At 32.0% G+C, this 72,089-nt stretch overlaps 2 protein-coding genes across 7 annotated transcripts; one reads left to right on the top strand and one right to left on the bottom strand.

Moving 5' to 3' along the window:
- Window positions 1-406: 406 nt before the first annotated feature.
- On the bottom strand, window positions 407-34,518 carry LOC143083040 (recombining binding protein suppressor of hairless-like). 5 transcript variants are annotated; one of them, XM_076259170.1, is made up of 14 exons: window positions 34,313-34,518; window positions 29,899-30,220; window positions 18,976-19,168; window positions 17,797-17,823; window positions 16,928-17,023; window positions 14,770-14,935; window positions 13,924-14,098; window positions 13,009-13,146; window positions 12,372-12,484; window positions 8,684-8,824; window positions 7,691-7,846; window positions 6,995-7,098; window positions 5,610-5,691; window positions 407-4,733 (listed from the first exon to the last, which is right to left on the bottom strand). In XM_076259170.1, exons 2-14 carry the CDS (start codon window positions 30,113-30,115, stop codon window positions 4,560-4,562), a joined length of 1,782 nt encoding a protein of 593 aa, XP_076115285.1. In that variant the 5' UTR covers window positions 30,116-30,220; window positions 34,313-34,518; the 3' UTR covers window positions 407-4,559. The 5 variants fall into 5 exon arrangements, with proteins under 5 accessions (XP_076115285.1, XP_076115284.1, XP_076115288.1 ...); XM_076259169.1 differs by lacking the exon at window positions 34,313-34,518 and adding an exon at window positions 33,282-33,564; XM_076259173.1 differs by lacking the exons at window positions 29,899-30,220; window positions 34,313-34,518 and adding an exon at window positions 19,783-19,908.
- On the top strand, window positions 33,848-57,679 carry LOC143083041 (ubiquitin carboxyl-terminal hydrolase MINDY-1-like). Of its 2 annotated transcripts, none has more exons than XM_076259175.1 (9): window positions 33,848-34,194; window positions 38,597-39,345; window positions 40,389-40,495; window positions 43,666-43,856; window positions 48,934-49,076; window positions 49,507-49,700; window positions 51,243-51,353; window positions 53,113-53,302; window positions 54,053-57,679. In XM_076259175.1, exons 2-9 carry the CDS (start codon window positions 38,617-38,619, stop codon window positions 54,065-54,067), a joined length of 1,680 nt encoding a protein of 559 aa, XP_076115290.1. In that variant the 5' UTR covers window positions 33,848-34,194; window positions 38,597-38,616; the 3' UTR covers window positions 54,068-57,679. The 2 variants fall into 2 exon arrangements, with proteins under 2 accessions (XP_076115290.1, XP_076115289.1); XM_076259174.1 differs by lacking the exon at window positions 33,848-34,194 and adding an exon at window positions 34,686-35,011.
- Window positions 57,680-72,089: the final 14,410 nt, after the last annotated feature.

The following is a 72,089-nucleotide window of genomic DNA, read 5'->3' on the forward strand; positions in this document are numbered from 1 at the left end:
GACTTCAACTTCATCAAAAACTACCTTGACCAAAAACTTTAACCTGAAGCGGGACAGACGGACAGACCGAATAAAGAACTGACGGACGAATGACCGGACCCACAGACCAGAAAACATAATGCTCCTCTACTATTGTAAGTGGAACATAAAAATGATGCTGTATTCTTCTAGTATGTTGTACTATGGTCTATAGTTCTTTGTCAGCACCAGCTTCTGAGGTTACAAGTTCCAACCCTGCTCATGATGCAGTGTGTTTTTTTTAGGACCAGCAGTGACCCCGGCAAAATTATATAAAAGTATGATACCAGTTTTAGTGACTATGGAATGTGTTTCTAGAATAACCTTCCAAGTATATTAGAAGTCAAATGGTTATGCTGACAATGCCAAAATACAACACAAACTAAAATAAGTTTAATCAATGTTTTATCTAAACATGTGGTAATTACATAAGCAAGAAACATTTCATGACTATTTTCATTTAAATGATATTTTATTTCAAGAAATACAATACGAATTAGAAGATTTCATTTTTATAATTTAATTTGGACATCATGGTTATAAAATATTGAATTTTTAACACATTAAGATAAACGTATTTCATCCGAGATACTGTTTCAAATTCACAATTCAAGAATCTGAAGGATTTGGTATAATTTCATTCTTGGTAACCAAAAATAATTATAACATCATGTCGTTGGTTGAGTTTCAATTGTTTGGAACATTTTTAACCAATAAAGTTAGCTGATTGTGCACTTTTGAAATTTTTGTTTTTAACCGGGAAAATTCTGAAACAACTAATTGTCTTATACCAAAATTGCATAGTAATGTATAAGTTGCAAAAAAATCCACTGAAATGAATATAATCATGTTAATAACAAAACAAATCTTTAAAAAGATAAGCTTCAACAAATAAAAGATGGGAAATATACATGTTTAAACATGTGACTATTGAAAACAAAATGTTCAATGATAATACACAATGGTTACATTTAAATGAGCACATGTACATTATTTACTGGCACTTAATGGAGAAAAAAATACTGGATAAAATTCATATATACAAAATATACACATAAAAATATACATTTGTAAATAAAACTTGTGTCATGTTTCAAAATTAAAAGTTTATTCAAATGTAAAGATAAATTTTTTAATCTATATAAATAACGTTTTATTTCTACCAAATTAAATGAAAATTAATGATACTTACATTTCATTTTATAGATGAAAATCGATGAGCCTTTAAAAAGTTAAATATGATTTCTTTCTATATTTACAATACCGCCTTCTTCTTTTTTACAAAAATACATTGCCAGCTTTGAAACAACAAAAATCTAGCCTTTATCAACTTAACTCACTTTATACTGTGATGGATATTAAGAGTTATGTCCCCTTTAAGGATAAACCTAGCTGTTAAGTATTTTTCATTTCGGAAAATAATGATAATACACCTGTACTTTCATTCAAATTGGGCCTGCTTTAATTAAATCATATGTGCAATTGTAATTGTTGAATTTCAACAAGGAATACTTAAGTGAGGACTGCATTAGAAACAAAGAAAAGGTTTTGAAGTATGAAGATTATTTATGTAGATTTCTATGAAATATGTTGAACTTTTAAAAATATCACTGTAAGCCAAAATGATAATACAATGTAATACTTTAAAATATCTAATGATATGTCTTTAAGAAGATTGCAAGTGCCTTTCATGAATATTACTATTCTACTTAAATGCAAACAGGCTAGTGTTTTGCCTGAAAAACAAAACTGGTTATTTTGGAATAAACGTTAAAAACTCTAAAACAGCAGTAAACATTGAATATCAATCAATAAAAGTAGTTATATAAAACTGAAGAACCTTAATCGAAAATTCTTAGCATTGTTTCTTTTAATTTCCAACCTGTAAACTTATTATAACAGAATAAAATTGATATGTTACAAATAAATCTAAAAAAAATATAAGGTTTATTTATAAATTCATAGAATTTATTTAATGGCACATAAGAAAAGACAACGTACAGAACTGTTGCACAGAAAACAAATAAAACAAACTGTACAAGAAATTAATAACAGTATGGAATTAATATTATATTCCTAATAAATATTTAATTTTCAAAGAACAATACAGGTCTTTTTTTATTAAGCATCTGGTTTCAAATGTAGTTAAATATCAAATCATTTTTTAACATGCTTAAATATTAGGTAAAATATTTGTTCAGTTAAACTAAAGCTGATGAACAAGTTTGAATTCTTTTAAAGTATTCAAAACAGACACTTTCACATTTGTGGTCTTGCATATGAAGAGCAAATAGTTATCAAAGGTACCAGGATTATAATTTAATATGCCAGAAGCGCATTTTGTCTACATAAAACTCATCAGTGACAACTGTTCCCATTGAAAAAAAAACCATAGATATCACTAGTTATAGATCTTTGATGTAGTTAAATTGGGATATTAAACCACTTACTGACCTATATTTATGAGCATGTTACAACCGTTAGGACAAGTATATCTATAATGGGTGCCTGACATTTTTTATTTATATATTCAATATCAACACATTAAATTAGACTAAAATTATATCAGAGTGGCATCAACCTTTTCAAATAAATATGACATTTCTATAAACTAAATTTGTGAAGAGCTGATGTTTCATATTGAGAGCCAGGTTTCCTTTTTGATGATTTCCACCTTTGAAACAATTATTCCATTACATGTTGAATTTCAATAAAATAAAATAAAGTACAACAAAGATTTAAGTTGAAAAGATATTAACTCAATACCTAATTTAATGTGTTAAATTTTTGGTACACTAGTTTTCAATTGTTTGAAAGCATCTCAATATACAATACTTGGCAAAATATAGCACCTCTAGAAAAAGATTTATTTCCTGAGTTATCTCCTATTAGAGACTTATTTCCCCTTCTCCTGTAGGAATTTGTAATTCTGTTGAAACAACTTTAATTAAACACAAACATTACACAAATACTTGTGAGATCAACAATAATTGCAGAATTGTAAAACTGGTTTTCAAAATTAATTAAAAAATACTCCAAACATTTAGTCAAATGTAACCAGTCTTTGAACACAGAAAGTACACATCTAGTTGTATGATCATAGATATTTCAGTCTATGTTTTTTTAAATGTATATGACTGACACTTTGTGAAGGCACTTATAAAAGCAAACAAAAAATAAACAATCATATGAGGTTTACAGTTTCTCATGCATTTTGTGTGCATCACTTTCATTATGAAACCTACTTAATTTAATGACATTTGTTTTTATGATTTAGCCCTATTGATTCTTTACTTTAAAAAGTGGCCATTTTGCCTTTTGGAATGTGAAATCTTATAGTTACTATCCATTTTTACAGACATTTATCTATTCAACATAACTGCTTTGAAAATTAAATTTACTATTGTTTTGTTCACACAATTGTTCTCAGTTTGGGTTTTTCTATAAATTATATATTTAATACTGTGGATTCATTATTTTTCATTGGACACCAATTTTCGTGGATTTCGTGGTTACAGGTGAACCCAGAAATTAAATGTTCAACGAATAACAAATGTTCTATAGACTTTTATGCAGAATTTGGAAAAACCACGAAATTAGATATCCACGAACATGCAAGTGTTCCGTAATACACGAAAATTGGTACCCACGAAAAATAAATGAATCCACAGTATATAGTAAAACATATCATCCCTTACAAAAAATCCTGAGGATTCATAACTACTCTATGTAAACCAATTTTTATGGACTTCCACGGTAAAGCTAACACAAATAAAAATGTTCAATAAAGAATAAAATTTCTATTGGTACATGTGCAGATGGAAAACAAATTATTCACAAAAATACATTTTCCCTCAACCCTCAAAAATTGGTATCCAGGAAACAAAAATGAATCCTCAGTAAGGAAAAGTAACTCTGATGTAAAACAAAAGTGTGACTTAAGAAGTATTGACATGTACATGTAGTAAATAACATGTACAAATTAAGTATCTGTAAACAACCATAAAAAGTCTACAAAGAATTTGTCTGAATGACTTATTTTTACAAAGTAAGTAAATGCTGCCAATGAAATATTCAGAGATATTAATTTTTAAATATACATTCATTCTATCATGAAACCTAATGATTTCTAATATTCATAATTAATTATCACATTTATATGTCAAAAATATTCATAAACATTGTCTGTCAAATATTACATTGTAGTCATGTCTCAATTCATCAGTAACAAATTACATTCTGTACAGTGACAGCTACGAAAGTGTTATTTACGATTATCATACAAATGTACTCAATAACTTCCAATTCGTTTAAATGGTAGTCTTGGAAAATGCTTCTGAACTTATAAAAGTATGATCTCTGCTCCTTTTATTTGAATATCCAGCAGTAATACAAGGTTTCAAAACTTCATGGAATTTTTCTTGGATCACATGATCATCACGTGATCATCACATGATTGTATTTTGTCTGCATGGTTGTCTTCCAGGGGAAGCAGACCTTTTATTTAAGCACTACAAAATATTGGAAGAAATTGCCATTTATTACACTTGGTTGCTAAAATTAGCGGAAGATGTTGAGTCTGGACTGGATGAATTTCCGTGTAATACTCGATCAATGTCTCGACAATGTTGTCGTGGACCCGGTTCTGGAGTATATGTAAATGTCAGTCCAGTAGAGTATATAATTCCATCACTTCTCACTAATGACACCGGAACCTGTAGAAATAAATAATGAAAGATCAAATGTATTCTTAGATTCAAATATTGTTACTTGGCAAATGCTTGGCAGAACACAAGATTATGAAGGTAAAGACCACTTATAATGAAAAAATCTCACTCATGCAAAGTTAACCTTAGATGAATTTTGCTATTTATTAGGTTCTTTTGGTCATATAGCTCTTTAACTGTTTCGGTACTTATACATCTTCAGCTTTCAAATATTCGACTTTTTTACCTGATGAAGGTAAATCCAGAAAAGCACTTTGGACGCATCAAACTAATAACATGTTTTCATTTTATCATACAGATGCCGAGTTATATGTATCGGAAGTTACAGACTGTTGTAGGTAAATGTTTAACAGTATACCATGTAAGTGGGTAAATAAATACATTCATATAAAGACTTTATGTGATTGTTGATCATGTGTTATGCAATAATTCAGTCAGGCAAGAGATGGTGTTGTATATGTAAGACAATTTGACCAGTTATTTTATCTATATTTGTAAATTAATTTTTTTATAATGGTTTTAAAAGGATTTTTCAAATGCTGAAGTAAAGGCTAAATCTTGCTTTTGTAATTTAACAAGTAAGTATTTTTGCTCATTGTTGGATCGTGAAAGTAAATTTCTTATCATTTCTGAACCTATTAGAAAAGGTTAATTGTGGTTGATAGACATAATGCCCCTTATGCAGTTACAAAAAATTCTCAAGTTTAAATTATTTTTTTGTCAATTTCACCAATTAAGTACTTTCAAAGGCTCCAACTTATTATTTTATATGTCACTATCCTCGTAACCACATCAAAACATTCTTTTCCAATTAAATGTACAAAACTGATAATTAAAATTTTACAGAGTCAACATAATTCTCACCCCTAAAGGTTGTCTAACCCATCTCCAACCAGCCCTAAATGCTGATATATCTGGGACCACACAACACATATTCTCATCACACCTAGAAAATACAATCAATATTAAAGTAGTCACTAAATGCTGATATATCTGGGACAACACAACACATATTCTCATCACACCTATAAAATACAATCAATATTAAAGTAGTCACTAAATGCTGATATATCTGGGACAACACAACACATATTCTCATCACACCTATAAAATACAATCAATATTAAAGTAGTCACTAAATGTTGATATATCTGGGACCACACAACACATATTCTCATCACACCTATAAAATACAATCAATATTAAAGTAGTCACTAAATGCTGATATATCTGGGACCACACAACACATATTCTCATCACACCTATAATTAAAGTAGTCACTAAATGCTGATATATCTGGGACCACACAACACATATTCTCATCACACCTATAAAATACAATCAATATTAAAGTAGTCACTAAATGCTGATGTATCTGAGACCACACAACACATATTCTCATCACACCTATAAAATACAATCAATATTAAAGCTGATATATCTGGGACCACACAACACATATTCTCATCACACCTATAAAATACAATCAATATTAAAGTAGTCACTAAATGCTGATATATCTGGGACCACACAACACATATTCTCATCACACCTATAAAAGACAATCCATATTATAGAAGTCAGATGAAATAAGCACTCAACTAAGAAAGTTCTTGATTAGTTTTTTTTTATATAATTTTTTCCCTAATATTTTGTAACATGTCTCGTCTTTTCCCTAGGTATCTATATGCACTGAAAACAAATTTTGGCTAAAAAATCCCTCAAACATACTTGTAAAACATACTGTCATTTATAATAATAAATAGAGAAGATGAGTAGATGAAGAATCTGCTTCCATTTGACGTTATAAAAAGACATACCTCAACACTGATAATAGAGATGAATCACAAATTCGAACTTGATCCAAGTTGTGTGGTATTAAGCATTGTATATAAGTTTCATAACATTTGCTTGAGAAAAACTAAAATCAGAGAACAGAAACTTATTTGGATATTTGTATGGACTGACATACAAGGGTATCACTTAAAGCCACTCCACTGTGGCGTGGTGCATAAAATAAATCTTATTCCAGTGACAAATTTTAATGCATTTTTAGATGTTTTGTTTGTCAGTTTCTCAGAGGAGACTTGACTTACTTAATAAAAATCTCTATCAAACCTACATTCTAAAGATCTACAACCACTTGTGCGAATGTATTGATACAAACACAAAATAAACTAGTTTTCAATCCAAAATAGCTGCCAAAAACTGAAACCGCTATTACCATTTGAAATAAAAATTATAAGTACCTGAACATAGTTTCAGCCTCTACATCACCAAACCATACTTTCATATTTGGTATAAAATTTTCTCCATGGAGTTCCAACATGGCAACATCCCCACCACCATTTAACTGTAATACAAATCATCAATACATAAATATTATTTCTACTTTTTTTAATACAAATCAAATTCAAAATTCATACAAGCTTATCTGCCCAAAATATCAGAATAAAATGCTTTTCACATCTAAACTTTAAACTTGTCTAAGACAGCAGTTCTTCCAAATATTATGAAGGTCAACTCATACAGATATATGTATCAGATATTTGAAACCAAGTTCTTATAATTGCCATACTCGACCAATCACAAAATTCCCTTTAATAAAAACTCCCAACAATTTCTGAATTAACAGTACAAGATTGATAGATATTTATTTGTTTTTTATCCAGTGGCTTTAAACATAAAGCAATTTTACATAAACTTTAAAGTAGCTTCATTTTTTGAATAGTTTTTTGAAATCAGTTGGGCACACAGAAGAACATGCTGATGATACTCAACGTATCTCAATTGTTAGATTTTTACATATCCAGATTATAAGCAGATGTACCCAATACTAGCATCAAAGAGGCATGTATTTTTTCTATGGCATCTAATATAACAAGTCTTATATCTTTCTTGTTCTGTTGTGAAAGCTACTGAACTTGACAATTTGACTATCTTACCCTTAAACTGCTTACAACAGGAACAGGAGTTACAGGGGACTTGATTGGTCCCATGCCTTCATTAAATGTATATTCTGCTTTTGACGTGCTAATAATTGTCCAGGAAGCACCATCATTTATCATTTCTTTGTTCAGTTCTTTAGGACATGGTGTTGCCTACAATGTAGTAAAAGATGTATTTATTTGTAAATAAATGGAAATAAAATGGGTTTTAATCTATAGTTTTAGAGTTTAAAATAGGATTATCACCAATAGATAAGTGTCATACCATAGGTTAAGTTCTGAATCACCCTCAGTCTATGAATTAGAGATGAATGAATTGAACAGACAACTGAAGATCTGAAATGAACATTAAAATGTTTTATACAGTTTTTATGATCTCTACATTCAGCTTTTAAAAAACATTTGGCTTAGTACTAAGTTCTCACTCAGAAACCTAAATTTTATTTGATTGTCCACAAAAACAAAAGTATCAGATATAAGTTTTGATCTTATATTGTCTTCTCCAATATATTTAAATTAAACATAACAGAAACAAGTCACTGATATGTGTGAATAACACCTAACACAATAATTTAGATGCACAAGAATTAAATTTACAAGGATAATCTTTTTTTTTCTGTTGGCCACTAAATTATTTCTCAAATATTTCTTAATTTTTTTTAATTTAAAATTTATTCTTAATCAGAGTGTTTATTGAGAAAACTTATTTTGAAAGAATTCCACTCTCAAATGGTATATAAAAGATTCTTGATAAAGGGATAACATGTTGTGCATTTAACATAATACTTCTTCGATTGAAATTGAACTTAAATGTGTGGAAACTTTATGTAGCGTCCCAGAGACCTTGGTTAAAAACTGCAAGTTGATTACACAAATCAACATATTTTAAGCAGGTTTGGGACTTTTTACAACTTGACCAAAAATTAATAAGTAATCCTCAACAAAGAATCTATGATTGTACCTCCATGGTGATATATTTTTAATAATTACCTGGAACTGTATTATTCTCTCCTGTGACAAACATAGATACATTCTTTCTGAGTCCTTCATATAAAATGCACATTTATGAAGCTGTGAGACAGGGTCATCTGCATCTAAAATGGCAGTCTGTTTATCTACTTTTCTTATAATCTAAAAACACCAAAAGTATATTATAAGTCAAGGCAAACAAATTTTTCAACACACATATTTTTATTTGTAATAAATTAATATTTTTCAATTTTATATTTTTGTTAAGTTATTTGATATTCTTGAACCAAATTGAATGTACATATTTACTGAGTTGAGAAATCAAACAAATAGTTTATTCCAGTCACTTCTTAACCTTTGTCCACAGTCTGAACCTTAGCTGTCTTTGTCTATATCTGAGAGTGCTTTGTGATGGTGTTGAGGAATTTGGAGTTATTTACAAATCTTTTCATATTCTTTGTTATACTTTAAAATCAAAACTTCTTTAACCTCTGTTAATTTAGAACATTACGTTAGTCTACTGTGTTTGTTCACCTTTATAAATATATATATATATCTTTATATATATATATATATATATATATATATATATATATACTTACTAGTCGAGGTAGAGCCATATCTGTTACAGAACAGACAGGTTTTACAGTAGAACCATAAATATACTTACTAGTCAAGGTAGAGGCCATGCCGGTTACAGAACGAACAAGTTTTACAGTAGAACCATAAATATACTTACTAGTCGAGGTAGAGCCATGCCTGTTACAGAACACACAAGTTTTACAGTAGAACCATAAATATACTTACTAGTCGAGGTAGAGCCATGCCTGTTACAGAACACACAAGTTTTACAGTAGAACCATAAATATACTTACTAGTCGAGGTAGAGCCATGCCTGTTACAGAACACACAAGTTTTACAGTAGAACCATAGATATACTTAATAGTCGAGGTAGAGCCATGCCTGTTACAGAACACACAAGTTTTACAGTAGAACCAACAAGAATGTGTCCAAAGTACACGGATGCCCCACTCGCACTATCATTTTCCATGTTCAATGGACCATGAAATTGGATAAACAAGAATGTGTCCAAAGTACACGGATGCCCCACTCCCACTATCATTTTCCATGTTCAATGGACCGTGAAATTGGATAAAAAATATAATTAGGCATTAAAATTAGAAAGATAATATCATAGGGAACATTTGTACTAAGTTTCAAGTTGATTGGACTTCAACTTCAGCAAAAACTACCTTGACCAAAAACTTTAACCTGAAACATGCACTTTCATTTTCTATGTTCAGTGGACCGTGAAATTGGGGTCAAAAGTTTAATTTGGCTTTAAAATTAGAAAGATCATATCATAAGGAACATGTGTACTAAGTTTCAAGTTGATTGGACTTCAACTTCATCAAAAACTACCTTGACCAAAAACTTTAACCTGAAACATGCACTTTCATTTTCTATGTTCAGTGGACCGTGAAATTGGGGTCAAAAGTTTAATTTGGCTTTAAAATTAGAAAGATCATATCATAAGGAACATGTGTACTAAGTTTCAAGTTGATTGGACTTCAGCTTCATCAAAAACTACCTTGACCAAAAACTTTAACCTGAAGCGGGACAGACGGACGAACGAACAGACGAACGAACAGACGGACGGACGAACGAACGAACGCACAGACCAGAAAACATAATGCCCCTCTACTATCGTAGGTGGGGCATAAAAAATATAATTAGGCATTAAAATTAGAAAGATAATATCATAGGGAACATGTGTACTAAGTTTCAAGTTGATTGGACTTCAACTTCATCAAAAACTACCTTGACCAAAAACTTTAACCTGAAACATGCACTTTCATTTTCTATGTTCAGTGGACCGTGAAATTGGGGTCAAAAGTTTAATTTGGCTTTAAACTTAGAAAGATCATATCATAAGGAACATGTGTACTAAGTTTCAAGTTGATTGGACTTCAACTTCATCAAAAACTACCTTGACCAAAAACTTTAACCTGAAACATGCACTTTCATTTTCTATGTTCAGTGGACCGTGAAATTGGGGTCAAAAGTTTAATTTGGCTTTAAAATTAGAAAGATCATATCATAAGGAACATGTGTACTAAGTTTCAAGTTGATTGGACTTCAACTTCATCAAAAACTACCTTGACCAAAAACTTTAACCTGAAACATGCACTTTCATTTTCTATGTTCAGTGGACCGTGAAATTGGAGTCAAAAGTTTAATTTGGCTTTAAAATTAGAAAGATCATATCATAAGGAACATGTGTACTAAGTTTCAAGTTGATTGGACTTCAACTTCATCAAAAACTACCTTGACCAAAAACTTTAACCTGAAACATGCACTTTCATTTTCTATGTTCAGTGGACCGTGAAATTTGGGTCAAAAGTTTAATTTGGCTTTAAAATTAGAAAGATCATATCATAAGGAACATGTGTACTAAGTTTCAAGTTGATTGGACTTCAACTTCAGCAAAAACTACCTTGACCAAAAACTTTAACCTGAAACATGCACTTTCATTTTCTATGTTCAGTGGACCGTGAAATTGGGGTCAAAAGTTTAATTTGGCTTTAAAATTAGAAAGATCATATCATAAGGAACATGTGTACTAAGTTTCAAGTTGATTGGACTTCAACTTCAGCAAAAACTACCTTGACCAAAAACTTTAACCTGAAACATGCACTTTCATTTTCTATGTTCAGTGGACCGTGAAATTGGGGTCAAAAGTTTAATTTGGCTTTAAAATTAGAAAGATCATATCATAAGGAACATGTGTACTAAGTTTCAAGTTGATTGGACTTAAACTTCATCAAAAACTACCTTGACCAAAAACTTTAACCTGAAACATGCACTTTCATTTTCTATGTTCAGTGGACCGTGAAATTGGGGTCAAAAGTTTAATTTGGCTTTAAAATTAGAAAGATCATATCATAAGGAACATGTGTACTAAGTTTCAAGTTGATTGGACTTCAACTTCAGCAAAAACTACCTTGACCAAAAACTTTAACCTGAAACATGCACTTTCATTTTCTATGTTCAGTGGACCGTGAAATTGGGGTCAAAAGTTTAATTTGGCTTTAAAATTAGAAAGATCATATCATAAGGAACATGTGTACTAAGTTTCAAGTTGATTGGACTTCAACTTCATCAAAAACTACCTTGACCAAAAACTTTAACCTGAAGCGGGACAGACGGACGAACGAACAGACAGACGAACGGACGCACAGACCAGAAAACATAATGCCCCTCTACTATCGTAGGTGGGGCATAAAAATATACTTACTAGTCGAGATAGAGCCATGCCTGTTACAGAACAGAGAAGTTTTACAGTAGAACCATAAATATACTTACTAGTAGAGATAGAGCCATGCCCATTACAGAATACACAAGTTTTACAGTAGAACCATATATATACTTACTAGTCGAGATAGAGCCATGCCCGTTACAGAACACACAAGTTTTACAGTAGAACCATATATATACTTACTAGTGGAGGTAGAGCAATGCCCGTTACAGAACACATAAGTTTTACAGTAGAACCATAATGTATATACTTACTAGTCGAGGTAGAGCCATGCCCGTTACAGAATACACAAGTTTTACAGTAGAACCATATATATACTTACTAGTCGAGGTAGAGCCATGCCTGTTACAGAACAGAAAAGTTTTACAGTAGAACCATAGATATACTTACTAGTCGAGGTAGAGCCATGCCTGTTACAGAACAAACAAGTTTTACAGTAGAACCATAATGTATATAACCATCACGTACAGTAAATTCTTCTGATTCACCTTCATTGTCATCCACTGAAAAACAAATTTGTCATTAAAAGTTATGAACATTTGTGAGTATTAGTTAACCATAGCACTTTTTTACTTATGTATGAAATAGATACAATGTAGCATAAAAAGTATTTTTCTTACACACACATATATGTAAATATATCTGGAACTTAAAATAATCAAGTACGAAACAAAACAGTACCTTAAATCTAATGCCCCAGGGTTATTTGAACATTCAGGAACACTTTAAACAATTCCTTATCAAAGATATATGTGTGATCAGTTGAAGGGCAACATTAATTACCCTACATTATAGGATCATTACTATAACTTTTGAGAATCTACCAAACTCATTTATTGTTTTCTTTGTTCATTTCCAGAGTATGTATGTACTTTTTACAACTACACAGTCAGTACACAACAATCTATCAATTCAGGAAGGTATCAATCTTTGGCTCAATGCTAAAGATGTTCCAGCAACTTAATGATGAAGAACAGCAATTAGACACCTTTTCCAACTTATCTTACTTGTTGATATTGTTACTTACATAAATGTATAGTGAAAGCTCCCCATTGTGTAGAGCTGGCATGGAAGTTACCATTTTCCACATGGAGGTATCTAGTACTGACCGTCTGTGATCTCAGTCGGTTAAATAATGCCACTTGTGTCCCTGAGGCTATACATACTGAAAATACAGAAAACAAATGTTCAACTACTTATATCAGTTCGAAGAATTAAAGCCTGTTTTGACTGAATAAAAATTCCAGAAACCAAAGCTAAGGTTTATAGTGTATTAAAGGTACATTATAGTGTTTTTTCTCTCAGCAGCTTCATATAGAATGATAAAATGTGAACAAGAAAACAGAGCATTGCATTTTTGCTTAACAGACTGTTTATACATTGGTATGTTACTGTTAATCTATTGCATAAGAGTTGAGAACTTATGATTTAGGATTTTTTGTTCCATATACAGAAAGCCTTGTTGTGTCAAGAACTCCAAATAAAAACAATAATTTTTACAAATATATATATATTTTTTTTAAATCTAGACATATATTCTCTGTTTTCACAAGTAATTGAAAGTGCTGACAAATGACAAAACTTACCATGATAAATTATTTTACTTAACTGAAGGGCATACTTAAAAAAACAAACCAAATCCAAATCTAACCAGGAAAAAAAATCATCATCAAAATAAAAACATTAACAATTGTTTCTTCCTTGTTTGTTTCATTTGAATGGAGGTAAAATTTGAACAAGTTACAAGGCCAATTGTCTGATTTGAAGCAGTTTCTTTTGAGTCTTTCAAAATCAAAATTTTAAAATATGTTAATATTGGCACAATTTTCCTTTTTTAGGTAAATTGTATAGTTATAAATTAGGCTGTTAGTTTCTTGTTTTTTCATGTCACAGCCTTTTCCAGCTATCTTCACAGATTATTTTGTAATTATGATAAACTTACAATCAGCATTTTTCAATGACTGTTTCTTCTTTGATGGTTTTGATATGACTTTTATACGTTTACTAGAAAACACACCAATATCTTGTCCGTTACCATAAAACATTTTAACAGACAACATAAAATGTTTTCTTTTGTCCGAATCAGATATATATAATGTCTTAGCTGCACAATAATTCTGAAATATGAATAAAATAAGTTATAACGATTATCAAATATGTGAGCTAAGGTAAAATGGGACTTCTGCCATATTAGTGGGAAAAAAGATTGCTCTAGGTTTGTAATAAAACAAAGTATGTTAAAAAATATACAATTAATTTTTTAAACTCTTCATTCAAAGAAAGCAAATTGTGTGCTTTTATCTTATCCTTATGACTATTTTTACAAATACAGAATCTTTGTATTGTTTCATTTATTTTTTAGCCTTGCCTTGTTAGGAAAGATAACTCAGTTTCATTTCGTTTAGGAATGTATATAAACTAAATTTTACTACTTTGCATTGTAGCAAGAAAAATGGCATGGTAACCAATTTTCTCACATATGTATCTTGAAATCTTGAAAACAAGCTTGGTGACCCAATATTTACATCATATCTTTTTTAAAATAAAATGAAAAAAATTGCATTTTTGAAAAGAATGAAAAATCTGTGATTTTATGTAAAACTATATAAAATAGCATTATTTTTTTTTCAGGTTGATGAATCATTGAGATATGAAATCTCCTTTTTATTCCTATCTTTGGCAAAGATTTTTTTTTTGTTTTTTAAAATTATCATCTTTTCTCCTTTACTCAAAATATCAATAAAAGTCTTTAAAAATCCACTTTCTTTTTAATATAAACTTAACCTACTTTGCCCTCCAAATTAAGCTGCACCATTTCTTGATCAGGATTACCAATTCCCATAAAGGCACACACAGTAGATTCTGTTTCTGTAGCTCCTTCAGCTTCCATTTGTTCTTTTTTCCGTTTCCAACCATTTCCAAATAAATAAATGCATGGAGGAGGACAGAAAAACCTAAAACGAAGGATCATGTCAAACAATGCTATTTACAAGTATACCCAAGAAAGTCAATTATAAAATACAAGTATTAACAAGAGACAATTAAAACTAGATGTGTCAAAGCGACACGAATGGCCCCTTCCCAAAAAGTTGAAAAATCTGCAATTTCAATATAAACAAATGTGGACACAAACATGATGGTAGTCTCACATATCAAAAATGTGGAGGCGTATAGAATAATCAAAGAGCTGAATAGCTCTGAGGGGAAAGACGGCCCTTGTTTCTATTTAATTATTTTTTTTTGGAAAAGGGGGGGGGGGGGTATCTTTTGATAGTCTTCATATAAAGAATGATAAAAGAGAACAGCTAGAACATGCAGAAAGGTTGACAATATTGAAATCAATTGTTGTTTATGTAATTTCATTTCCTTAGTTTAGGATTCAATTTGGACCAATGGAAGAGATCTGCATCTTCTAAATCTAAACATTTGATTAAAGTTGATAGTTAATTATCTAAAATTCAACTGAATTCTGTCATTTCACAACAACTACAATATTTTTTGAAATCTTGATTGTTTACCACTGAACTGCAGGCTAGGGCCATTTTCCATTTTTTGTGACAGAACTCTTGGATTTTTAATTTTTTTCTTAAGAAAGTGTGGACTGAAAAATCTACTAGTATTCAGTTTTAAATTTCCATTGATAAAGTTCCCAGTTACAACTCTCATCACAGGGAAACAGGTACTAATAAAAAACAATATGATTGATGTAAACTGTGTGAAGCTTGTTTCCAATCCTAAATTTGAAATATTTGTAAATTTCATGAATAAATAGGTTGAAACTACAAAATGCAACATTTTTATTTTTTTTTGTTTTTTTTTTTACCATTACAATGATTATGTTGGTACACAAAAATTTAGTTTTAATGGAAGACTACTAATCCAATGAAATGTCACATTTTAAGTGTTTAAATACATTAACTTTTATTTTAGTGGATAATTACTAATCAGTTGAGGTGCTCCTGAATTGGAGGAAGATTCTCAAAACAGAATTTTTACAGAAAAAAATCAATAAAATCGTTTCTCTCCCCTATCTCATGTAACCCCACGATCTTTGTTTACTTTGAAAGTTGCTGACCTACAAATTAAAGTATTGCACGTTGATGTTTGAATCATCTACAGCAAACAATATTATGTTTAGATTTAGCAAATACCAATTTGTAATTAGTGCACGATCTCTGGGAATGATTTAAATAACCAGTGAAGGATATCCCTGCTTCTGCATAGTGTGGCATTCCAAGAATGACGTCACTATAAAATACAATGTAGGTTTGATATATTTAGAATATCTCGTCATACTGATTTTTCCGGATTTTAAAAGAAACGTAAATAGTGTAAAGGAGAGCTCAAGATACGATAATTTCGTCAAAAACAGAAGGGAAATGTGTAAAAAAGTGTTTAAAGTCAAACTATTCATTTCTGGGTCTCCTTCTCTTCAATCTAAGTAAGATTTGTTGGGGGTTTTCCACACTATAAAAACAAAATGAATGATGTGAGGGAATGTCACTCTGGTCAACCCCATAGGGGATTGACGGCTTGAAGCCGTCTTTCCCCAAAAATCTGTATAACTGTGATTTTCAACAAACTCTCAAAGTCCAAAGCCAGTAATTTCGGCATAAATTAGTGGAGCAAAACTATACTTAAACTTGATCTGTAACTATGTCGTAGAATAAAAAATATATAATGTAAAGATAAAGTATAATTTCAGTAAGTATATATATATATATATATATATTTTTTTAATTTCTAACAGAATGCACAGTAAACTGAAAATATCTTGGATGTAGAACAACTGAACATTATATATCATCATTTCTTGATCATGTTGATATACAAACAATTATTTTGATGGAAATTTTTGAAAAACAAATAAGGCCTTTTGCATTTGGATCTTAAAAGGCTAAAATTACAGGAGGTTTCATTCATGTGCTGTGATAGATAATACATACCTTTTTTCATTGCCATAAGATTTCTGAGCTACTTTGGCATGTAATATCACAAGTATTTGGTCTCCCCTATCTTTGGCATACTGTCTCATAGCCTCTCTGAGAAAAATAAATACAAATATTCATAAAACAGAAATTATTCTTTGACAAGTCAATTTTCTTAAGAAGTTGTTTGCTGTATGTTCTTTATAACAGTGATAAAATACTTGAGCCTTGTTCTTGAACAGTTTTTGTGTAACTGCTTGGTTTTTCTTTGGATTTTTTTTATTGTGTGTTAGTCTTACGAACTACCTAGATTTCTTGCCATTCTCACATTTTTCATATTCTTGAACAGTAGTTTGGTCTATTTTTCTTGTATTGTTGTCTTGTGAACTTTTACATGTACATGACAGTCACCTAACATCTTACTATAAAACTATTCAAAATAGAATTTAGAGGTGGTCTTCACTAACTAAGATCATAATTTTTTCTTGGTATGATTCTTGCTAAGATTTCAGATGTAATTTAAAGCATGATGAAGAAGCTTTAATCCAATTAAACCTTTACCATTGAAAATGATGTGCTGAGTATTAAATTAAAAGCTTTAAATGAATGATTGATAGATTGAACGGTGATTCGCTTTCAACACTATAAGCTATTTGGTGGTGGTCAGTTTTTATTGTTAGCGGAAGCTGGACTGCCTTGACTGGCAATCCTAGTCAATTAAGATTAGTGTCAAGCACACCAGCCACTTGTGGGTTTGAACGAACAACCTCAGTGATGTGAGGCTAGTGATGCAGTATTTGGACTAATTAGACCACTAGGCCACATAGGCCTACTACCTACATGACTGACAATACATTTAGTTCTCTTTAATAACTCTATCTTCATACCTGGTTAATCTTTGATCTTGACACTGACTGTAATTAAAAAGAGATAAAATATTAATAATCAGAATTTATTATAAGCTTCCATTCACATAGAAAATGCTGAAAGCTGTTAATATAAAGATTCTATTGGATCATCATAAGAGTATTTTGAGTTTAACTATTACCCATGGCAGTATGCTACCTAAAATTTGTTTACATTCTGTGTTTGATGTCAAAGCCCTCAAGACAAAGCAGGATATGATACCATTTTTTCTGATGTAAGAAAGGTGATCGATACAATCAGAATGTTAAGTACATGTATTTTTTTTAAGTAGCGTAGGTTGACAGCAAACAGAAGTGATTCAGTTTATTTCCTGACAGTGACGCTATCTGAAGTATCTCTGTATCATCTGGTAAGTGAGTGATGTGCATTCATGTACATGACAAAATTTGAAATAATACATGAAGTTAGTGTATTCATTAGAAGTTCACCAATGAAATAATAAAACAAAACGTAGTAAATTCATAAAGTTTATCAACATGATCAATGCACATTCTTAACTCTAATGAATTTTTGTTTAAGTGGCACCTATTTTTCATAAGGCAACTTTAAAACGGAATGTACAAGTTCCACATTTTGTTATCCCTGACCCATGGGCTTTGTATAGCTACCTTTTGTATTGGTTTTGCACATTGTTGAAGGTTGTTATCCCTGGCCATGGGCTTTGTATAGCTACCTTTTGTATTGGTTTTGCACATTGTTGAAGGTTGTTATCCCTGACCCATGGGCTTTGTATAGCTACCTTTTGTATTGGTTTTGCACATTGTTGAAGGCTATAGATGACATGTCATTCAGTGGCGGATCCAGGGGGGTTCCGGGGGTTGGAACCCCCCCTTTTTTTTGGCCGATCAATGCATTTGAATGGGAGCATATAGTTGGAACCCCCCCTTTACTCTGGGTTGGGAACCCCCCCCTTTTTAAAATGGCTGGATCCGCCACTGCCATTCATCTCTTTGTTTCCATTCTTTTGGGGTTTCAACACCCTCAGTCAAAGTTAACCTTAGATAAATTTTATTGTTTTTGTACATGTATGTTATTTTTGGTCATTTCAGCTTCTTGCATTTTTATTAAGAGTAATATGTTCACCTCGTCAGTCAACAATAAACAATAAATAACATGTACAACTTTGAGTTACAACTCACCTTCTGTGATCCATTTGAAAGCTTGAGGGGTACATTAAATTTCTAGGGGACGGAGTTGATTTGGGACTTGGAGGTGCCACTAAGGTCTGTTGTGGTGGCATGCTGTTGAGTGGACTTGTGGTTGACATGGCAACTGTGTCATATTCTGACTTCTCTGGTGGAGTCAGTGACCCCATACCCATATGAGGAGGATCTGCAATACAAAAATAAAATTAATTCTTATTTCTTTTATCTGCAAATTGAGCAGAGAACTATAAAACTGTGAAATTAACAACAAAAATGTGTGTTATTGCTCGTTAAAGTAAAGATAGCCCCCTTTTTAATATTTACTAAAAACAGTACAGTGAATCAATACAATAGGTACATGTACGTGTACATCATTTAACAAAAACTGCTTTTCATGATAGACAAATCAATTGTTTATAATAGCAATTACAGACTCTATTGCATCAGCAGTTTGTAAGCCAGAAATAAATGGTGACAAGCATTTTCTAGGATTTAAAAATCAATTAGTTATAAAATCTTTCAATATTTTTGAAAAAATTTTTTTTTACTTTTTGTAATCCTTTGATTTGTCAAGATTTTTTCACAGAAATTATTTCATGTTTTCTTTTTTTGGAACAATCCTCTCTAGTTTGCACTGTTCTTAAAATTATGTGCCAGAATTTTAGTTTTCATGTAAAAACAAATACATTATAAGGAAATAAGTATAAAGTTTAAAACAAAGACATTCTAATTTTTAACCATACTTAACCAAATTAAAAGAAAAATCAATAAACTTTCTTTAAAACAATAATCAAAACTTACTGTCATCTAAAATATAATGAAATTCATCAAACATCATGTCTGAATTATGTGCTAACATACTGAATCCTGCCTGGACCAAATGATCTTTCTGTGATTGGGAGAAAACCTTACTTGGGGTTATCTTAGCTTAGCTTTACTATTGATAATTACAAGTAACACCTGTAATCTGTTGTGCTTTTCCCATACCACTGTTTGTCTTTCCTGAGGCTCAAAAGGGAAAATTACACACTTATAAGGTTTGTGTCATTTAACCATTGATTATATCTTTAAACTTTTGTAAAAGTGCAAGTATACTTCAATTGATATGTACCAATTCATATAAGAAGGAAGAATTTATCGATTCATATCTATATTATATAAGAAGGCAGAATTTATCGATTCATATCTATATATCAAGGGAAATCCAAGTTGGATTCATAATTAAGATTAATTGGTTTTAACACATTAAAATGATGATTTAAACAAGAATGTGTCCACAGTACACGGATGCCCCACTCACACTATCATTTTCTATGTTTAAAGGACTGTGAAATTGGAATAAATTCTCTAATTTGGCATTAAAATTAGAATGATCTTATCAAAGGGAACATGTATACTAAGTTTCAAGTTGATTGGACTTCTACTTTATCAAAAACTACCTTGACCAAAAACTTTAACCTGAAATTTGCACTATCATTTTCTATGTTCAGTGAACCGTAAAATTGGGGTCAAAACTCTAATTTGGCATTTAAATTAGAAAGATCATATCATAGGGCACATGTATACTAAGTTTCAAGTTGATTGGACTTCAACTTCATCAAAAACTACCTTGACCAAAAACTTTAACCTGAAGCCAAAATTTTTAACCTGAAATTTGCACTATCATTTTCTATGTTCAGTGAACCGTAAAATTGGGGTCAAAACTCTAATTTGGCATTTAAATTAGAAAGATCATATCATAGGGCACATGTATACTAAGTTTCAAGTTGATTGGACTTCAACTTCATCAAAAACTACCTTGACCAAAAACTTTAACCTGAAGCCAAAAACTTTAACCTGAAATTTGCACTATCATTTTCTATGTTCAGTGAACCGTAAAATTGGGGTCAAAACTCTAATTTGGCATTTAAATTAGAAAGATCATATCATAGGGCACATGTATACTAAGTTTCAAGTTGATTGGACTTCAACTTCATCAAAAACTACCTTGACCAAAAACTTTAACCTGAAGCCAAAAACTTTAACCTGAAATTTGCACTATCATTTTCTATGTTCAGTGAACCGTAAAATTGGGGTCAAAACTCTAATTTGGCATTTAAATTAGAAAGATCATATCATAGGGCACATGTATACTAAGTTTCAAGTTGATTGGACTTCAACTTCATCAAAAACTACCTTGACCAAAAACTTTAACCTGAAGCCAAAAACTTTAACCTGAAATTTGCACTATCATTTTCTATCAGTGAACCGTAAAATTGGGGTCAAAACTCTAATTTGGCATTTAAATTAGAAAGATCATATCATAAGGAACATGGGTACTAAGTTTCAAGTTGATTGGACTTCAACTTCATCAAAAACTACCTCGACCAAAAACTTTAACCTGAAGCGGGACAGACGGACGAACGGACGAACGAACGGACGAACGAACGGACGAACGAACGGACGAACGGACGCACAGACCAGAAAACATAATGCCCCTCTACTATCGTAGGTGGGGCATAAAAATACTTCAAAATGGTAATGTTGGTGGCCATATTGGATTTCCAATCATGTAAATAAAGGTTACAATGTACTAAATCATGAACGCAGTCATTTTTTGAAGGGAACATGACATATATAACAAGAATGTGTCCACAGTACACGGATGCCCCACTCACACTATCATTTTCTATGTTTAAAGGACTGTGAAATTGGAATAAATTCTCTAATTTGGCATTAAAATTAGAATGATCTTATCAAAGGGAACATGTATACTAAGTTTCAAGTTGATTGGACTTCTACTTTATCAAAAACTACCTTGACCAAAAACTTTAACCTGAAATTTGCACTATCATTTTCTATGTTCAGTGAACCGTAAAATTGGGGTCAAAACTCTAATTTGGCATTTAAATTAGAAAGATCATATCATAGGGCACATGTATACTAAGTTTCAAGTTGATTGGACTTCAACTTCATCAAAAACTACCTTGACCAAAAACTTTAACCTGAAATTTGCACTATCATTTTCTATGTTCAGTGAACCGTAAAATTGGGGTCAAAACTCTAATTTGGCATTTAAATTAGAAAGATCATATCATAGGGCACATGTATACTAAGTTTCAAGTTGATTGGACTTCAACTTCATCAAAAACTACCTTGACCAAAAACTTTAACCTGAAGCCAAAAACTTTAACCTGAAATTTGCACTATCATTTTCTATGTTCAGTGAACCGTAAAATTGGGGTCAAAACTCTAATTTGGCATTTAAATTAGAAAGATCATATCATAGGGCACATGTATACTAAGTTTCAAGTTGATTGGACTTCAACTTCATCAAAAACTACCTTGACCAAAAACTTTAACCTGAAGCCAAAAACTTTAACCTGAAATTTGCACTATCATTTTCTATGTTCAGTGAACCGTAAAATTGGGGTCAAAACTCTAATTTGGCATTTAAATTAGAAAGATCATATCATAGGGCACATGTATACTAAGTTTCAAGTTGATTGGACTTCAACTTCATCAAAAACTACCTTGACCAAAAACTTTAACCTGAAGCCAAAAACTTTAACCTGAAATTTGCACTATCATTTTCTATCAGTGAACCGTAAAATTGGGGTCAAAACTCTAATTTGGCATTTAAATTAGAAAGATCATATCATAAGGAACATGTGTACTAAGTTTGAAGTCGATTGGACTTACACTTCATCAAAAACTACCTCGACCAAAAACTTTAATCTGAAGCGGGACAGACGGACGAACGGACGAACGGACGAACGAACGGACGAACGGACGCACAGACCAGAAAACATAATGCCCCTCTACTATCGTAGGTGGGGCATAAAAATAGCTGGCTATCTGTGATTGGTTGTTATATCATTTATATATTTTTCTCCTGGAAAGCATTATGAATAAAGTTTAATGCAAGCACAAATTTGTCCTTTAATGTATATCATTAACACTGATTAATGGCCAGCAATGTTTTTTCCTTTTGATCAAGATTGGGGAAAACTTTCTGCGAAATCGTAAGTTATCGTAAAAAAAAAAAAGAATTCAGCAAGAAAAGCCATCAGGGACCATATATATTTAAGTGCAGTAAAATTACAAATAGATATCGAGCTCTAATTAGACAACAGCAGTTTTGCCATAAATAGTTGATTCAAAACGCCATTTAAGGAGATGATTGCTAAAAATATCATTGCCGGCAACGGGGCCAATATTTACATATTCTAAAATATATATCAACAGCCACTGAAAGAGATTTAAAACTGAAATCTAATGCAACCCATTTGTAATAATAATTTTCATTGGACACATATTTTAATAGGTAAAATGGATGCCATGTTCTATCAGACAGTACAACTAAGAAAGACACCTTTTTGAATTCCATTTTTAAAGATATGTGATTTTCCCCCAAAATAAACGAAAAAGTCGCAAGAATATTTGTTTAAAGAATGGTGGTCATGAACTTTGAAGGATGCCCATTGGGGCTTAAATTAAATGCAATGGGGTACCATCATGCATAAACCCTCTAGGGAAAACACTCAGATGACCGTTAAAACTCCAAAAAATTTTGATTTTATCAATGCATTAAATATTAAGCAGAACTATGTACCATAGATTAACGTAAAATAAAGAAATAATAAGATGTGGTATTCATGAGTGCTTATGTGACAACTCTCCTTCCAAGTATATATTTCTTCTTCATGTAAGAATTACTTTATAAAAATTCTGCTACTACAAGCTACTATTAATAAATTAGTTTATACAACAGAAAATAAAGCTTAAACAACTGTTAAAAACTAACACAGCCATCCAGCATACATGATGTTCAGGGAACTATTTTAACCTATTAACACATTATCAAAGAGAAACTTGATATCTTCAGGGATCTCCATGGCCTGTTTAACGATGGCGCCCCGCCGTCGTTCAAATGTCTTGCGCCATCGTCAAATGACTCGCCCCATCGTTAAATTATCTTGCGCCATCGTTAAATTGTCTTCCGCCATCGTTCAAAACTTCATCATTTTTGTAGCCCGACGCCATTTTTTCTATCAATTATAATCAAATGCATGTAATTGCATAACCCTTAGGCTTTTTATGTTATAATCCAACACAGTTCTAACGCCTGAGGGATATCGCTAAGATCGCTAATCACTTGTACCTGAGCTTGCACAGGTAGATCAACAAACCAGACAGGAGAATACTATCTGAGGATAGACGATCCATTTGTCGAATTAATCAACTAAGTTCAGCAAATGATTATGATAATTTAGATTAAATAAATAAATTAATAATCCAGTTACAAAGAAAATAGTTTAACAAGTCGAACACGTGCTTTATTTTGACTTACGCAATCAGCATCCCCCTTTTTTAAGAAGTACAAAATAAGACGCAAAACAGTAAATATTATTTCATCACAAATAACTCGAGTACTGCTGTAACAATAATTTAGAATGACTTTAAAAGTTTAAAAGTAAAAACTTATAAATATTTCCTGTAAAGAAATATCGTATCGTAATTCCGAATTCATTTCGTATTTTACAATCAAATTGATACATCCGCGTTTCCGGTTTCTATTCAGACTCGAAAGATGCATGTTGCACAGCATCAATTTGTCAGATAAAGTCATTAAAAACCTTTTCATTTGCTTTACAAATCTCTTTAACCTTTTACATAACCCGTACGAATCGTTTTGTTGTTGCTGCAAATCAGCCATACCGGTAATGAGTTCTGAATTTGACAGTGTCCACGAAAAATAAGCTCCACATCATATGATTTTTAACCCCCATAACAATTACCAAAAATACAAGAAATCTACATGGGGACCTTCATGACAGCTTTGGTCATTCTCGACTAAGGGGGGGACCATGAAGACTTGGCATTTGAATGGTTAAAAACGGCAATAAATGAACATATTGATACTTTAATTCTAGAATTAAAATTCAAATAAATATAATTTAAATAAGCAATGAATTAGCATGTTCACCATTCCTTGTACGGAGGGATAAAATACTTCCGATCGCGCTACACTGTACAGCGTAGACACGGTTTGTAATGGTGAAAGTTCCTCCATGGTTCAATTTTCATCCATGGAGATCCCTGTATCTTGTCGGATATTGTCAACTGATTTGGCCTAAATCATGCTTATAATGATCCTATTCTACAAAGAACCTTCAACTATTTGTTAAATTAATCAATTTCTGCTTGTTAATTTAATTGTGTAAAATAAGGCAGTGCTTGTTTGATTTCCAATCGCTATCAATACTTCTGTTTACATCCCTTATAGATTAATGGTCATTTAACCCAGAGAAATATATTTAGGCCAAATATAAAAGATGTGTTTCCTATTACCCCACCTCCTCTATTTTTTAAGCATAGAAATAGCCTACCCTAAACAAAATTTCATTTTTTCAATAAGTACTGTTAAAGTCAGAATTTCTCTTCCATAGACTGCAGTAAAACAAAATATAAAAAACCCTACCTACCTATCTACTCAATTTTTTTTTTAAAGATGTAATAGAAAACACACATATTATTTTGTTTGGCCTTATCAGGACATCAGCAAATTATAATGAAACAGTTTTATAAAAGATTAAGGCAATCTATAGAAACTATTAGACGTTTGTTCTTTAAAAGAACTGGTACTACAAAATGTATGGATTTGGTTACAAGCAACTAATGTATATATATACATTAGTACATGTACATAAGTTTAAATGAAAAAGTCTAATCATTGGATATACAGATTAAAATATGCATCAAGCAGTGTGATCTTTCAAAGCATTTTATTGGGATGATAAAAATCAATTACAGTGCATCAATGAACTGGATCATTTCAGGGAGTTACTATTTAATCCATTAATATTTTGTGCCTTATTTAAGTTCTCATGAAGATTTGAAACATTCCATCTAAATTACATAATGTACACTTAATACTCTGTCGTGACTATCATGTCACTTGTACTATATATTAACACTTACATTACATTTTTAACTAAAACTTAGAAGCAACAGAAATTTACTTGTGTTTGAATCTCATAAACCCTTCAATAAGATAAGAAAAAAAAATTTATGGAAGCATATGATCTCCAAAAAGTAATAAGATGCATTGACATTTAGGTTGGTTTCTCTTGCAAATTGCATATATTTGCAGCACTAGCAATGTAAATCCACAATTAGAAGACTATTTTAAATATTTTAAATTTGTATCTGCATATTTGAGACTGTGAAAAATGTCAACTATTCACAAAAGAAATATTAAATATCTAATTACAAATGTACCATAAACCAAGGATTTGTATAGTAAGAAGGATTGGAATCTCGCGGTTTATCGTAATCTCTTCCGCGGCGAGATTTCGGTACTCGCCACTATTACTACTCCTAATACTCGTCACTTACGATATCGGAACGTGATTTTTTGTACACATGCATCGAGTTGTGTTCTTATTTTTGTCACGTATAGACAATGTTGTAATGGTCAAGGACTTTATTCATTCTTAAACGTAATAATTATTGATTTTCACTCAAGTTTCAATTGATGAAAAAGCATAGTTTAACTGTTTTATTTGATGGACATTGTAATGCAATGTGTATGACAGCAGTAGACAATGTGTTTGTATGTTAACTTCTGTAATTTTTTATTTTCAGTCAATTGTCAAAGAAATTAAAAAAAAATCTTATTCTTTTAAATTATGTCATTATAGTTATATATATGCGAATTTGCATCTTCGGAAACTCTTTCAATCTCGGGAAACAGGTGCAAAACATTATTTGTGGCAAAAAAGAACTGACAACACATTTCAGGACGAATTACTGCATTGCGTTTTATATACATAGTGGCTAGTCATTATCATAAGTTTGGAACAAGTACTGTTAAAGAGGGAGCCCACTGGTAAACCCTATAAAACTGCCTCTGCATGTTACTGTAGCCGGTTTCAATCATCATAAACATATATACACTGGTGGTAAGCGGATGGTCGTAACTAAAAGTTACGACCATCCTGAGATGGGAGACAACGCTAGGGATAAGTTTTTCTTTTCCGATTTTCGTGCACTAAAAGGTTCATTTGAACCAAACCGCTTGTCTCGTACATACTATTCGGCAGTCCGGTGATATTAAAACCAAATTTGATGCCTTAAAACATTCCAATTTTCGTAAAATAGTCATTCAAAAATTCAAGCATGATGGTCGTAACTACAAAAACAAAAATATTGAGGATGGTCGTAACGTAAATTTGTGATGGTCGTAACTAAGATAAATAAGACCGAATGAGGCAAGTCAAGAGTTTTAAACGTTTCTTTTACTATATGAATACTAGTATTTTATATGATGTATTTCTGAAGATTTTTTTCTTTTTTTACATACAATGTAAAATAAAGCAATTTCAATGCGTGTAACACTTATCAAATCAAAAATTTTAAAAGTTTTCAAATATTAGTTTTTGGGGAATTTTGATTAAAGTTCGATTTGAAATTCCAAATTTTTCAAATGTCTTGTACCGAACCATTCAAGAGTTCTAAACGTGTCTTTTGTTATATGAATATATCATATATCATATTATATATTTGTGAAGTTGTTTTCACCAAATAATAAAAACTAAATGGAGAGAGGGATACCTGTAAAGAAAAAAATTGGAACGAATCGAACGAAACAATAAAAAATGAAATGAACAGTCATATATTCTGAAAATATTATGTATAAAATCAATAAAGAGGCAAATAGTTGAATTAATGTAAACGGTTAAATTTATTCACAATGTAAATTTCTCAAAAGTGGAGAATTCATTTTAAAAAAAGAAACACAGCTCTGGTTATGATAATTCTTAGTTAGAAATAAAAAGCACGAAAGTTTTTTTCGTTTGGAATTCGCATCTATTGAAAATATAAACGTTGAGGATGTACCTACTAGTTGATTTTTTAAAATCTTCAATTTAAGAATGATACATTAAGTCGAAAGAGCATTAATAAGGAGTCAAAATAAGCTTAAAATATTGATAGGTTATGAAGGTCTTTATCGAGACTAGAGCATACCCGCGAATTCGCAGGTCCGTACCTGAGTTAAAGAACATACGCTTTATTTTTAGCCTGGATGCTTAGACGTCATATTGTTGTTTGGTGAAATCAAGCTGATAATCAGGTGCACAGTACTGTCCAATGACGAAGTCCATGAGAAGCTTGTAGCCATTCATACCATGTAAACATATAACTTACACATGATTTCAACCTGCATACAGGGATTTGTATGTAATAGTTGCCGCAGTACATTTAGTTTGACCTAAGTCCTTGTAACATTATCCTGGCTACAAGCTTAAGCCTGGCTACAAACTAGTATTTTATTTTACTCTTAAATTCAGTGCATGCAGCAGTGTAAAGTATATATCAACAATATTCCTGGGTTGAGTTCAAAATCGTAGCAGCTACGTAGCCGCTATCAATGTCTATGTAACAACTAGTCTATAGCTACATGCTCAAAAGTCAAAATCTACGTAGCACTACGTAGCAGCTACGATATTGAACTCAACCCTGACTCAGAAGTGCATTTGTGGATTCTATTTCCTCATGAACGATCAAAAGACGAATATTTGAAGGCCAATAGTTTATAAGACAATAACAATTTAAAGTCAAGGAGTAAAAAAGACTCAAAGACTTATAAGAGCTGCAATAGATGATTTAAAGATGATTGTTCAGAATTGTGCGTTTAATAATTTCATCTGCCGACATGATTGGAGATAAAAAAAAAAAGTCGTAAATTATAAAAACACTAAAAACAAATATAAGGGAGTAGACGTGCATTTAATAATTTCATGCCTTAACGTACAGAAAAAAATATATTAATTCTCAACCCTAACATACTTTTTGGCTTAATGCGAGTTGATTAGTTTTCACTGTTGCTCCTAAATGATGAGCGTTTGAAATCCATCAGAAATGTGTATGTTTAATAATTCTCTCGCTTAATTTCTGCATATCATTACCAGAGTAACAAATAAGATTGTTTGTAGCAAATCATATATTACATCTGAGTCTATTACCTTTACAATTAAAATACATTAATAAAAGTTTGTCTAAATACTCGAGTTACGGTCATCTTTCAAAGTTACGACCATCTTGTGTCGGTTACGACCATCATCCAAAATGTTATAGTTGAAGTTACGACCATCACACATTTAAAGTTACGACCATCATGCTTGAATTTTTGAAGGACTATTTTACGAAAATTGGAATGTTTTAAGGCATCAAATTTGGTTTTAATATCACCGGACTGCCGACTAGTATGTACGAGACAAGCGGTTTGGTTCAAATGAACCTTTTAGTGCACGAAAATCGGAAAAGAAAAACTTATACCTAGAGTTGTCTCCCATCTTCGGATGGTCGTAACTTTTAGTTACGACCATCCGCTTACCACCAGTGATATAGGCATAAAAGAAACGTTAGCCAGTGTGTTATAAATTATCAATGCAAGCAAAATTTTTTAATTGTACTAATAACATTACATCTTACTATACAAATCCTTGCATAAACTGACCAATTATGTTTTATTCTTTACAAAAATAATAATAGGTTACATTTTTCAGTTATCTCCCTTTGCTTATAACTGTTTAACTAGAACATAGATTCTTGAATATTGTGGAAACATGCAACTTGTGTAAATGCTTGTTTGAAGAGAACAAAAATGTATGAATCAAAAGCAAGACAATTGTGGTGGTAGGGATTAAAAAGCATTTTTTTCAATCTTCACACCAAAAATCATTTCAGTTTTTTGAAATTAGGCATTTCATGGATAAACTTTCCTGAACTAGATTATATAAGGTCCACCGACGGTGCAAGGGATGTATAGCCAGTCAAGGTCACTAAAACCTTCCATTTGTTGATATAAGGTCCTTTTTTTATGATTTATAACAAAATGTACAATGGATAACAATAAGGAGTTTAACTGACCTTGTTCCCTATGACTGCCCATAATGGGTGTCCTTTCTCGTTGATATCCTCCATTTTGTACAGATTCACTCTTAATATAACCATTCACATTGATCAATTTACTAGACAAGTCTACGGGATTTTCATACCCGCCTTGAGCCATATGACCATTTAGGTTTCTACGTGTCGAACAGACGTTTTCTTGTCCCTGATACAAATTTTCATCATTTTGTAACATGTATCTTGCATCAGTAAAATGTCCACTGTGTCCATTTTGGGCCTGAGGTGTGCAGTGTTCATAATGTGGGTCTGCCAATGCTTCTATTGTGTATCCATAGCCTGCCTAATAGATATAACATTAAACATGATTAAACAATGTGTATAATCTACCCAAGGGCCAAGGCTCATGCAAGCTTGCGACTTAAGGGCTACCACCTTCATACATTTTGTAATACTAGATACATGTTCATGTACAAATTAAAGAACCTTAGTGAGCACACTCACATACCCCACGTCCCCACATTGTCATTGGAGAAATTAAATAAGTATAAGAAAAAAAATTGTATAAGAAAAAATACTGAATAATAATTTCCTGTCAATATACACATCTCCATAGTATGTCCTTATTATCTACAAAATTTCATGAAATTCTGTTGTGTGTTTTCAGAGGAGTTGAGATGACAAACTGTTGCAGAAGTACATTGAAGCAAATAAGTTCAAAGGGGCATAACTCCTAGAAAAAAAATTGAATCGTAATTTCCTGTTGATATGCACATCTACGTAGTATGTCCTTATTATCTACAAAGTTTCATGAAATTCTGTTCTGTGGTTTCAGAAGAGTTGAGATGACAAACTGTTGAAGTACAACATGTAGTACATAATGTATCTTAAAGCAAATAAGTTCAAAGAGGCGTAACTCCTAGAAAAAAATTGAATCGCAATTTCCTGTCGATATGCACATCTACATAGTATGTCCTTATTATCTGAAAAGGTTTCATGAAATTCTGTTATGTAGTTTCAGAGGAGTTGCGATGACAAACTGTTGCAGTAGTACATTGAAGCAAATAAGTTCAAAGGGGCGTAACTCCTAAAAATAAAATTGAATCGTAATTTCCTGTTGATATGCACATCTACGTAGTATGTCCTTATTATCTACAAAGTTTCATGAAATTCTGTTCTGTGGTTTCAGAAGAGTTGAGATGACAAACTGTTGCAGTAGTACATTGAAGCAAATAAGTTCAAAGGGGCGTAACTCCTAAAAATAAAATTGAATCGTAATTTCCTGTCGATATGCACAACTACATAATATGTCCTTTTCATATAAAAAGATTTTGTGAAATTCGGTTGTGTGGTTTGAGAGGAGTTGCGATGACAAACTGTTGCAGTAGTACATTAAAGTAAATAAGTTCAAAGGGGCATAACTCCTAGAAAAAAAATTGAATCGTAATTTCCTGTCGATATGCACATCTACATAGTATGTCTATATTATCTGAAAAGGTTTCATGAAATTCTGTTGTGTGGCATGGTTTGAGAGGAGTTGCGATGACAAACTGTTGCAGTAGTACATTGAAGCAAATAAGTTCAAAGGGGCGTGACTCCTAGAAAAAAAATTGAATCGCAATTTCCTGTCGATATGCACAACTACATAGTATGTCCTTATTATCTGAAAAGGTTTCGTGAAATTCTGTTGTGTGGTTTGAGAGGAGTTGTGATGACAAGAAACAGGACTGACGGAAGAAAGGGTCAAAAACATTATACCCTCCGCAATTGTAATTAACATACTTTTTTATTTAAACAGTCTTATTTTTAGTTTAAGTCAGGAGAATCCTTGATATTAATAAGTTGAAATTAACTTTGACTACATGTAATTAGCTTTCATCAACTATACATGTATGTAAGTACTCTTTCATACGTGTACTTTGCATCTTTTGTCTTTTTGATAGAACATGTACTTCTTACATCTGAGGAATCAAGCCATTTCCAATTGATTTTTTTAATTTACAGTTGGTTCTGTTGTGTTGTTGTACATCTTTCTAATTTGATCTCTTCTGTCTCATTGGCAATTGAATTTAGTAGTGTCAGCCCTTTGATTATGACCCGTGTATATAGCAAAATCCTAAATACACCGTTTGGTGGTGCGCCTGTCAAATGCGGAACGTACAGATAAGGTAATATCTAACAGGTGAATATATACTATTGGTATCGGTATCGGATTAGACCCGGAACTTGTTAATTATTGGCAATATTTATAATTATGTGGAAAACAAAAGGGTCTAGAGTGGTGTAATTTTTAATCTACACCATTGTCCTATATTAGTTATATATAGACAATAGAGTTGAATTCTTTGATTTGTCGTTTTTACCCGATGACGGCTGACAAATTGGACCTCGTAATTTTAGTATTATAGATATCAATGTTCTATGACAAGAAGTTCCTATCAAACTAACTTAATATTGAAAATTGATTATTAATTCAAAAGTTGCTAAACCATGACCATGATAACCTATGGTACAGGGTCTTGAAGTAGTCATCAATATACTGATAGTAAATTTTAAGCAACTTTATAAATATAATGATGTCGACATGTGATAATAGTTCCTATCAAATTTACTCGAGTACAAAACTCTGAAAAAATTGTTGAAAAAGATGACAATTTTCTTCATTTTCTTCGAAAAATCTATCCATACATGTATGTTTGGCTTTCTGCAACTTTAGTTGTAGCAAGACAATAATAGGGTACAAGCGGAATGAGTTGCAAATGTGTGGGTTGTACACAATCTAAAGGAGTGAATAAACCTTAAAACCATTTTTTTCACTCATTTCAGCAAAAGATCACCAGTGCATTTTTTTGGTGACCTCAAACTAAAATAACACTAGCTAAAGATGTGAACAGTTTGCATATTTTATAATAACAGTGTGCATTTTTTATTAAGTTTCTTCTTACATAAAACTTACAAGAACATTCTTACATTTTAATTCATCAGAATTATACATGCAAGTTTTTAATATTTTATAAATTTGTAAGCTCCTGTGAAAACTGCATGACTTGGCAAACAAATTTTATTTGTCCAACTATTCTATTGAAAATAAAATTGCCTTTGTATTTAAACTTTAAAATTCAGCCTTTAATTTAAGTAAACAATCTTTTAAATTGTTGATGATTAATCATGTAAATATCAACCACTTGTTACAAAGTATACAAAACCGTGGGAAAAATTCCCACGAGTGTAAACTCATTAGCGGTGTCTGTGAGGTCAACTTCTAAAGGTCAAAACAACTCTGGTGATCATTTCCAATATAAAGAAAACTTTTGATGAAATGATAAAATATTGCACAATATATCAAATCGTATTATTTCTCTTCGTCAGACAAATAAAATTGAACATAATGATTGTAGACTCACCTGGGAAACATATAACTGTTGATTATTCATCTTGAAAATATCGGAAAATGTTCAAAAAGAAATCAATCAGTCAGGTGTTAACTGCATTATAATTCTGAGCACTTGTCCAAATTTGATATATAACACGAGTCAACATAACAAGCTCATCTATAATACGTATCCTTTCATTTGCAATGAGTTACCACTGCTTTTTGTTTTACTCCTAAAAAGAGCCAGATTCAAGTTGTAAATAACCTAGAAGACCCGTGGGAAAACACATTTGCATCTTTGATCGTGAGAACAATGATCAAGGGCTGTTACAATCCACTCCCCCTTATCCACTTTCAGAAAAGGGACCATATGGAGATTAAAATAGTTTTTGGTTACGTTCTATACGTGATAAACTTTTGCAATAAATATTTCATTATCAATTATTCATTATATAAATAAAATATTCCATCAAATCAAATTAAAATAGCAAATTCCGGCATGATAAGCCTTCTGTAAGAAAGTAGGTGCATTAAATTAAACAGCCAATTACAGAGAACGTCGCGTGCCGATTGGCTGTTGACTTTACGATTCTAGCAGGTGTTCCCACGGCATCATTCAATCTAGGACAGTCACAAATTTGCAAACTTCACTGGTGCACCATCGAATGCAGCGTGATAGATGCCACAAACAACGCTATTTGCAGTATAGTGCAGTGTGCGATTAAGCTGATACTGACTGGATAGTTTTCCACTTGAACAAATTACAGTTGAATATTTTGACCTGTTGACCCACTTTCAGAAGTTCCCAAGTGAGCCAACATCCAGGCTTACCAGAATCCATCTAGTATCCAACATTAAAGATCCAAAAATTTGATGACCAGCTTTCATATGGAAGAAATTCTGAACCCAACCACCTTTTCAAGCGTAGTTAAATCTTTAAAATTGTACATACTTATATTGACATTTAATTTAATAGATTTATACATTACCGGTGTTTTTAAACTTTATTATTATTTTTTTCAAGAAAATAATTAAATGCTTTCAAGCTTTAAAACTACTCACCGACAGTTACTGATGCTGCCCTGGATCAAGAGGTCAAAACTTCAGGAAAGTTCATTCAACTTTAACAATACCAAAAAAAATCTAGGTTGATGCTTTTATAGCATATCAATATTCCAAAGTATATTCAATCCATCAGTGTCCTGCATTAATTTAGATGTTATATAAGTTAAAGCAACGGAATAATAAGATGAAATGCAAGTGGGACCCAAGTTTCAGAACTTTGCAAGATGGCGCATATTTGTTGTCAATGGGCATGCCCTATTTTGTACCTCTTATTCTTCTGAGTTGTTTGAAAGTACTCAGTGGGCCAATAAGTATACAATTTAAGACCTTTAAACCAAGAGAACGGAACGACTGTGAACATTTTCTTGGGAAAAAACGCCCAAACACATGTCACTACAAATTTATTATATTGTATGAGCAAATTTATCCCTCATTGAACCCCTGGGAAAATTTGTAGTATTAGAGTCGAGGTTAAGTGTGGCGAGAAAAATGGCGAGAGTTGTTTACAGTTGAAGCAAAAAGCAACACAAAAAAAGAACATTGTGTAATAACCTGCTTGCACTAATTTTGCTATCATGTCTGCAAACGACAATATTATCGCCGATTTAAATGTCAATACCAGCAATTCAAATAAAACCGATTCTGGTGAAATCAATGCTGTAATTACTCAAATTGATGACGCATCGTCAAACCCTGGTAAGTCATGCCACGATTTAGCATAACTTTTGGCTTTATCACTGAAATAGAACATCATTTTTTATACAGAAAACAGACACAAAACTTTTGTTATTGTCTTTTAAAAAAAAGCCAAATGTTGCAAAAAATAAAGTGAAACCACACATATGGACTTTTTGCCAATTTTTGTCAAAATTTAGATCTTCATGCACTTTTTAAAAATTGCATGCCAAAAAGTATATGTTAGTAAAACACTTGTCATTTTTAGTTTTGTAACCAACATGAATACCCTGTCATGTTGTGGTAACCATCTAAAATTAAAATGATGAGTTTTCTATTTTTGTTTAAAACAACATATGTATGTAAGTGATACAAAGCTCCTTAATCTTAACTTATGATATCGTGAAGTCATATGTTCTCATTACTAATCAGTTCTAGATAGCAATGTGCGTAGTTAAAATAAAAGTAGGTTCGCGAAATCGCACCTGCATGACGGTATTTTAAGGACAGATTGAGAATAAAAACTTGCTTCAAGCAATCATTAATTTCAACATTTCAAGATTTATAACAGTAAAGATAATATTTTCCGATTTTAGCCTACTTTACGTTATCCCCAAAACAACCCCAACTTCATCCCCTCGGTTCATAAATAGTTTTAGTTTCAAATGTAAACAAAACTTAGCTCGAAAAGAAGGTTAAGTCCACATACGTAATACACAATTGTAAGAATTGGGGCCTAAATTAAAATATTGTTTGTTTGCCCTTTTCCGACCCTATGTTTTGAAACAGGGTAGGTAGGTAGGTAAAATATTTTATTTTTTTCCCCAAAAAAATTACTTGACTCTGTATATTTTTTTACATGGGTAGGCAGGTAGGTATAATATTTTATTTTATAGATACAAAATCTGCATAATGTCATTTTTTGTCTGTTTTGCATTTGCTTATAAGTTTGTGGGACAACGTTTTGAAAAAAAAAATATCATGTAGAATGTGAAGTTAATTCATATGGCTTTTTTTTTGCACTACTATTTTGTTTTCAAATATCAAAATAAAGAGCTGTGTCGCATATTTTCAACGTTCATTTATGCCTGTAACTTTGAAGAGTTTTAAATTGCACTTATATTCTGTACTACATACCTTGTGTGCTTACCTCTACCTAAAGGTTTTCTGTAAGAGATTACTTTGTCCAGGTTAAATATGTCCGGGCAGACATACATTACTATAAGAAAAAGTCCCTAGAGTGTTTAAATTTCCGTGTGTGCCCATGTTTCCAATAAAAATGCTACAAAACTTGAACTCAATTGTCACGTATTTTACATCGCATTTATAAATGATTTGTATGGAAAACTTTGGTGATTTTACTGCCAAATATTCTCCATTTTACAGGCTTTTGTCACCTTTGGTTCATGTCAGATATAAATAATATGGCAATGCTGGTCGAAGGCATCGTTAACCATGATAATCATCCTAATCTACGGATCACAAAAGGCCATCCCTACATAAAATACAACGTCCGTTTACACAAAATAGTTTGTACAGACGTTAATAATTTTTTATTAAACAAACTTTTTTGTAAATGAACCCTGCTCTTCAAGTAAAAAGATGCAGAGTTAACGTACGTCATATCATTATTTCAAAGCGTTTAACATCGATTTCAAACAAATGCTTTGAAACTCTATGCATGCTATATGCAAGTGTGCATGTCAAACCCTCACGTGATACCAAACGGACTAGACCTTATACGATAAAGATGAAACCCGAGGATTCCGGTAAAAAAGTTTTGAGCGGGAAATACAAATATAAGATTTTTGGTAGGACGAAAAAATAAAATAAAATCTTGCTGGTAAATGCAAATTAAAGATTTTCAGGCGGAACGAATTTATAGGGTCGGTCGGTAAAGGGCAAACAAACAATATTTTAATTTAAGCCTGGTGTGACGTCGCTATGGAAAAAATTCTATGGAACGCAGTTTGTGCCATATCTTATCAACTATAAAATTAATTCAATTAGATTATCGGAAAAGTAATGCCCTTAAATATTGTTTATGAAATTGTTACGTGACAAAAAATATTTATAACAGCTGTGACAACATCTAATGATAAATAAGGATTGGTTCAATAATTTAAAATTATCTAAAATTAATATTCAATGCATTTTTTTGTCCTTTAGTGATGATTCCTTGGATATCAGTTAAAGATGCCTTAATTGATCGATAAGGCTAAAAGTTCATAAAAAAATATGTTTTCTAGAGACAAATGATAGTGAATTGATACTTTTCTTCAATTTGCGTAATTTGAAATCTTCTATTCATATCAAACATGCTCACCATACTATACTTTTCACAACTATCGAGAACTGATCAATGACGTATTGTTCACAATGTCAAAATTGAGCACAACAACAAATGTTTTGATTTTTTCTTGAATTACACTAGAGAAAATTGTGAGGATAATAGGAAATGAATAAAAGTATCTACTAAATTAACACAATCAGCTTTAACAACATTTTTTGAAGAACTGGCCCTATGGAGCAAAAATGTGTTACACTATCGAGAACTGATAACACTAGGATACCACTTATGATACCACTATACTTTTAATTATAGACCAATTTAAAGTTGATTTTTTTATGCCCCACTTAGGGGCATTATGTTTTTTGATGTGTGCATCTTTCCTTTCGTCAGTCTGGACCACTTTAGGTTCTTGGTTAAAGTTTTTGGTCAAGGTAGTTTTTGATACAGTTGAAGTCCAATCAACTTGAAACTTAGTACACATGTTTCCCTATGATACATGTATGATCGTTCTTAATTTAATGCCAAATTAGAGTTTTGATCCCCTTTTCACAGTCCACTGAACGTAGAAAATGAAAGTGCGCTTCAGGTTCCCTATGACATGATCTTTCTTATATAATGCTAAATTGCCAAATTAATTAGAGTCTTGACCTCAATCATGTGTCAATTACTAATTTATGTTTATTTCATGGAAAGGAATATTCTACAAAACTAAAACCAGAACGAAATATGATTCTGAAACTATTTTATCTTAAATTATTTATATTAAATTATTTTGAGATTGTATATCTAATTGGTCATAGCTAGCCAATTGCAAGATCTCAAAAGATTGACAATGGACGTGTGAACCGGTGAACCCAAAATTAATATAAATGCAATGCACATTTTGTAGGAAAATATAGACAGATATAAATTATTAGCAGGGGTAAAAGTTTTCCCTTGCTTGATTTCATATCATAAATAAAAATTAAATTATTGGTTACATCATTGTTAAACTGTATAAGAATGATTATTTTTTGCAGGCCCACACAAATAATGAAATTAGTTCCCTATTTTCAATTTTCAGGTAATACAGTTTTCAATAACAGAATAACTAGACTTTTTGACCACATGTCCAAAACAACCAATCAAAATACAGAGTACAAATACAAATTAGGGTTTGTTATTGTCTTGCAAGTTAATAATGTGTCAGCAATTTTTTTAAGCCATATTTCATTTTGACAAACTAAACAAAGGTGACTGCCGAGTGTGAACTGTTATCTTATATTTCTATCTTGTAACTGTTCGAAACTTGAAAAAACATATTTACTTTTCAGGATCTGATGATGTAGAAGAAATGTGTTTAGGGGATACCACAACAATGGATCAAAGTCAACCAGATGTTTATACTCCTGTAGGAGAAGACAACTCAGTTTCAAACAGTGACAGTGTAACAGGAGAATCTATGGAAACAGATAAATGGGCGTTGCCATCTACCAAAAGAAATGAAAAGTCTAATGATATTGATAAAGAAACAAACAATAGCAGCAAACAGAATGAAGTGTCTGGAAATGAGGAATTAAAAGTGGAATTACCTCCCTTGAAAAAAGACACCTCTGAGATGTCAGACTCTATAAATGAATCCCAGATAACAGATACTAAAAATTCAGATTTGTTAAAATTTCAAAGTTCAGAATCAGAAATTTCAAATTCAGAAACAATGTCTGTGAAGTTACCTCCCTTGGAAGGTGACAGACCAGAATCAGAGAAAAATGATGGTGCTACATTACAGGACTCATTAAAACCAGACACTACAGATTGTGAAAATGAGCGTTCTCAATCACCAATGGATGACAAATCTAGTTGTGGATCTTTAGAGGGTGTTTATCAAATTAAATGGGCAAAGTTCAAAGGAAAAGAAGTACCTATTATAACACAGAATGAAAATGGACCTTGCCCATTGTTGGCAATCATGAATGTTTTATTATTAAAAGGAAAAATCAAATTCAGTTCTGATACTGAAATAATTTCCTCCGAACAAATGATGGCACATCTAGGTGAATGTATATTTGCCAATAAACCACAGGTAAAATATTAACTGCCAGTCTAAAGAAAGAATCAGGCAATTTTGAAAAAAAATCAAAACATTCCAAAAAAAATCAACTAGCAACATAAAATCAACATGTTACTTGACAAAAAATTATTGAATAGGTTAGAATTGGTTAAATTCATTGAGAATAAGAGAAAAGTTATATCATAGCAGGCATATTTATTTGGCAAGTTGATGTTAGAGAGAGAATAATCAATCTAATCTAATCAAGAACCCATAAAGGGCATCATTTTACAACAATATTATGCACAATATGATTGGAAAAAAGCAAAACAGAAACCTAATGCCATACTATAATGTTATGGACAGGATCAGAGCCTAACACAACATGTGTCTTACATTACTATTACATCAAAGCTCATAATAATAAAATATTATTTCATATATTTTGTTTACATCTGGATCTTATTTCTAAACCTTTAATTATGTAATTTCTTAGGCACATGAGAGTTGGTAAATGCTCATTCGTGAACAGCTAGAAATATTTTTTATCCTTTAATAGGTAGTTTTTTAAAATTAGTACAAAATGTGTTTACTTTTTCAAATAATAATTTCCTCTGTTCATTATATAAAGGAGTTGGGGACAATTTACTGTAAAATGGGTCTCATCTTCAATAGAATTTGATCCATGTGATAAGCAGTGATGACACATGTAGACGCTAAGTTCTCTCTATGTATTTTTTACTATATATATCTATCTTTCTCAATTCTAAGATCATGAGCACTTATTTTTATTTTACAGAATACTGTTTTGATAACTTGCTTATATAAATAAGAAGCTTTGATAACATGCCAATATTAGACAACTCTCCACCAGAGACTAAATGACATTAAAGTTAACTTCTATTGGTCACAGTACGAGCAAAACCCATAACCCATAGTAAGCTACATATAAAAGGCCTTGAAATGACAAATGTATAACAATTAAAATGAGGCAACTAACATGACTTGAACATTTACATTTGATGTCATTTAGAGTTTTTGAATATTTTTTTTTATCATTTTGGTTTATATTTCAGAATGCTACAGAGGTTGTGCAATTAAATTATGAACAGAACATGCAGGATGCCATGGCTGTTATTCATAAACTACAAACAGGGCTTGACGTTAATGTTAGATTTAACAGGTAGGTATGAAATACAAACAGGTCTTGATGTTAATATTAGATTTAATGGGTACCAGTAAGTATGAAATACATGTACAAACTGGTCCCAATGTCAATATTAGATCTAATGGGTACCAGTAAGTATTTCATACAAACTGGTCTGGATGTTAATACAATGTATTAGATTTAATGGGTACCAGAAAGTATGAAATGCATATACAAACTGGTACGGATGATAATATTAGATCTAATGGGTACCAGTAAGTGTGAAAAGCAAACTGGTCTGGATGTTAATGTTAGATCTAATGGGTACCAGTAAGTCACATAAGTTTCAAACTGGCTCGAGACCACAATAAATTCCTCTATCAGTTCTTTATAATGTTTTGTTTCATTAAAATAAATCTACCTGTGTCTTTTGTCAGATCTTTTGTGAGTGTAATGTACTGTACAAGTCCAAAAATATATCCAAGTTTCAGAAAAATTGCTTGTATAGATTTTACAAATTTAGCCAATACACATCCATACTCCTATGGACAAGTCAAGAGATGTTCCAAAAACTGTAAATATTACCTTTTTGCACCTGGCCTAATCACTCTTTCCATATCAAAATCAGTTAAAATAAAACATCCAAAAGTTTATTTCAGCTCTCTTCTTTCATTTCCACCCACAAAAGAATAAGAAATATATCATGTATATGAAAAAGGGAAAGAAATAAAATAAAGAATAAATACACTATAATTAAAGGGAACTATATTTGTGAACAATGAAAAGCTGGGTCATTAATTGTGGTCTTGGGCCAACTGGTATCAACATTTTGCACACCTCTGATTACAACAAGATTACAAATATTATCCCATTCCTCTGTTGGTCAGTTGTTTGTTACTATTGTTACATATTACACAGCTTTTTAAAAAGCTGATATTTGATTCAAAAAGGGACTTAAAAAATAAAGATTAGAGAATAGTGAGTTGATAAAATATATAGATTAGATATCAATGATCATTATATATATAAGAATAAAAAACAATGACCAGAAAAAAAGTTAAAAAAAAGCAAAAAAATCAAGAATACAGAAATGAAGGAACTCAATACAGACCCTCTTTAGTATAACTGTAAATTCAGAAATTGTTACGAGGTTTTTATTATTGTGAAAAATGCAAGAAACTTGTGAACGCAATAATTTAAACTCGCATTTAGAAATATTTTATATGAATTAAACAGGACTTTTCTCAAAATCGTAAAAATTGAAATCGCATTTCATTCTAAAATGACAAAATCGCAATAATAATTAATAATAATTTGTGAATCTACAGTATTAGGATTATTGTGTTCATGTACTAGTTTCTGCCAATTGTTTATTTGTTTAGAAATTTTCCTTGAGAGAGATTAGAAGAATTGAGACAGATATTGTCTGATTCCTCAGTCTGTCTCATTCAGATGACCATATAAGGCCACACTTAAAAATATTTTGGTTTGCCCAAACCCTACTGTGGGTAGGTAGGTAGGTATTTTATTTTTTTTTCTTCAGCAAAGATAAAATGAAGTGTCGGATGTTCTTAAGTCTTCATGCCTATCTTTGTAAAAAAATCATGACATTAAACATGTTAAAAGATTTTGAGTAGGCACCTTTGTTCTGGGTAGGTAGGGTTAGGGCAAACAAACAAATTCTTTTTATGCCCCACCTACTATAGTAGAGGGGTATAATGTTTTCTGGTCTGTGCCTCCGTTCGTCCGTCCGTCCGGTTAATGTTTTTGGTCGAGATAGTTTTTGATGAAGCTGAAGTCCAATCAACTTGAAACTTAATACACATGTTCCCCATGATAGGATCTTTATAATTTTAATGCCAAATTATAGTTTTGACCCCAATTTCATGGTCCACTGAACATAGAAAATGATAGTGCAAAGTTCAGGTAAAAGTTTTTGGTCAAGGTAGTTTTTGATGAAGTTAAAGTTACATCAACTTGAAACTTAGTACACATGTTCCCTATGATATGATCTTTCTAATTTTAATTCCAAATTAAAGTTTTAACCCCAATTTCACGGTCCACTGAACATAGAAAATGATAGTGGGAGTGGGGCATCCGTGTACTATGGACACATTCTTGTTAATTTCCTAACTTAGTAACAACTTTTTAATTGTGTTAGCTTAATAAGCTGTTGTGTAATAACCTCATCATTTATACAATAGAAATATTCTTTGTAATTTCCTCTCAACAAATTGGCATAAGTGATAAAATTCATCCTAATTGCATATGAATTGTAAATATGGTAATAATTAGTTTCATCAATAATAAATGAATAAATGGATTGCCATTTATGTAAAAAATCATCTATGTATCTGTGGTTTTCCATTAAATGTTATCTGATTGCTACTGTTTTTTTGTACTCATTTATCTCTGAATCTCAGTATTGATGCAGATATGTTGAACACATATTATATTATTGGCAGCAGTTGGCACAAACTTAGATATGTAGTGTCTCTGACTTGGTTAAAAACTTCTTTAAAATGTTTGGTTAAATTAAATTAAATGAAATATCTGACACAAGTGTTTATACTTTCAAAATTGTACCAAAAAAATAAATCTTCCTTTTTAATATCATAATGTTACTTTGATTAAGTTAATATTTTGTGGACAAAGATCTGTAACCCAACAATGAATGAATCTGCAGTATGATTCAGTGATTCGTTAACTTCAAAACATGTTATCGTGTGATATAAAGTTTAATACTTATAGATTATCTGTGATCATCTCAACGAAATTGATTTTCTAGCTTGAGCCGGTATGTCGAAATCAAGGAAAGCAATTGAGTTGAGATACCCAATGATAATCTGTTTATCGCTATTTTACCTGTTGTTAATTTCATGTCAATTTCATTAGCAACGCCACATGCCTCCTTAGTTTTTAGCGATAATTTTCCATCTCAAGCGAGTAGCATGATATGAAAATTATCACAAAAAAAAAAGACCAAAGGAAAAATGCACAAAGTAGCTATAATCATATACATTTGTATATGCAGCAGTCACAAAAGCTACCAGGGTATTCATTTTTCGCAACAACCAAAACATCTGACCTTATCCTGATGGTAAATAGTAACATTATGTAGAAACTACTGTTTTGGTTTAATTAAAGAATGCTATTTAATGGTAGTACATGAGTTTTATATTTTAATCTGCTTTATTTTTTTACAGTGTTAGTGAGTTTGAGTACACACCAGAATGTATAATATTTGACCTACTTGGTATATCACTTTACCATGGTTGGTTGGTTGACCCACAGAACCAAAGTGAGGTTACAGCTATTGGTAACTGTAGTTACAACCAATTAGTGGAGAAAATAATATCACAGAGGAGTTCAGAAATCCATCAACTAGTCACTGAAGGTAGGTCACAGAGGAGTTCAGAAAACCATCAACTAGTCACTGAAGGTAGGTCACAGAGGAGTTCAGAAAACCATCAACTAGTCACTGAAGGGAGGTCACAGAGGAGTTCAGAAAACCATCAACTAGTCACTGAAGGTAGGTCACAGAGGGGTTCAGAAAGTCAACAACTAGTCACTGAAGGTAGGTCACAAAGGAGTTCAGAAAGTCAACAGGTAGTAACTGAAGGTAGGTCACAAAGGAGTTCAGAAAACCATCAACTAGTCACTGAAGGTAGGTCACAGAGGAGTTCAGAAAACCATCAAGTAGTCACTGAAGGTAGGTCACAGAGGAGTTTCAGAAAACCATCAACTAGTCACTGAAGGTAGGTCACAGAGGAGTTCAGAAAGCCATCAACTAGTCACTGAAGGTAGGTCACAGAGGAGTTAAGAAAACCATCAACTAGTCACTGAAGGTAGATCACAGAGGAGTTCAGAAAGTCAACAACTAGTCACTGGAGGTAGGTCACAGAGGGGTTCAGAAAACCATCAACTAGTCACTGAAGGTAGGTTACAGAAGAGTTCAGAAAGCCATCAATTAGTCACTGAAGGTAGGTCACAGAGGAGTTCAGAAAGTCAACAACAAGTCACTGAAGGTAGGTCACAGAGGGTTCAGAAAACCATCAACTAGTCACTGAAGGTAGGTCACAGAGGAGTTTGGAAAGCCATCAACTAGTCACTGGAAGTAGGTCACAGAGGAGTTCAGAATGCCATCAACTATTCACTGAAAGTAGGTCACAGAGGAGTTCAGAAAGCCATCAACTAGTCACTGAAGGAAGGTCACAGAGGAGTTCAGAAAGCCATCAACTAGTCACTGAAGGTAGGTTACAGAGGAGTTCAGAAAGCCATAAACTAGTCACTGAAGGTAGGTTACAGAGGAGTTCAGAAAGCCATTAACTAGTCACTGAAGGTTCATAGTAAACTGCCCAAGTGTTAAGAGTTCAAAGACCATACTACCGGTAGTTCATGGGTTTTTATTTCGAGTTATTCTCATTATTAACCAGAAGTTATGATCTAACTAAGTTCAAATTAATGTAGGGTCATTTTTTTCCCAATTTGAACTTGTATTTAATCACAAAAATAACTCATCATGAAAATTTTCCACTGTTTATTACTACAAACTTAAAATGATCAAATTGTTTTATGTTCTTACATAAAAATATAGTATATATACCAATACACATAATTAACAGCGCCTGGTGATGTTTTATAGCCTGACCGGTTTCGGTCCGAAAAGGACCTTCATCAGAGGCAGAATGATGGATTAATGTTTGCACCCTATTTATATAGATATGGTAACCGGCGGTTGCGTTTACCGGCGGTTGAGTTAACCGGCGGTAGAGTTATACGGCAGTTTAGATTTAACTGGCGGTTTGTTTAACCGGCGGTGAGTTAACCAGTGGTTTAGATTTAACCGGCGGTTCAGAGTGAACCGGCGGATCAAAGTTATCCAGTGGATAAATATGTATCTTGTTGATATCTAAAAAGGTTCAATTATCCTTTCAGTGGGATTTTCCATGGTTACAGTTATCAATATTTAGCTAATGTACATATTACAGTAAACTTTCCTATATTGCCTGTTTTATGTTCTTACTCTGATACCTTTTTATAATATTGATATTTGATTACAAGATAAACATGATAAAAAAAAATATGCACTTATCATTCTAAAACAATATCACATGTGAAAACCTTGTGAAGCCTCTGAAACTTCCTGTTTCTCAAGCGTTTAGAAACGGATGAATTTTATATTTTCCCATAATGTATTTATTGTAAATATATATTGCATGTACATCTCTGGCTTTAGAATTGATATTCATCATTTTAATTGTTCAAATCCTGCATTATTTATTAATTATACATGTACATTGGGTAAATATACAATTAAATCCAGCTTGAACACCATAGTAAATTAGTAAGTAACCAGGAAACAATTATTTGATTTACTTAAACAGCAAATTGAAAATCAATTATATGATTTAGAATATCACCAATATTGGACACTCCCCAAGTGTAACTGGGAAATAGAAATATTGTTGGTTCAGTCTTCTTCTGATGGACAGTAAAAGCCTTGCTAAAGTAAGGTGTCCACTTGGCTGTGGAGGATATTTAAAGCAAGTACATAGCCACGACCTGTTAGAATTGGGGGACTTAAAATCTGATGCTTTTTGTGAAAGGAGTGCAATGCTCTCTGCACATGGAAAACCCTTGCAACAACTCTTTCAGGGGTAAAAGAGTCATGTCTGTAGGTGGTATGTTGCAAGGCAAAATTTCTGTCCCTATCAATACATCTTTCCTGGAATCTTGCCTTTCACCGGAAAAGATCATCTATTTCGCTCGCCTTTATGAAGTTTTTTTATCAGATAAAAGGTGTGCCTGTATCCCTTCTCTATTAAAAGTTTCCAGCACTTTCAGAAGCGTCATTCTGTAGGGTAGTATAAAAATATTTATGTTCTGTAAGTACGAAATCTTAATTCCCATAAGATTGAAAGAGGGTGACCATCTTATTGGATTTTAATTTTCCAAATATTTTGTGTTGTAGAAAGTCAAACTTTTTCATCTGTTTGCTCGACATGTGTTAGAAATGGATTTGCCTTCATTTTGATCACATGGTGATAGAAGTCACATGACAGATTCAACTAACTACTGTATCCCGTAACTGCCGTATATACCCTCATTTTACAGTGGCAAACAAAATCCCCCTGACTTTCATCCTAGAGAGGTCTTTTGTTAATTTTTTTCCTTTAAGAACATGCATGAAATATTTGCTTCTAGACATTTAGCAACCAACAATCAATCAATCAATATTTGACATCACTATAAAATATCAAGCTGGATTATAGATATATTCTGCCTGAAAACTTCAATTACATGGTTGGTTCTAATGTTTGCAGAGAAAATAGTTAAATTGAACTCATAAAATTAAAAGTAGGACAAGATACCATGGGGCAAACACAAACCTTAAACCATAAGGAATGACAAGACAGCATTATTTCTATGGCCAAAGGAAAAAATGGTAAAGATTATGTACTAACATCCTGGTCCTTGGAAAGATCACATGATCAGATTTGAAATGGATTTTTTCATAGGTACATTAAGATGTAGTATACTTGTATATACAGAGATGATGATAAAGAGATATAATCAATTGATTGTTATTTTGCATAATGTTCAGCGACAAATATCTCAGATATATTCAGGTTGAAGCAGAATTCTTGATAGGTCCAATACAAAACAAGAACCTTGCATAATTTTCACCAGATTACGGAGTTGATAAGACTGACACATAGACCTTTCAAACATTCTTTTGAGAATTTATGAATATTACTTTTAAAAGGTATTTTTGTCGAGCCTCTGACTTAAGTCGAAAAAGCGAGACTAAGTGATCCTACATTCCGGTGTCGGCGACGGCGGCATCCACAAATATTCACTCTGTGGTTAAAGTTTGAAATTTTAATAACTTTCTTAAACTATACTGGATTTCTACCAAACTTGGACAGAAGCTTGTTTAGGATCATTAGATAGTATCCAGAAGTAAAGTTTGCGAAAATAAAATTCCTTTATTCTGTATTTTCACTTATAAATGGACTTAGTTTTTTCTGCGGGGAAACATTACATTCACTCTGTGATTTAAAAACAGTTTTTAATGACTTTCTCAAATTATCCTGGGTTTGCACCAAATTTGGACAGAATCTTGTTTATGATCATAAGATAGTATCCAGAAGTAAATTTAAAAAAAAAGATAAATCCATTTTTTCTTTATTTTACTTTTTTAAAAATGGACTTTGATTTTCTGCCAGGAAACAACACATTCATGCACTCTGTGGTTAAATTAAAAAAAATAATACCTTGATTATTATACTATTTTAAATTTGTACCAAACTTGGACAGAAGCTTGTTTATGATCAAAAGCTAGTATCTAGAAGGAAATTTTGTTAATATTTTGTACCTGTATATCAGTATTTTACTTATAAATGGATTTTTACCAAACTTTGACAAAAGCTTCTTACAATCAAAAGATAGTATCAAGAGGAATATTTTTATTGATTTTTTTCTCTCATTTTTGTTAAGCCTGCGATTTACACCCAAAGTAGGCGAGACACTGGGTTCCGCGGAACCCTTACAAATTTTTTTAAAATAAAGAAGTGACTCATCACACAAATAAGAAACTTATAGGCGCAAACAAAAATTACATATTGCACATATAGTGATTCCTTTTCTCTGAAAATAAAATTCAATAGTTAAAAATAATCAGTATATCATATCTCCAAAAGATTTACACAACTTATATATAATATAGAAATACTTACATAGAAAATCACACCAGTATTGAAATTTCCCTGTTAAACAGGAAATAAAGATAAAAGTCATTGACTGAAAGAATATATATAGTAGTTAAATTTACAGGAAGAAATTATTATTATGGCATAAAAATCATCATTGTTTGCTTTCAAACAAATTTTTATCGTGATATTGTAAAAATGTTTTGTTTGAAAAATCAAATATGTCTATCTTTGAAATCTTTGTAATTCTGTTGTTTGGATGTTGAAAAATTATTGATATAAAAAAGGTGATATGATCATAAGGTTTACATCATTTAATAACATTTTTTATCATACTTTATATTAACCTCAATTTCATAAAAATTATGTAAATTGTTTAAATTGTAGAATTCTTAGTCATGTAATTTTTATACCCCACCTACAATAGTAGAGGCACATTATGTTTTTTGGTCTCTGCATCTGTTCGTCCCTTCATCTGTCTGGCCCGCTTCAAGTTAAAAGTTTTTGGTCAAGTTAGTTCTTGATGAAGTTGAAGTCAAATCAACTTGAAACTTAGTACACATGTTCTCTATGATATGATTTTTCTAATTTAAATGCCAAGTAAGATTTTGACCCCAATTTCATGGTCCACAGAACATATAGAAAATGATAGTGTGAGTGGGGCATTTGTGGACTATAAGATCATGCTTTCTGACCTTGTGTCAACTCATTCATAAAAAAACAACTAGAGATTGTCATTATGTTTCTTTTATTTTGTAGCACTTGTTGCAGAAGGTTTCCTTGATAGAACTGCATCACAGCTGACATACCATGGCCTGTGTGAGTTGTCATCTACATTGAAACCAGATCAACTTTGTGTCTTCTTTAGAAATAACCATTTCTGTACATTATATAGACAAAAGGTACATTTTCTTACTTGTTTATTATCGAAAATACATAATTAAATTGTTTATTATTACTGCAACATATGCAAGAATGGAGCAACATTTTAAAAATTTGATCAAAGCAAATACAGAAATAGACACTTATTGAATTTGGATTGGTAAGTTGACGATATTTTGTATGCATCATGGTTGATTGGCTTTGAATGATTTAATAGTTTATATGTTTAATGAGAGTTATTGCCATTTCAAATTCAATATTTGAATTGTACTATTCAAATTACATAGCAAGACATACCAGTATACATGCATCTCTGCTTACAGTTTATTTTATATACTTATACAAAAAATGATTTCTGATGGTGAAAGTAATTTCAATTGATATATGCTCCTGTCTGGATCTGATAAACTTTTTTATTCTTTCCTTTGAAACCTTCCCATTATTTTTCAGGATGAATTATTTCTACTGGTAACAGATCAAGGATTTTTACATGAGAGGAACGTAGTATGGGAGACATTAAACAATGTGGAAGGAGACCATTACTTTGTAGATTCAGAATTCCATACCTATACCAAACCTACACCGCAGGAACCAGTCTTACCTCCAGATGTGTCTGTTAACAGTGATGAGCAAGTTAATCATGAGTAAGTAAACCAAACCTGTCAAACATGAACCAGTTTTAATTACTAAAGTAGCTGTCAACAATCATGAACAAGTTAATCATGTGTCAATTCACTAAACCTGTCAAACAAGGACTAGTTTAAACTACTAATGCACCAGCTGTTAGCCTTTCTACCTGCCACTAGGTTTTAAAGAACAATAACTCTATATTTAACAGGAAGTTGAAATGGGCAATGCAATCACAACTTATTTTCACAAGACACAGACAATTATCTTGAATGGACCGTAAATTTTAGCTTATTTCCATCTTTTTTAATTCTGTTATTTGCATGTATTTCTTACAATATGTACAGTCATAACATTGAACAAGTTCATTCCTCTTCGCCACATAATTTATAGATAATGCATAGTGATGCACGTTGACTGAATATGAAAGTGCATTTGTAGTTGTCTCCGTAACTAGTATAATCAGTTTCAGAATGTTCTTATCTGGCTATTTAAGGATGTTCGCTTGTCATGTTTTGGAATTTTTGTCATATTTTTTTAATCCTCTTGTTTTATCCATTTGAGTGCCTTAAAAAAATTTGCCCATTGACCCCCATTTTTGTCGAGCCCTCGACTTTAGTCGAAAAAGCAAGACTAAGCGATCCTACATTATGTCGCTTTTTAATCCAGACATTACACAAAAATAGATATAAATTATTTTTAAACAAAAATAGTAAATTTGGCTTGAAATATATTGCTGTAATCTTTAAAACAAAAACAAAAATCCCCCACCCCAATTTTTTTGGTAATTTGAATCCACTCTAAAAAAAAAACCGACATGATAGAATTTTTTGCCTTGGTATAAAAATATTACAGAGAAAATTATTTCAGTCTTTGCTAGATAATTGATGAAACAGACTATACTAAATAAAAGTAGTTAGTGAACATTGAGTTATTCTTCTTAGTATAGAAATAATCAAAGAAAAACTTTGGTTGTTCCCCATGTATTCATTTGTTGTTTATGAACCCCAAAAAAATGAAATACATTTTTATCAGGTGTGCATTAATATACAGTCAAATGTTTTGTTTTCTGGTCAAACAGGAAGCAGTTATTTTTCATCATGTGCATGTATTTCATACATTTTAAATTTCATTACGTCAAGCTACCTTGTGGGTTTTATAGTTATTAGATAAGTTGTTCTAGAAGTATTTGACTATTTCTTTAAAAAGCTTGTTTTCCTTGAATCACATGAAATCTTTTGACAATTTTACAAGTGATAGTAACAAGTTTCCATACTTCTAAATATAAAAAAAACTAGGCAATATTTCATAAGTCTCCCACAAGATCTCGAGAGTTTTTTTATACAGTTTTGGTCATGTTGAGGTGACTTGCAAGTTGGAGTACTTTTTTCAAACTTAAGAATTTATTTATAGAATCATGGCATTAACAAAGTTGAATTTACAGTTTTTTTGCATAATAGTCCGAATAAAAAAAAAACTGTTTATAACAAAGTTTCCAGGGCAAAACACATAAATGTTGACAAATACATTCATGTCTGTAATGTTTTGATTATTTCCAGTTTTTTATTGGCAATGTCTCTACAACAAGAACAACAATTGTGTGCAGAACAGATGGAAGTAGCCGAAGCCCCTCAACAACAACCACAACATCAAAGAACTCATCTGTCTGAGTAAGTTATTACATCAAAAACAACAATTGTTAGAGTAACTTATAACCTTTGATAAAAGAAAACTGTATGAGTGAGTTATAACCGATAAAAAAAAAAAACAACGAACACTTTTTTTAGAGTCTGTTATAGAATCAATAGCAAACACATTTGTCTTGACTATTAAAGTTATTACTTAAAAAAAACCTCATTTGTCACAATAAGTTATTACCTCAAAAACAGTAACAACAAATAAATTGAGAATGGAAATGGGGAATGTGTCAAAAAGACAACAACCCGACCAAACAAACACATTTGTCTGAAAAAGTCTTAACCTAAAAAAAAGCCAACAAAAACTCATTTGTCTGATTGATAAACAACCTAAAAAGAATTTTCCTGAGTTTGAAATTTTCATGCAGACGACCAGGGCTCACACTACTTCAGAATTATAGGGAGAAGTGACTTCTCTTTTTGAAACTGATAGGGAGAAGTGGTGATATTTGAAAGAGAAGTGCTCATTCGCGCGGGTGCGCTACAATGTTTGGATTTTACAATAGTATAAAGGGCCATATGTAAATAATGTTCTTTTTATGTTGTTCAATTCAAATGAGTAAAAAATTACAATTAAAGTAACATTTGAAATTAAAAGTTGTTTAAGTTTTACTAAAGTCTTGTGAGAAACTACCAACTAAATATCTAGCACTAAAAAAAAAAATTTATTTTAAAAAATGTAAAGAAATTATACCAATTACAATTTAATTAAAAATTATCTTGTGTATGAAATTCAGTGTTTTTCATAAAAAAATATAAAAGTTATTAAGCTGGGCCATAATATATTGATATTAGTATAATAGTCTCAGAGTTACTTTAAACTTAAGCAACTTTAATCAATAGTTTGAAACATTTATAAAAAATATAGGGAATTATATACACCAATCAATTAGATGTAACCAAAAGTCTCTTAATGCGTGTGGGATGCGTAATTTTCCCCTTTGGGATCAATATTCTTCTGTCAGCTGTTCCATCCGTGCGTCCGTAGTAATTATTGTAAAAGTACGGATTTCGGTCATAGCTGGTCCGGTTCAGATCCGTAGTTTAGAAATCGGTTAATGGCGGACGAATGCAAGAAAATTTACAAAAATAAACGATGTTTGACAAGTTATTTGGAAAGGAACATGACGGTTTTAATGCAATAAATGGATTAAACATCTACTGCAGGCAACTTTTATCACGTTTAAATGAAGTAACAAACTTATTTTGCCGCCGAAATTTAGGTTGATGTACGTTTTCGAGGAACAAGCACCTTAACTTGCGAAAATGCACGAAGTGATAAAAAGTTGTATTTTTATCAAATAACCTGATACACACTGCGAAGACAATGCTTCAACCTCTTTTCTAAAGATAATGAATAGTTTATGTCTGAATTTCTTTAATTATCAGTAAAAAATTAATGTTTCATCAACTTGGTAAAAATTGAAAATGTCCGATGACGGAAGCGACTGAAAGCGACTATCGTCAAGAACAGGGCGACTTGTTTTCGCTTTTGGGGGTCGGGGAAAGCGAAGTGACGGTCGGGAGGGCGACTTCTTCGCCCATGTCGCCTGGTAGTGTGAGCCCTGCAGACGACATTGTATTGATCCCAACACTGCATAGATTTTTTATGTAATCACTTGACTTTTATATGTAAAATAAAAACTGACATGGTGATAAATGGATTATCTCAAAACTAAAATATAGCCACTCTTCTTTTGAATTGCAATTATAAGACACATTGACATTTTAGTGCTGAGTTTGCTGCAAGGCTACAGGCTGAGGAAGATGCACAAGCAGCCCAACAAGCAGCTCAACCACCAGCACAGCCACATGGTAACCAGAGAGTGCCACCTGGTGGTAGTCAACAGAGATCTAGAGACAGGGAGAGACCTAGGGATAGGGAACGACACAGAGAAAGATCAAGGGAAAAAGATAGTAGTGTAGGTTAAGTGAAATTAGAAATGAAACAATAACTGTGAATACCTTAGGTTCATGTATTTTTCTGTCAGATTTTTGTGGAAGGAGGAAAACTTTTATTTTCATAAAAAAAAAAAAAATTGTGGTTTTGTCAAAGTCTGCATTTAAGCCTAGCAAAAAATTAATCCGTTGAATGTTTAAATTCTTAAACCCTTGAAGTCCATGGAAATTGGTTCCCCACAAATAATAATGAATCCACAGAAATTATATGACAGTGAAAAACATTATAGTGTCTCCACATTATTTTGAAATAGCACTGTTTGACAAAATTAACATAAAAAAACACATTTATAACACAAAATGCACCATGAAAAATTGAATAGTCGATTTTGGTGCCATCATGCCCCAAGGACCTACATAAAACATTGAATTTTAACGTGTGGCTTTGAACAATCTCAAATATTGTCAAGGATAGATAATGGTGTCATTTCCTTTAAATTCTACATGCTCCTCATTTGTCATTTACACCTGAACCACAAAAAGTATTGAATTCTTATGTTGATTTGAATTTTAACCCAAAAAAAATGAAAAATGCAACCACACACAATTTATACATTGAGTGCCTCCAAACCCCATTTCAATCTAGAACAGTACTAACAGAATTGAGTGGAAAAGCTAAAGTTTTTATTGTTTTACTTTAATTCAATCTTCTGAACTTAATTGAAAGGATTTATAAACTGGAAATACTCAAAAAATATATTTTCTCTTTTCAGTGTTGCATTTTATGATGGGAGCTTTGTACAGCTAGATATCCTTCATCTCCTAGTCATAATGGGAAAGACATACACAGGGGAGATAATCCTAGTCTTCTAGTTGGAAAACAGAGATGGTTCAACAGTCTAGTATCCATATAAAAGGATCATTGTTAACTTATTGTATTTTTATTTGTTATAGAGTATGAAACAAGGCATTTGAATTTGATAACTAGATGTAACTGAAATGTGTGACAGTAAGACATTAGTGATTTTCGTAGTTCATTCATTTTCCATAATATCTGAGTCAAAATCACTAGATGATAATTTTTTTTGTTTTTCAAACATTGGGTTCACAATTGTGATTACCTGTGTATTATATACATATACTCACCTGTGATAGCCAAAAGTTGTATGGGTATTGCCTATGAGCTGTGCTGGTTATTTACTTTTGATCTTGACCTCATTTTTAACCTTATATAAACAAGACAAAGTTATTTTATAAGGCCTGTTTGTTTAGCATCTGTACATGATAGGGTAAAAATATTTGATAACTGTATTTGTTTTGAGGAAAAGTTGCAAATTCTTCCAGTTTGAAAGTACTTTATGGAGCATGGATTTTTTGGTCAATGTCGAATAATGAAAGGGGTTATACTTTCTATGATATCACATGCAGCACTTTGTTTTTGTGGGGAGAAGTTGCCTGGAGTATATGTCTTTCTTGCAAATGTGAATGTCATTGATTTCTTTCTGTAAATTCCTATAATTAAAACAGTCCGGACATTACAATGTCAATTAGTTTGTTTTTGTTTTTGTTTTGTTTTGTTTGCTTGCTTTTTTTGTTTCAACTTTCAACCAACTTAATATTCTAACAAGTTAATAACTCTCATTGGAAATCAATTTATTTGATGCCAGTCCTTGATGGAAATGATACAGCTTAACTATCATATTTTTTGCTGAAAAGTTAAAAAAAAACATCGTTATTATTATGTTACCTGACATAATGCAGCCAAAACTTGTTCTGGCAATAATAAATCAAATTCATTTAAGAAAGTAACTTCTGTTTTATTTTATAGGTTAAATCTGATTTTATAGTTACTATTGTTTATCATGTGAATGATTTTCTTTTGTCTCTGGTGACTGTTATATGTTCAGCATCTTCAAAATTGTATTGCAAAAGATCTTTGAGTTACAAAACCTCATTAAAAATTTAATCTTGAACTTTGTTTACTGTGATTTGATTTGATTAATTTTTGCTCCCAAAGTATAAGAATAAGGGTAGACCCAAAGTGATGTGTTCATCCTTTTTGAAAAAAGGTACAATTGTTCTTTATATATACATATGTGGTTTATGTAAAGACTTGAATGACCCACCTATGGCATGTATAGATAAGTTTTGTTAATTGGCTTTCAGGTTAATAAAATTCCTATAATAAAAAATGTAGATTAAGAAAAGGATGATATGATTTGCTGACGTGTTGTGAAATCTTATTTATATATATATATATACATATCTAACTTTATAACTTTGTAAGACGTAAACCTACCAGTATGGGGAATTATTCGTTGGATTTAGAACCACTACACTCTATTAACCCTTTCAACTGTAGTTATTTACTGTATTGTGAAAGATGTATTTGTTGGATCCTGGTTAATAATATTTTGTTTGAAATAATATAGTAAAATACTAACTCAATCATTAATACACAATCCATTCATTTATATATTTTCTACATATCCTGGATCATTCTTCTGTTCATCTGTAACTTTTATTTTATTTACTCAGTTTTAGTAGTAGGAATTATTTAAATAATTTAACAACCCTCTAAGCATGTAACTTTTCCTTACAATTTAGATAGCTTCTGTATTGAGTAGTGATTCAAATGTAAATTTTATAAAGTTAAGTTGTATCCTGTTAAGAACTTTTTTTATTCTGCCTGCTGGTCACTTTCTAGTTGAAGTTTTATTTTGTATTTTTATTTTATCGCTGAGCAGGAAATTTTTCTTTCAAAGTCCAAAAATAAGTTAAGGTACTGATATACATTGTACCACGTACCAATCAGCTTTTTGATTGCTAATGATCATGCATGTTCATGTAGATACATATACATAACAAATGTCACTAAGATTCAGTGGACTGTGACAGTAGATCAGCATGAGTGTAAATAGTGGGAATAAAAGACCATTTTATTTTATTTTGTTACTTAATTAGTTTTTTTTTGTTTTTTTATTAATAATTTATTGATTTGTTACATACTGCATATATGCATAATATATAATTGATAATTAATTGGTGGTTTTTTTTTGTATTGCTACACAAAAAAATATTACTTTAGAACAATATAAATGTTAAGTTCATCAGCAAATCAGTTTTGATTCGTGTTGCACTCAAAAAATATCAATTATCAACATGATCTTTTTGTACATTTTAAGTTATTTGTTCATGCTTATTGGAATTTTTCCAACATGCATTTTTGTAAAGTAACTAATTTTAAAGATCAAGATTTTACCCTAAACTCTCTGTCTTATTGTTTAAAAGGAAAAATCTTAATGGTGCAACAATACATTTAGATCAAATAGTTTATTCAATGTTTGACTGTAAAATGAAATTTATTACTTATATGTATTATTATTATATGTTTACATAATAGACATGATTAAAATTATTTTTGAGTCAGGTAAGCATGGGCCTTTGAATTATAGCGTTAAATGGTGATCTTAAACAAACTGAATGAAGATACTGTAAATTCAGAAATTTTTGCATGCAATTATTATTGAGATTTTGTCATTTTAGACTAAAATGCGATTTTTATTTTTGAGACATTGAGAAAAATCCTGTCAAATTCATATAAAAAATTTCAAAATGCGAGTTTAAATTATTGCATTTATAACCCTGTTGTATTTTCGCAATAATTTTAGAATTTTTTACAGTATACTTTGAAAATATGAATCATTATTGTCATAATAGTATATGGACATATAAATACAAAATAAGGTATGAATATATTGTAAATTTCTAAATAGTTCAATGAAATATTTAAATATCCAATTTGCAGAATTAAATTTTAAATGTATCAAGTTCAATAATTCAGATTTGTTTTTTAAATGTCTGGCCACTGTTAAATGACTGACAGATAATACATCTAACAAAAAAAAGCACAAAATATTGACCAATTGCCTGTCTCATGAAATATAATATACAACCCTCCCTCATATGACAAACAAAAATTTCAGCAGCACATGTGCTCTGTGTTAATTGTTGCCCAAACGTGAAATATGTCTTAAATTTTTTTTTATTAAGTCTGATAAATATTATTTCAATATAAATTTACTTCAATGAAATCACAATAAAGTTGTGTCGTAAAATAACAACAATAGTCAATAACCCAAGGTTTTTCAGATTATTAAGAATGAAATAAATAATAAGAAAGTGTAATTTATAATTTTCAGTGAGTTTACTGGTCCAATTTAATATCAAAATGTACTTTTTTTTTTTATGAAAGACTTACAATCTATCTAGATATCTTTAACTTATTAATAAACAGTGTAAAGAATCCAGAAGTCGTATCTCATTCTATTTGGTAGAAATGGACTCTTACAAATATATATTGACATAATTTACAAATTTGTCTCTCATTTCACAAAAATCTGAAGAGAAAAAAAAACCAAGTATGTTATGAACATTTCAGTATAACTTACGATTCAATGTTTGTGGTATTTTTTTTTTGTGAGAAGAGTCCATAGGTTTTCTTGTGTAGTGTGAAACAAGTAATAAATGCAACATATTCTGATGTCAATGCACCAGTCATGAGTAAAACAAGCCTTAGTTGTACATGTAGTTGTATTAAGTTTATTTTTATGAATATAAAAGTTAGTCATTTAAAACCACTTTTTTATTTGAATGTCTTTCAATGCCTTTCCCTTAATATGTCTGATTGAATTGTTATATCAAATAAATATTTAAGAAAAAAAGTGTTATTGTTTATTTTTGTATGACTGAGTATTTAATTGAATACTAGCCATATTTCTGTTTAATTCATTTTCTTTGTTTCTCTTGAAACTGTGAGTGAACACTAGTCTAGTCTGTGAAGCTTCAAAATCATATTATAATTTCATGTTGACCACATTGCATGTGAGAGTTATGGCAAATAGAACATATGTGGGAAAATCACTTGTTTGTTAAACCTTCTTTTTAATTCTGCAACTTCTTGGAGCAAAATGATTGGAAATTAGTCCTTATATAGTGTCATTCAAAACTTCTGTTGATGATTCATCTTCCTGACAACAAAAGGCTATTTTTGATAAAATAAAAAAAACCTCTAAAAAAAAAAATCAGGAAAAAGCCTCTAAAAAATTAGCTATGTTTTGTCCTTCTACATATTCTTATTTTGAAATATGGTATTGATTAAACATTTACATTTCTTTTCAATTTTCATAAACTTCTCATCAGAATATTATGAAACTTTCTCAGACTTTTCACAATAACATGCAATTATGCACTTTTTTATCCTAATTTTTTAGGTAATCTATTTTTTTTTTAAACCGAACAGCTATTAGGTTATCTTCATGAAAGCATAGGCTTTATCATTTCTTTATCAAAGGTAACAATTTTTAATTCTCAACTCCTCCTAAACCCCTTATTAGAACTCTATGAAAAATTTTCAGAATCTTAACCAAAATTTTGTTATCCTTATTTTTTTAAAGGGTTTTAGTAAGTAAACACAAATAATTGTGTGAGATTATCTTGTAGTATCACATTTTTTGTTGCAATACAATTAGAAAATTTGAAGCCCAAAAACAAATATATCAGACAAAATTAAAAAAATAAATAAATACTGTTATTTGACTTAATCTATCCTGGATTTCTACCAAACTTGGACAGAAGCTTGTTTATAATCAAAAGCTAGTATCAGTAATAAAGAGAAATTTTGCTAAAAATATATTTCCGTATGTTATTTAATTATGTACTTAGTTTTCTTCCAGTTAACATTAAAACAATCTTCAGTTAAAGTTCCTAAAACATTTATTAGCTTCATAAAGTAGGCAAGACACTGGGTTTTGCAGAACCCTTACAATTTTTTTCTCAAGAAAATTCTATAGTTTGTTCAAATTTGGGAGAAAATTATTTTATTTTATTTGTTTTCTTCCAGTAAACAACTTACCAATAGTTTTCTGTATGCAGTGAATCAGTGTGTCCTTCTCTTACAAATCTGGTGAGCAATGCAAATGGATATGTCAGCGGAATAAACTATTATCTTATTGTACATGTTATACATGTGCTCAATACCCATGTTTTTGTTGATTGTTTACTATATAGGTGACAGTCAGTTAAAGAGGGTGAAAGATACCAGACATAACCAGAGGGACAGTCAAACTCATAGATTGACAAATAAACTGACAACGCCATTGCTAAAAAATAAAGACAAACACAAATAAAAATACACAAGACACAACATAGAAAACTAAAGACTTAGCAACACAACACCCACCAACAAATGGGGGTGATCTGTGGTGCCAGGAAGGTTAAGCAGATCCTACCCCACATGTGGCACCTGTCGTGTTGCTCATGTTATTACAAACCCGGTAAATAGTTTCATTCGGTAGGTCACATACGTGTTGAGAAGGGAAGTAGATTGTAGTTACGACTTATCCAATATCATCTGTGAAACAGTTATCCCATAACGGTCAACCAAATCGTGATGGCGTCCGTAGAAACTTACGAAGTGATGATTTCAACTTCACCATTTGGAACTCTTGGTTTTAAAGCTTCCTTGTGAGCAGCAACCCTCTATCAAGGAAATAATTATAGGAAATACAAGCACGGGAATATTGTATCAATTGGGAAATATATACTCTGTTTGCAGGCGCTGCTGGAATGTTGGTACATAGAAATGGAAAGTTCACAATTCGGAAGCTAAAATCATCTCTTTTGTCGTAAAGCTTTGTTTTCAACCAACCCTCATTGTCAATAGTTATCAAAGGTACCAGGATTATAATTGTCAAGATATGAGGCAGAAATAACTGGTCAATGTTTAGTTTTTCTTGGTTAAGTCTGTTTCTTAGAAACTATAAGCAATGTGTCAACTATATTTAGTGTATTGAATGATTGTAAGGTGTTCGTGTATTTCTCCTTTTGGTTTACATGACCTTGGCCTCATATTCTTGGGTCATGTTAAGTTTAGGTGATAGTTGTAGTAAAGCTTTATATACAGGACTATCAAAGAAAAGAAGGCGAGGCATTTCAGAATGTGCATTCTTGTTATTCTCTACTGTTGAATCTATCACAAAAAGCACCTGCCTTATTCTACTTTGTGAATTATACTTCAATTTGAGATTAAGAGTTTGTGAGTTTTGTCCTTGGTTCTTTAAAAACAGTTTTACGACACTAGTTGTGAATCCACTTAGCACCAACATTTATAATTATAAAAGCAAACACATAATGATGCGGTTATATTTGAAGACCTGCCTTGCTTTTGTCTCTTACCTTGTAAACCAGCATAATAAAAGTGCATCAATCTTGTACAAAGCATGGTTCATATTCAAACATCATAACGATGGTTTCATCGATAATAGGCATGCAAAGATTTTCCTGTTTTTGTACATGGCATTCCTTCCATCACTTGATCATTTCTGCTTGTTTTCACATACGTCTGTTTGAATTTGTGTTGTATGATCATGTAATTCTATAGAATGCACAACGTTTTTCATAAGAATTTGCAGACACTTTTGGTATTGCATTTCTACTTCTTTCCAAAACTGTCTTCTTGTGTTAATACTTTCTTTAGCATCAAGAAACATCTTGTCCATGAATTGAGGCAACTGTGCACTAGTCTTGTATCTTTTCAAGTCAATGTGATGAACGTCAACATAATTAATATTTTACATTGTCACTGATATCTATTTATTTGGCAAAAAAAAGTCACATATCTTCCCATAAGGGAATAATCTATATAAGATAACTTAATACCATATACAGATAGATTGTATCTGTATATGGTATTTAGTTATCTTATATAGATTATTCCCTTATAAACACTCTCACAATCTGTTGCAAGGGCTAGTCCGTTATTTTTCTCAGGAGATAGACCACCATAAATATTTAATAAAGAATTTCAAGTTGGTACTCCCGATTTTAATATTAATTCACATTTAGCAGATACCATTTGTGTCTCTTAATGCCCGCGTCACACTGTCCCGATTTTTACGCCGATGGCAACACGATAATGGAAATTTTCAAAATCGGGACTGATCGTATCCAGATCGGGCTATTCGTAGTGCCATCTTTAACTATCGTAGAACCATCGGCCACTTTTTCTAGCCTTCGGGGACAACTTCGGGAAGGGTTCTAAATTTTTTAACATGTTAAAAAATCCCCGAAGGTGCGTCCGATGTTGAGGGTTCGTATTGAGTTCGTATCACCATCCTCACCATCGTAATGTCCCCGGGAATGCATCTTTGCACATCGTATTGCATTCGTGTTTCCATCGTTCCCATCGGGCAGTTTTGAAATTACGATGTCTACACGAATGAATCACGAAGATACCCGAAGGTCTTACGATGGCAACACGACTTCGTGAAGACCTCGTAATCCCGTCGTGTTGCCATCGAATAAAAGTACGAAGGCGACAAGATAGAACTACGACGGCAATAAATCCAGCTAAATGTAAGTTAATTTTCGCGCTAAAATACATTTAAAGTGCCATGCGCGATATGCACTGGTCAGTCTAATACGACAGTTAAGAAAGACGTTCACAAAACATGGAGCTCATATCATATGATTCTATGAGAACAAGAAAGGCGACAGCGTTGTTTCTATTAATTCAAATGGAACAAGAAGAGCAGCCATTACAGGCTCAGGATTTACTTTTACAAGTAAAATATTATTTTTTGTCAACTTTTCATATCAAGTAACATAATGAAAATCATAAACGCGCCTCGTACACCAACACTGCAGGTACACGTATATAGGGAAACCAACTTTTTCTTCATTATTCTGATTTTTTATGTATCGTCTGAGTTGTTGTCACACGAATGTTTACTACATAACCATTTTGTTTTCTATATGTCATATTTTACCGCATTTGTTGCTTTCCCCACATTCTTCCTTTTGTCTATATTATTATGATATTCTCCTGAAAGAGCTCTTTTTGAATAAAAGGGATCAACGAACCCATTACCTTACCTTTAAGATACATGTAGATCAGTAAACATGGGCATACTTATGGGTGATTATTCAGACCAGTGCACACATTTTACAGTTCAAACAAAGCAATGCCGAGCGTGGCATCCCCTCGTATGTAACATATTGGGGACAAGTATGGACACTATATTTGTATATGACACATGCAGAAAATGGTAAATTGAATATGCATATTTGATACATAAACTATTTTTTTAGAAATCAACCAAAACATTCAGTAACTGGAAATACCTTTAATATTGTCTTTAGAACCAGCAGGTTAAAAAATGAGCAACCAATTTCCTGTGTATTATGCTATTTCAAGGAGAAAAAAACAAGTCCATCTGCATGACCTTGACCTTTGGCCTTGAACGTAAAAAATGTCAGATCATTACAAGGAGGAACAATATACCAAATGTGGTTAAAATCTTTTGAAGCATATTGGTTTTAGAGTGTCCACAAGAGTGATATTGCCTTGTATTACAACTGCCACTGTGACCTTGACCTTTGAACTTTTAGATATTCTTAACGAGTAACACCATACCAAGTTTTGAGCATTTTGGTTCTAGAGTGTCCATAACAATTTTATCTACACGCAACTTACATGTAGTAGGCGAGGGGATAATAAACTAAGTTTTATAAGAATTAGACAAAAAGATCGATTTTCCGCCATGTATGGCAGACTTGTACAGAAACGATATGTTGTCGAAATTCTGTTTGTATCTTTTAGACATCGTATGGCCATCGCGCCATCATCGTAATCCATCGTGTAGCCTTCGTAATTCATCGTGTAGCCTTCGTGATCCATCGTGTAGGCATCGGCTGAGATATGAAGCTTAAATACCCGTCTTCGGTTAACCTTCGTATGTCCATTTTTTGCTATCGTATATAATTTCGGCACCATCGTATAGACTTCGTTATTCATCGTACTTGCTTCGGTCACTTTTTGGTATTTTAACGAGATCGGGACCAACTTCGTACGAACTTACAATTTTCGCATTCGGGTATCCATCGTATATAAAAATCGGGACAGTGTGACGCGGGCATAAACGATTACTCTTTTTATAGTCCAACAGATAGGTGAATAATTGTGCACTTTGTGTTAAAAGCATAAAATCTGGTACCTAGTTTGTATCAATCTAATCAAAATTAGATATGGAGGCAAGCTTAATTTTATCCACTTCCGGTTTCAGTCGAGTATATACATTAAAATTTCATGAAATTATATATTTCTGTCATGAATCTGAAAAGAATAAGTATTTTAATTCCACTGGCAACGAAAACACTTTATAAAGTCTCATTCTAACTTTTATTTTTAGAAATAAGTTCACCATAGATTAAAATTATGAACGCCAAGTTAGGAAAATCTACATAAACTTCACCGAAGGAAAAAGTCATAATTGTAGTTCATATTATATTTTAACAACTTTTATTTGGGGTTTCGGATTTTGTTTCCAGTTGAATTAAAAAAGCATTTTAAGGTCTGCTATCATGCAAACTGTTTCTATGGCCTTGTTCTGTTATACAGGTTCTTTTAGCTCTTGTTTTTATTTTCCATGTGATTGTAGATCCTCCAAGTTGACCGTCAACAAGCATACACGTATTCCATTAAACCTTGTTACGAAAGCTACATCATTCTGCTCTATCTCTAATTCTCCTTTCTCATTGTCCTGTAGAAATTCTATTAGAAAAACTATGAACACAACGTTTACTTCTGATTATTAACTTCTTTTATATTCAGATGCATTATCACTTTTGTTCTTCTTATCAATGAAGACATTTATCTATTACGCCCCGGTCGAACAACTGTTTAAAATGCGCACAAATGAGGACGATTTACACGACTCTGTCATCCAATAATATTTTTTGATCTGTGTAATGTGTTTGAATTATATTCATCCCGTATTTTGCTTTCTACGTCTACTTCGTAAACATTCATTCGAACTAGACTTTTAGAATTGTGTTCATTCACGCGTATGCATACCTCCTGCAAATCATTTGTTTTTGTACCCTGTAGTGTCTTCGACGTAGTACGTCTTTTGGTAATCAAGAAAAGTTTGAAAGCTTTCTTCCTGCACAACTAATAATGATATGCACGTGTATACAAATTTGCAACTGCTTAACTCAAATCTCTTAACTATTCTCCTGATGTTCCTCAAAACAACGCTTTAATAGTTTAAACAAAACAAACTTTTCGCTGTTACTAAAATCAATCTTAGTACTCAACCAGCTAAGATGAGTAATGCTTTGATACACTCTTTAAACGGTTGCTGAATTTTATAGATATTTTATACAAGAGTGCAGATAATAACGATATTGTGATAGTGAAAGTCCAATAGATCATGATCTACAGAATTAGACTTATTACATGGTTTGTACTTACATGGACAACTCGACGGGTGCTTCATGTGGAGCAGGATTTTCAAACCAATAACCTGAGATTAACTCCAGTTTTTTATTGGGTTCGTGTTGCTCATTCTTTAGATTTTTATGTTATGTTTTTTTTGTGCTATCGGTTGTCTGTTTGTCTGTTGATCTCTTATATTTTATCTTTTTTAAGCCATGGCGTTGTCACGTTATAATCGACTTATGAGTTTGAATGTCCCCTTGGTATACCTTTCGCTTCTCTTTAATTTGCTTCAGATACTTAGGTTCAATAGTTTATTTGTAAAGCAAGGTTCACACTGCCGACCAGATCAACTCGATGATCCCGATTGTCCAAATTTTCACGACCAAGCTCAAGCAAATTCTTGATCGGGCCTGTTTACGACTTCTACCCGACCGCCATCCGACTGTGCACGACCTTAACTCGACATTCACGAATCCTTAATGACTCCATCACGACTCCATCCCGACAACAAAATGAATACTTAATCGATAATTCCGATCAATTCACGATCTTTACACGATCTTTACTCGACTAGCTAGACCAAATCAACTATTCACGATCTCAGCCTGATCTCGACCAGACCAGATCGAATATGGGTCGTAGGGATCATCGGGAATTGGTCAGGTTTGCACAATTTTTGTATAAAAACGTCCGAAACTTTTATTTATCGCCGCTTTGGAGTGGGCATTACATGTTACCCTTGTCCGTCCGTACGTATGTGCGTGCGTCCCAACAATATTAGTTTCCGTTCTCTAATTTTATTTTGCCTCAACCAAATTTTATGAAACGTATACACAACGCTTATAACCATAAAACACAGTTCAAATGCGAATTTGGGTGGCCGTTCTTAAGTAATGACCCTTAATTATAATATATATGCTAGCTGGGGTATTATCAGTGTCCCATGAACACATTCTCCGTTTATTTGGCTATATTCAGTATAAGGTTCGAGTGAAATCATACAATTGAAATATGTGAGCAAGATGGTAAGAGCTCAGAGAGACAGGTTAATAGATGTGACGGAGCTTGAAGAGTACATAGAAGACGAACAAGAAGATGTAGACAGCAGCGAGCACCGAGATATCTAGGTGAGGCAGTGGCTGACAGGACGACCACTGTGTGGGCAGTATGAGAGACTTGCATTAACTCAAAAAAGAGGAACCCATGCAATGCTTAAAAATACTTCCTCATAGTGGACACTGATATGTAATGGTAGTTTCATTGCTTTTTATACACCACAAAATGAGATTTGTTACGGGATTAGTACTTACAATGTATGTTAGATAGCAATATACATATAATATAATTCTTACAAATAAAGCGTACGGTTTGTGTCATATACCGGTATGTGCATAAGTACAAATGTATGTAATCAGTATGTTTCATAGATTTGATATCCAGTAGTTGAATGGTTAACGATATTTATTTTCGTTTTGCAGTATGGCAACAACCTGCATGTATTTGCTTTAAAATATTGCAAAAAGAGGGCGAAGATGTCACATATTTCCCCAAAATTTAACCCAAAGTAGAATTTCAATCTCCTGGAGTGATACCTTTCTTGAAACTGTTTACAACTTTAGATATATCTATGAAGAGATCAAGAGTGCATTTCTTTCTAACCAAAGTTTGGTAGACGTTGTATGCCATTTGTTATAGTTTTTTAAACGTTACAGAAGTAGAAACAAATGCATCGTTTAATCAGAGTTTGCTGACTGTTTAAACTGTCAAAAACGCATGCACATTTTGTTGTTATTTGAACTTATTACGCCGGGAAATAGCCTCCCTAGAAGATGGTATAGACACATAGGACATATATCCTCTATGCATATTTAATTTTATTGGCAAATTTTCATCTTAATCAGATGAATGTATGTAGATAGTGATGATAAAGCCTTTTTTTTTAAAAGAGGTATGTTCTTGCTTGTCATAACTCAAAATATTGTCTAAAATTACTCAAATTTAGATATTAATCTCCTTTCTTTCTTAGCTGTTATTATAATGGAAGGAAAGGAGAGCAATACCCAAATTTGAGTAAGTTTAGACATTGTTTTGAGTTATGACAAGCAAGAACACGTTTAGATAATTGATTTAATGTTAAAGTTAGAAAGAAATGCATCGTTTGAACTAACAAAACGACAAACCGCAGACGCATTTGCAGCGAGTATAAAGTTTGTCAAAGTTAATGCAAACTTTGCAAAAGTATGTTAGAAACAATTGATCAAAACGTGTGCTCGCTGAACTGTTTGTATCGTTAGTGTTAGAAAGAAATTATCTCTAAATAAAAAAAAATATTTGTCTTTCGTTTCGTTTTGTGTGAAAGTTCGAATGGGAAAAAAAAACAACAGTAAGGTGACCTATAGTTGTTATTAATCATTTCTGTGTCATTTAGTGTTCTGTGAAGAGCTGTCTCATTGGCAATTGTACCACATCTTCTTTTTTATACTACAAACATTTCTGGACAAACGGAAAATACGGACAGGCCAATCAGAAAATAGCCCATAAAACAGGTAAAATATAATCTTGATGTTCTTATAAACCAACTTTGAAAGATAACTTAAAGTCATCAGCAGTCTAATAATGAATGTTATTGCACAATTACTTTCATATTTGAAAAATTCGCCGGTGCCAAAATTGCAGGATTTTCTTCCTTCCAGAACACCTGAGTTCATCCCAGGTTTTGATGGGTTATGTGTTGCTAAGGTTTTAGTTTTCTATGTTATGTGGACTGCTGTTTGTCCTCTTGTCGGTTTTCGTTTTTCGCTGTGGCTGTGTTGGTTTGTTTTCGACCTTTGAGTTTGATTGTTCCTTTGGTGTCTTTTGCCTCTCTATTAAACTGTTACCTCTCCTTGCACAAATAAAGACACGTACTGTACATGGTGGAATTTTTGTACAGTTAAAAACAATGTTGCTAACATTTTTTTTGCGGAGGCAGAGTGATGAGAGTTAATCAGATCTGCGCACACTTTAAGAGAATCGTGTAGAAGTCGTGTGTTCTCGTGTATGGCTGAGTAGAGATCGAAAAGTGGTCGAATGTGGTCGCGAAGGGATCGGGTATTGGTCGAGTTGGTCTGGGATAAAATAAATATAGAAGTCGCAGTAATCTGGAAGCGATCGGGCATTGGTCGATTTAATCTGGAAATGATCGGACATTAGTCGAGCAAAGGTCGAAATGATCGAGTACTGATCGGTAAAATTTTTGTATTCCGACCAAACTCGATCTCTACACGATACTTCCTCGATCAATTCGACCGCTACTCGACGAATTCTCGATCTCTCCTCGAGTGACTTGCTTCTCGATTCTTACTCGAATGTTTTTGACATGTCAAAAACTCTCGGGTGGAAAGTCAGATCGATGACGAGCAAGGTAGACTATCCCGAACATCCTTGTCGATTGAGTCAGACCAATCTCCCGATCGCGTAATTTGTCTTGATCGGGCTTGATCGAGTTGATCTGATCGGCAGTGTGAACCTAGCTTAAGTGGTGAAGAAGATTAGATCCTCAAAAACTTTTACGGACGCCATCACGAATTAGTTGTTTGTTAAAGTTTTACTGCTGACGATTGATATTTTTCATGCAATAGTTGTAACCAGAATTCAGTCTTCTTTCCTCGAAAATAATCTACCAATTTAGACTAATCCCCGGGTTTGAATTACACAAGCAACATGGACGGGTGCCACATGTTGAGGATCTGCATATCATTAATATGCATTTTTCGTGGCTCGGTATTTAAACATCCTGCCATTGTGTTCTTGTGCTATGGTCATTTTTTGTATTCTTGTCTTTCATTTTTGCTTATGTACTTTGTCTAAAGAGTGTCGATATGCCATTACTTTTTCTTTGCTAAAAATAGTTTTTTTGTAATCGAGACTAAAACACAATGTTGATCGATGTACCCCATTTTTTTACTATTTAACATATTATGCCGTTGTTTTTTTTTTTAGCTCACAATTGTTGTCAATATAAGGAAATTATATGCGACTGCCAAAAAAGTGAGAGGTTTAGACGTTACGCGCGATGTTCGTACATGTTACAAGCGTAACACAACGTCGGGAATATTACGTAACGTTCAAACCAAAACTTCGACTGAAACGTTCGTTTTAAGCATGTGCGACATTCTTGTAAGACTCCGCAAAATCGACGGTGCGTTTTAACTACTTATCGAAAATTGATGTACTTTAGATTTTTGAAAAATTAAGAAAAATAACATTTTAAACAATCATAAAATTCTACCATTATAAGAGCTCTGATAAGCAAACAATTGACGTAAATTTGAGTTTAGTTCGTTTTTACGTCAAAAAATGGCGGTGCGACAACCTTGTAAGCCTTTGAAAAATCGCTCATAAATAACCATATATCATTTTTCAGGATATTTGTCTTTAAATTCATAAAATTAAGCAAATTAACATTGATGAAGTAAATACAAATACTAACCTTTTTTCCATATTAGATAAATGTTTTTGATTCTCAAATCTGGAATACCAATTTTTTTTCCCGTGGGACAGATTTGCCCTTGTTGTATGGAACACTTTATTTTTTCTATGACGTCATCATAACGTCATAAAAAATGCATAAAAAACTGAAGGAACCTTTTTGTTAAATAATGGAAAAAAACCGTTTTTCAAAATATTAAATACTTTAGACGAAAATCACAGTTTAGTGGTTACAATAAATGAAATATGTTACGCGGGACAGCCTAAAAATAGCCGTTTTTTAAAACTGAAGCTTGTCGCATGCAGCATAAAACATTGTTTCAACAATTAATTTTTTCTTTTTTATTTTAAAAAAACATTTTTTTTTCAAATGCGTACAATAGCAATGAATATGATATCACAAAATTAAATATTTTGGACTTGCATCTTGCCAACTACACCGATTTTCCAATGAGGTACGAACATCGCGCGTAACGTCTTAGCTATCTGTTAGTCCAGGTTTATGCCTGTACCAAGTTAGAAATATTTTTTTCCACTCTTTTAATGTGTGTGAGCTTCTGATTTTTCCTTGGAGTTCAGCAGTTTTCTTTTACCTTTCCGCAGCACCTGAGATCACCACCGGTTTTGTTGGGTTTGTGTTGGTGGGGTTCAGTCTTAAGTGTACATTTATAACAACTGTTATCTAAAATGAATTAAATATGACTATTGAAATCGGGTTTGTTTAACAAAAAAATCTATACTAATATCATATATTTTTAATTGAATCATGGTTTATTAAGAGAAATTATGTCAAGTAGAAGTGATTGTATTTCCCGCGGATACTTATCCCGTGATCTATATAACTCACCCTGTATAACCCCGATACAGATGAAACCGGACGTTGACGCGTTCGAATCGAACACATCGTGTAACACTGAGTTCAGACAGTAAGAAATTAATACTTTTAAAGAAAATCCAATATCTATTCTTCGGATATTTTGCTCCAATATATTAGTTGCCATAATACTCATTAGTTACTAAAAGGTTTTTCAAATATGAGGAATTTTTATATACAAACATCAAATAACGCACGACGATATCAACGATAAAACGTGCTTGGTATTTTTAAATATTCAAAACTTAATGTTTCTTGTACCTCATAGTTTTTATAACATACATTTTTGAAAATTTCATAGTTAAAATTAACAAACTTATAAAGGTCGTATGTTTGTGTTGTGTCTAGAAACAAAAAAATACACGTTTTAAAGTGTCTTTATTTTCATGTTGTGTACGCTTCGTTGTCATTACACCTTTTTATACTGTACGCTTCGTTGACACAATATTGCGTTTGTCAATGAATTTTGCGTGTATGAAATAATGCTTTGATATGATTATAACCAATATGCATGTTTAGAAAATAAATAATTTACCACCATAACATGCAGACAGCAACCCATAATATCCGTTGTATTGTCGAAACACTCTTGGAGGTATTCTGTACATGTAAAAGAAATCCTTATGTATACGAAAGTTGAATCGGTAGAAATACATTAACTCGACAGATGCAAATATGACTAAGCATACAGATACACACGTCCGAATATCTAATTTGATAGCATTTTAGAAAATGTTTACCATACGACAGTCAATGTACGGTTAGGGATGGGTTAGGTGCCCGATAACATGTTTAATCCCGCCATATTCTGTATGTGCCTGTCTAAAGCCAGGAGCTTGTAATCAGTGGTTATATATATTTTTGTGTTCACTATTTTGTGCAAAAATTAGGCTGTTAGTTTTCTCTTATGAATTGTTTTACATTTGTCATTTCTGTGTGTTTTTTAGCTGACTATGCGGTATGGGCTTTGTTCATTGTTGAAGGCCGTACGGGGACCTATAGTTGTTCATTTTTGTGTCGTGTGGTCTCTTGCGAAGAGTTGTTTCAATATCACATCTTCTTTTTGATGTAGACGGCAATCAAAAACAATTAATGAATTATAGGTTTTTAGCCTGAATCTCAGAGGCGGGTCCACGGGGGTCATAGATTACAATAGAGTTACATTAAGGCTAGAGAATATGTGTATACAATGAACATGCAAGTTATAGCCGTCAATAGTAATACAGTTTCTTTAATGTAAAGATATAAATATGAAGAGATACTTCTTAATATTAACTGAAATGCTTTCTTCGATTATGTTTTTTTTTGTTTGTTTAATTTTTAAGGTATAAAGATTATGCTTAGTTTCCACGAACATTACAGTCTTTCTACTGTGATGCCAAAATCTACATGATTGGTAATTCCGGTACTTTAAGCACCTTAAAGTCTATACCCACCCATATGCATTTCATTCAAATTTTTACTTATTTCGGAGAAGACCAAAAGGACCATATTTATATTCCCCAGTTACCTTTGGCGTCATCGGTAAATTATGCAATTGAGCAAAGCATCAATCATCAACCATCAACCTAACCTTAGACATTTGCTTTGTTTCTTCTATCATGTCTTAATAGTTATCAATAAAAATTAAGGGCATACGATACAGTTTTGAACCTGTATTTACAAGTTGATGAAAATTTGCATATAGGCTATTTTTTACCTCATTAAATCAAATATGTAATAAAAAATATACCTTCATGTGCTACTTTTTGAGTAAAATGAGGTCGAAATTTTGTATATTTGCTCAAAATTCAGATTTGTGTCCGTATTTTCCGTTTCGAAAGAAAGACATAACTTTTTTGTTTTAAAAGATAAATACAAAATGGTTTTTGTTAAATAATCGGTAATTTCTGTATTTTGTAAGTATCATTAAAAATTATGCAATTTTTATTCCGAAATAACTCTATATTTATCAAATGTTCATGAATAGAGGAAAAAACGTCATTTTTTGCTGCATGTTCATCAAAATTAAAAAAATTGCGCTATTTACAGTTTTATAAAATTTGGGTCACATAATCTCCTTCCAAAATGAAACAAATTGCTGTTTTAAAAAATAGGGGTCCATGCACTCGTTTTCAAATTAAATCTGTTTGAATGATAAAAATCAGTCGAAAAATGCATCTTTTCCCGATATGTCAGAGTTTGA

The sequence above is a fragment of the Mytilus galloprovincialis genome, chromosome 7, assembly GCF_965363235.1.
Source record: "Mytilus galloprovincialis chromosome 7, xbMytGall1.hap1.1, whole genome shotgun sequence".
Taxonomy (NCBI): domain Eukaryota; kingdom Metazoa; phylum Mollusca; class Bivalvia; order Mytilida; family Mytilidae; genus Mytilus; species Mytilus galloprovincialis.

Bases quoted from the DNA above. Each gene is read 5' to 3' on its own strand.
- LOC143083040 (XM_076259169.1), bottom strand. From the start codon at position 33,311: ATGAATAATCAACAGTTATATGTTTCCCAG. The intron at 13,147-13,923 runs GTAAGTTTATCA...CTGTATTTTCAG, and splicing joins GTCATTGAAAAATGCTGATT to TATGTATAGCCTCAGGGACA. The intron at 12,485-13,008 runs GTAAGTAACAAT...TTTGTTTTTCAG, and splicing joins AGCTTTCACTATACATTTAT to TGGATGACAATGAAGGTGAA.
- LOC143083041 (XM_076259174.1), top strand. From the start codon at position 34,891: ATGTCTGCAAACGACAATATTATCGCCGATTTAAATGTCAATACCAGC. The intron at 49,077-49,506 runs GTACATTTTCTT...ATTATTTTTCAG, and splicing joins GTACATTATATAGACAAAAG to GATGAATTATTTCTACTGGT. The intron at 49,701-51,242 runs GTAAGTAAACCA...GATTATTTCCAG, and splicing joins GATGAGCAAGTTAATCATGA to TTTTTTATTGGCAATGTCTC.